The sequence below is a fragment of the Antechinus flavipes genome, chromosome 1 (genome assembly GCF_016432865.1).
Source record: "Antechinus flavipes isolate AdamAnt ecotype Samford, QLD, Australia chromosome 1, AdamAnt_v2, whole genome shotgun sequence".
NCBI lineage: Eukaryota > Metazoa > Chordata > Mammalia > Dasyuromorphia > Dasyuridae > Antechinus > Antechinus flavipes.
Window position 1 is genome coordinate 671,866,949 of NC_067398.1, and position 72,089 is coordinate 671,939,037.

Consider the following 72,089-nt stretch of genomic DNA (forward strand, 5'->3'; position numbering starts at 1 on the left):
CCAGGCCACAGGTGAGAAAGGCCTCCAGATGAGGGGGCGGCTGTGTGAGTGATGAGCAGAGGTACAGTGAGATCGCCGGATAATGGGGGAAGTGGAAGCAAGGATAATGCTTAGATTGCAGATCTGGCTCAGGGGAGGAATGGTGGTATCCTCAACTGGGGAAAAATACAAAAGGAAGATGAAAAGAGCAGAAAGACAATGAGTTCTGTATAAAACAGCACTCTGAAGCTGAAATGCCTGGAGGACATGGATTTGGGGGTGCTCAGATTTAGATGATTCTTTACAGAGATCTGAGAGCGTTTGTAAAATGTGTAAATAACAGCAACTTCTTTGCTCCCTAAAAAAAGGCCACAATCAACTCAAACTGAACCCCTTTCCCTTGGGACTCTAGAGCCCAGTGCCAAAAGGGACAGCCAGGAGGGCCAAAGTTCAATGCATCTGTCCCCAGCCTTGGGAAGGGGAAGATGGAGAGCATCTTCCTGGCCCCAGGAACCAAGGGCTGCGGACCTGCCCCTGCTTTTCCTTCTTCCAGGTCCCTCTGTCCTAGAACATCCTGGACTATTTGTCATCATTGGGAACAGTCTGTCTTTGGCATCTCCTTCTTACTCCAACTCCCAACTTTCAGGTCTGAATATGAAGGACTTTCTTCATTGTCTCCATCTCTAGCCTGGGGTTCTGTCCCCACTCTGGCTACCTAGGTTCTCCAGGATATGGAAATGAGAATCTAGATTTGAACTGTAATTTAGGATTAGAGATTTCTAAAGTTTTGAAATATTAACATAGAACTCAGGGTGTCAGAGCTGGGAAGGTCCTTAGAACCCAGGATGTCAGAGCTGGGAGGGCCCTTAGAACACAGGATGTCAGAGCTAGGAAGGTCCTTAGAACCCAGGAGGTCAGAGCTGGGAGGGTCCTTAGAACCCAGGGTGTCAGAACTGGGAGGGCCCTTAGAAATTCAGCCTTAGGAATCCCCTTAGAACATACAACAGAAAATGTCAGTGCTGAAGGGCAGTTCTCAGAACTCAGATTGTCAAAAGTGGAAGGGGCTTTAAAACACATCATCAGAACTGATAGGTATTGTTGATATCATCCAGAAATATCAAACTTGTAGACCTGTGGATTGCTTAATGCTCCATAAGAGTATAGCCTGAAACAGATAAAAATATAATTGGAAAATGTTTAACAAAATAAATAAAAATACAATATGGCATAGACAATGTGAATTCGTGATTTTCTAAGTCATTATGTGGTCAGCAGGGATCTTTTTCTGCTTGAGTTTAGTCTAATCTACTTGAGTTTAGTCTAATCCTTTTATTTTATAAATGGAAAAACTGAGATTTGAAAAATGGAATTCACTTCCCCAAGGGGACACAGCCAAGTTAGTGTGGAACTAGGAGTAGGACCCAGTTGTTCTGACTTCCAACCCAGGGACTCTTTTCATGGCATCATACTTTGCTGAAGGCTAATCAGCAAACTTTGTAAGACAGCCAGAAACCTGGACATCTGGCCTTCCAGCCAAGAGTTATGGCATTGCCCCAGAACTCAGACACACACACATATATTCTCTCTCTCTCTCTCTCTCTCTCTCTCTCTCTCTCTCTCTCTCTCTCTCTCTCTCTCTTTCTCTCTCTCTCTCTCTCTCTCTCTCTCTTCTCTCTCTCTCTCTTCTCTCTCTCTCTCTCTCTCTCTCTCTCTCTCTCTCTCTCTCTTTCCCTTCTTTTCTTCTTCTTCCTCTTTTTCTTTTTTCTTCTCCTTCTCCTCTGTCTCTGTCTCTCTTTGCCTCTGTCTCTTTCTCCCTCTCTTTGTCTCTCTCCCTCTCTCTTTCCCTCCTTCCCTCCTTTCCTCTCTCTCTTCCCTGCTTCTTCCCCTCCCCTGATAGCTTTCTACTCAAGCAACAAAGAAAGAGTTAAACATTTGGGGCCAGGAGGGCAATGAGGAGAATTTTGAGTTAAAAAAAAATAGGCCACAGCTTATGTGGTTCCCCTGCCAGGCACTTTGGGATCAGCTGCCCCTTGTTCCAAATTAATAATTTTAGAATGTTAGAGCTGGAAGGGACCTTAGAGATCATTAGTCTGCCCCTTCAACTGACAGATGGAGACTCTCAGACCCAGAGAGATTATGGGGCTTGCCTGAGGTCACACAAGAGTTAGTAGCAGAGATATAATAAAAACCTTCCTCCTGGTCTAAGGCCCTTCCCAATTTAGATTGCTGTTTGGGGATGAGAGGCAACACTCAGCAAAATCTAGCTCAGGAGATCTGTGGTATCTCATCCCAGTGCTGCCATTAATTTTTGGGATAACCTAGATCAAAATTTCAATCTCTGACCCTCAGTGTAAAATAAGAAAGTTGGACAATATTTTTTTAAGTTTACTGACATTCTCTGTGTTCTGTGTTTTTCTTGCCAGTTCTAACATCCCGGGTTCTAAGGGCCCCCCCAGCTCTGACATCCTGGGCTCTACTAAGGGCCTTCCCAGCTCTGACCTCCTGGGTTCTAAGCTCCCTCCCAGCTCTGACCTCCTGGGTTCTAAGGAGCCTCTCAATTTTAATATTCCATGTTCTAACATCCATTCTAGATCTAACTTTCTATGGTTTATGAAAAGTTTTGGAATATTCCATTTTGGGGGAACAAGCTCTCATCAGCTTCCAGCAGATGTTATTCTCTCAGAGAAGGGGCCATCACAGTCTGACCCTCCATTCACCCCTTCTACATTTGGCCAGGTAGCCTACCACTTGAATCGTTTAAGGAAGGTTTGGCTGCTTCTGGGATCCTCTTCCTATTCAGGGCAGCCACCGATGAGTGATCCCCCAAATCCTGGTACTAACACCAGGCTTGTTCAAAGGCAAGAAAGGTCTCCTGTTTCTTTCTCTTCCTCTCTGTCTTTCTCCCCCCATCTTCCTTCCTTTCCTCTCTCTCCTCTTGTCTCTCTTTCACTATCTCTGTCTTTCTCTCTCTCTGTCTCTGTTCCTTTCCTTTGAGTGTCCCTGTCTCTGTCTCTTTCTCTGTGTCTCTCTATTTTTCTGTTTCTTTCTGTATTTCTCTTTCTCTGTCTCTCTGTCTCTGTTTCTCTTTCTCTCTGTCTCTGTCTTTCTGTCTGTCTCTCTTCCTCCCCCCAACTGGCCATGACCTTCCCTTCCACTGCCTGAAAATTTCCTTTTTCAAACAGGGTCATGAATAAGACATGGGAAGGTTGCGCAGAGCCAAGCTGCAGGTGCTGAGCCTCCTGGCCAGAGCAAGCATCCTCCCTCAGAGTGAAGTGGACCGGATTTGCTGCCTCTTCTGTCATTTCTCTGGCAGGAATCCTGATCCTGACTTTGAAGTCCTAGAGTCCAGCCCTCTTTGTGACCTTGGGTAAGTGAGCCTCTGTTTCCCTGGGCCCTCCTTTCCTTGTGTGTCAGATGATGATATTAGGAAGCTATCAGAAAAAGAGCATCTCTTCCTGCCTCCCCCAGGGCTGTGGTGGGGCTGGGAGAGGGAGTGGAAAGAACCGGGTGCCTGCATTTGAATCTGAGCTCCTCCCTGGATTCATCTCTGACACTGGGCAAAGTCACCTCCCTTTTCATAGCCTCAGTTTCCCTCTCTGTAAAATGGTGGGATTGGACTTTGTGAGCTCAAAGCCTCATCATCCCCTGCTCGAACTCTGCAATTCTGTGGGCCCTAGTGGAAAAGCAGCCCCGTTTTTTTGCAAATGTGAGGCATTATCAATAAGTTTATTAGTGAGTATCCCCAGTGGACATGGAGCTCCAACCCAAGGAGGTGACATTCTCCCTGTTGGGAAGTTAATTACTAAGTAAGAATATAATTTCTGGAGTCTGCTGCTGGGACTTCAAGGGACTTTACAGAAGACCCAGACATAGTGTGGAAGCAGCAAGACTTTGTGTTTAGCACATTAGTGAGAAGAGTACATAGCTTAATGGGAGATATCCTAGGGACTGATGAAGGGGAAGCAGGGGCAGGGACGAGGGAAAGCAGTTGCTGTGAGTATACAGCACACAGAAGTGCTGGTTCTGGAGTAGGAAGTCCCAGATTCAAATCCCTCCTTGGGCGCTCCCTACTTCTCTGGATGATCTTGAACAAATTCTTTACAGAAAGAGAAAAGACAGTCCTTGATTTCTCTGAGTTCACAATTAAGTGGGGAATATGCACAAACAAGCTATAGACTGAGAAATAGGAGGGATCAATAGAGGGAAGGCACTAGAATTGTAAGGAGTTGAGCAGGGCTTCCTGAACAAGGCAGGATTTTAGCTGGGACTCTTCCCATCAGGGGAGACATCAGATCAGGTCTTGAGAGGCAAATAAGGGTTAAATCAGATTTTCAGATCCATCTGCTTCACCAGGACCCTAGAAAGGAGGGTTGGCATCTGGGTACTTTGTGTACCTCGCCTAGGGGAGGGCAGCGACTTTTGCCTGGAATTTCCCTGCCCCGTGGGGTCTCCAGGCCATCTGTTTCTGAGCAGAGTGCAGTCATTGTAGAGAAGGCTGCAGTTGGGGTGATGCAATGTCTGACCCCTAGGGTCGGGGGAGAGAGAGGATTCCCAACTCCAAAGCTTGGGCCTAGGAACCCTCGCTTTCTCCCTCCTCCCTCCTTCCTGCCAAGGTCCTTGTGAGGGCAGCAGCCGGCCTGGTCTGAGCGTCAGCTAACGGCCATTGTTTCCCAAGCAGATGGCTAGCGGGCCCAGGGATAAGGCTTTGGCAGGGTGACCCCTCCTCATCCTGCCCAGAACTGGGACCAGAGGAAAAGCACAAGGGAGTATGGACGCCAGCTGCATCAGGTAGAGAGCAGTGAATTGATCCTGCTCTGAGCAGAGGCTCGGGCCTCTGGCATGGGGAGGATGAACCCAGGACAGCGTCAGCCCCGTGAGCCTCTGAGTCAGACGGAGGGCCCCGGGGTTCAGATCCTGAAAGGAGGGAGAGCTATTTCCTCAAGCATCCCCCTCGGTGGGCCTTTCTTCTGCCAACTGCCTCACTTCTACCACATGGGTTCTTTGGCTGCAGCAGGAGCCTTCACTCTGGAGTGGACAGGAGGCACTGTTTCCAGCACTCACTGGATGACTCAGGGATTGGAGGGGAGCACAAGGAGGGGGTTCCAGCTGAATCTAGAGGTTTGGGCGGCTGTCTTGGGGCAAAATTGCAGACCTGTTAGGATTCCTGTTTGACCTTTTCCCCAGGCTGGCCAGGCTCAAAGCTCCATTTGCCTCAAAGCCCTAGGGCAGAGGGAGCAAATAAATTCGCCACTACTGCCCTGAAGTTTTTAACCTTTTTTTTAATGTCTTGGATCTCTTTGTCCCATGAAATCTATGGACCCCTTCCGCAGAAAAATGTTTTCAAGTGTAAAAATAAAGAAAACTAATCATATTAAAATAAAGATATTATTTTCCCATACAAATTTAACGGGCTCCCCCCAAAACTGTCCCTGGAACTCCCTAAACTGCAGGGATAGGCTCCCTGTCCTGGAGCCTAGCGAGAGAATGCAGTGTTCCCTTGATGCCCACCTTCCATCACCATCCCACCTCAGGCTCCCTCCCTAACCTGATCCAGGTCTAGCGCCAGGCTGTCTGGCCATCTTCACGTCAGGCTCCGGGCCTCCCACCATTTTTGGAAATACTATGTCAGCCCCTGTTGCTGGTCACCATCCTATCCCTGTGACTTCCCAGACTAACACAGCTTTCTCTGCTTGCATGGCTATCTTCCCCTATGAAGATGAGCACGTGCAGAGCAGGGAGGGGCTCATTAATGGATCTGGATCCCCAGGGCTTTACACAGTGCCTAGGCCAGAGTAAGTACATTTAATTTCTCTCAGGGGAAGGACTGAGCAGGAGGTTTCTAGCTCCATTTATCACTTCACTAACCCCCTTTACCCTCCCCCCCCCAACCCAAGTGGGGCCCTCTGTGGGCCTCTCCAAGGGAGAATTGGCACTTATGTTTTATCGGGGGGACCCCCCAGAGGCTCTCCTTGCCCTTCTCCAGCTGAGCCCAGGCCTAGGGCTCTGAGAGAAGAGAATGGATCAGCCATGCTGAGAGACAGGGATATTCCCAGCCTCTGCCCTCACAAGTATGTGACAGAGGGAACACATGTCAGTCCCCCAGCTTCCCTCGCTTTAGGTCTCCCACTCCTGACTCAGGGCTGAGCCCCCCATCCCTGCTCCCACATCCCCCCCAGCCCTCGGGTTGGGAGCCTAGAGCATGGGGACGGGGAGCTCTGCTTCTCCTCCCTACTCCCTTTCCCCCTCACTGGGCCAGGAGCACAGGCCCTGAGAGTCACGACACAGCAGTGGGGGGAGAGGGGAATTGGGGGAGGTGGCCTTTCCTCTGTCACATTGTTCCTTTAGAAGGCAGGCAGGCAGAGTGAGCTGCTGGTGACAGGTTTCAGGTGGGAAGTCAAGTTCACAGGCAGAATCAGGGATCAGCCAGACTGCTGAGGGAGGGAAAGAAGAAGGGAAGGAGGAAGGAGGAGAAAGAGGAGGGAGAAAGGAAGAGGGAAAGGGAGAGGGGGGAGGGAGGAAAGGAGAGAGAGGGAAGGAAAGGAAGGAAAAAAGGAGGAGAGGAAGAGAGATACCAAGGAGGGAGGGGAAGGCAGCCCTCAGCCTCCAAAGCAAAGCATCTCGGGGTTCTGTCCACCCCATCCCCAAATCTTCTTGTGGAGGGGGGGCCACAGTAAGCCGCTGAACCCAGGAAAAGGACTGGGAGGCGCCAGCCCTGGTTTCCGCCCCCAGCTCAGCCCCTCACTAGTTCTATGGCTTTTGAGCGACAGCACAATTTGCTGCCACGGGTCTCTGCAGGAGATCTCCACCTCAGTGTTCTCATCTGTCAAATGAAGGGCCTGAACCACCACAGCACCATTCATATGCTGAATCTGGCACTCGGAGGACCTGGACAAGGAATTTCACCTCTGCCTCTGTGTCATTTGGGGCAAATCGCATGGTTTGTGCCTCAGTTTCTTTATCTGTAGAATATTTAGCTCATTTGGGACTCACTGGCCTCAGAATCCCTTCCAGCTCCTCCCTGGGCCTCAGTATCCCCTCTGTCAGATAAGAGGATGGGATGATCTGGCCGCTGATATCCCTCCCAGCCCTTCATACTAAGGACTCCTTTGGGGCCATTTTCCCGCTGACATTCTGATTTAAGGTCTCTTGTAGCTCTGAGGTTCTAGAAGTACTTCTCCAACAGCCAGTTCAGTCACACTCTCTCTCTTTCCCTCTCTCTCTGGCTGTATACCTTTCCCAGCCTTTGGGCTTGGGGACTCTTGGAAGGGAATGACCTAGAAAGAAAGTGATTGTTAGCCCCAGAGAGACAGAGAGAGGGATTTTATAGCTGGGGAGTAAGGAGGATTATGTCCCCAACAGGAGAATTAAGATAGGATTAAGAATAAATCTCATTTAGACTTGGTGCTTTCTATGCCCTGCCCCCTCCCCCTTCTGCCTTCACAATTTCTATCACCAGAACAGTGAATGAGAGATGCTGGAGCAAAACATATCTCCCCCTGAAGCCACCTGGTGTGTGACCCTTCTGGAGATGGAATCAAAGAACCACAGAGTTTTTAGTCTAGAATAATCATAATGGCTGACGTTTACATCAGTTTGTACTATTCCTTTCTCTCCCTCTCTCCTCCCCTCCTCTTTCTCCTTCATCCCCTTCTTCCCCCCTTCTCTCTCTCTCTGTCTCTTCCTCTCTCTTAAGCACTTTACAAATCATATCTCATTTGATCCTTAAAATAACCTTGCGAATAGGTACTGTTGTTATCCCCATTTGACGGTTGAAGAAACTGAGGCAGAGCTATGAGGTGACCTGCCCACTTGTCTGATAGTATCTGAGCATTTGATGGGCAGCTAGGCTGATACAATGGACAGAATGCTGGGTCTAGATTCAGGAGGGCTCATCTTCCTGAGTTCAAATGGGGTTTCAGATACACTAACTATGTGACCCTGGGCAAGTAACCTAATCCTGTTTGCCTCCGTTTCCTCATCTATAAAATGAGCCAGAGCAGGAAATGGCAAACCGCTGCAGTCTCTTTGCCAGGAAAACTCCAAATGGAGTGATGAAGAGTCAGACGTGACTGAACAACAAGAACAACATTTGAAAGGCTATTATGTGAAAGAGATTAGATTTGTGCCGCTTGGCCCCACAGGGCAGATCCCTGACGGCAGGCTGGAAGCTACAAAGAGGTGAATTACGATTAAATGAAGGGAAAACTTCTTAACAATTAGAAGTAGGGGGAATTAGAACTAGAATTAGCAGGAGGGGAAGATGGTTCCGGGGGGTGATGGGAGCCCGATGGCCATTTGTCAGTTAAATTGTAGAGGTGATTTTTTGGTTCAGACATGAGTTGAATTCCAAGGTCTCTCACAAGTCTTTAGGCCTGGCATTCAAGACCAGTGTGACTTCTCCAGATGACTGGGGATCCTTTTTAAGTTGGTTTTGTATATTTAAAAGATTCTTCCCTGTAGTGGGAAACAACATGTACTATTCTCATCTGAGCAAAAAAAAAAAAAAAATGCTTGACAGTATCTTGGGTAAGGAAGCAGAAGGGAAGAAAGAATTGTGCCAGGCAGTTTTTAACAATTAGAGTTGGATGAGTCAGGAGTAGAGTTAGGGGTAGACGTGAAATCATAGAATGTCAGATCTACGAAGGCTTTTAGAACATAGAGGGTGAAGCCCCTTAGTACAGAAAATGTCAGAACTGGAAAGGTCTTTAGAGCACAGAATATTATAGCTGAGAAAGTCCTTGAGAACCCAGGATGTCAGGACTGACAGGACTCTTAGAACACACAATGACAGCGCTGGGAGGGCTCTACTAACATAGGATGGCAAAGCTTAATGGGCCACTAAAACCTAGGATGTCAGGGCTGGGAGGGCCCTTAAAACACAGGGTGTCAGAGCTGGAAGGGACTGAGAACACAGAATATGAGAGTTGGAAAGACCTTTGTGCAGGAGAAATTGGGGAGTGGGGAAATTAAATGGAGAGTCAAGAGGACCATCCTGGAGTCTAGTGCTATAGTCCTGTTGAATGAGAATAGCTTGGAACTCAGGGTAGGTGTAGACAGGATGTAGCTTGAGGACATGGCAGCTGGGATTCCTAGGGCCTGGGGTCCATGTAGGCAGACTGACCAGATATATCCAGCTCACCAGATTAGCAATGATTTATTTAGCATCTGCTATTTATAAGACACAGTTCTAGGTGCCAGGATGGGGATGCAAAGACAAAACTGCAAAATCATTCTCATTCTCAAGGAGCTTCCCTTATGTCCCGGTTATGATAGAACTACAAGGAATTTTAGAGGCCATTTTATCCAATGCCTTCCTTTTGGGAGTGGGGAAATAAAAGCATGTTTTAAGAATTCTTTGACCCCCTTCTAAGACATTTGAAAAAACAAAATATATATTATTAATGTCTTTTGTTTATATCACCATCACTTTTGGAAAAATCTTCCCCGGCAGATGGAGTAATGGTCCTGGAACAGCCTTAGATTCTTACTAGCTGCGTGACCCTGTCTGCTTTCATTTTCTCAATTATAAAATGGGGGTCATAACAGCATCTCCGTCTTAGGTTATTGTGAAGACCAACTGAGTTAATATATGGGCAAGGCTTAGCATAGTGCCTGGCACATGGTGGGCATTCTTGTTTCCTTCCTTCCTTTTTTTACTACCACCATCTTAAACCCTCCCTGGAAACAATTAAGCAGAAATACACAATATAGTGTATTTACTACCCTATCCTAGTGATCACTCACTTCTCTGCCAAAAGGAGAGAGGTTGGTCTCTCCATATGTTTTTCAGGGCTATCATTTGACTCTCTTATTCTTACAGATGAGGAAACTGAGGCTCAGAGAATGGTCCAACATGACACAGATATTAAGTGAGAGGGCAGGGCCTCTGGTTCCAAATATAGAATATCACTTTCTCTCCCTCAGCCATCCTGTTTCTATGAACCCTCCATTAATCTTCCATCAATCTTCCTTATGTCCTCTCCAGCCAAGCAGAATAAGCCTTTCATGTGACAGCCCTTTGACTGCTTGAAGACAGTAAGTAATCACTTCTTTACCCCACACGTTGTCCTCTCTTGGCTTACCATGCCTACTTTCTTCAGCAAATCACAAAAGCAGAGATTTTTTAGTTCAAAAGGTATCTTAAAGGACACAGCCCCAACTCTATTGTTTTTTTCTTTTCTTTTTAATTAAATTCTTTTTTTTTCAGTTAAAAAAAATACAATTTTCTCTCTCATCCAACTTGGGGTGGGGGAAAGGAAAAAGAAAAACCTTGGAACTAATATGTGCCATCAAGCAAAATAAATTTCTGCATTGGCCATATCAAAAATAGTGTATCTCATTCTGAGCCCTGAGTCCAGTGTTTCAAACAGTGCTTAGCATATAGTAAGCACTTTAACCAAAGTTTATGGATTGATTGGAGGTGGGCAGCAGCACAAGTCATTACTGGTCCTCTGAAATCGTGGTTAGTCTTAGAATTGCTCAGAATTCTTTTCCTAGTTGATATAGGAATTGACCAGCATTCCCGAGTCTTTCAGAGTGTTATTATTAAACAAATAGTTAAAAAAAAATAAAGTGATCATTTCACTCTATACCAATCCACATAAGACTTCCTAGGTTTTCCTGGGCACAATAACACTCCACCACATGCACATACCCTAACATGTTCAGCCGTTCCCCAATTGATGGACACCTCTTGAGTTTCCAAGTCTTTGCCACCAGAGAAAGTTGTAAATATTTTTGTATGTGTGGGATGCCTTCATTTTACAGAGAGGTTAAAACATCCCCAAGGTCGCATAGGTAGCAGAGCTCAGAACTGGCATTGCAGCCTAAGCCTTCCCTCCAAAACCTAATTTGGGGTTTCTCCTAATCAACTTCCATTTTCTCCTGGCATCCATGGCAGGTTTTCCTCTCATTGCTCTTGGCTGCCTTACTCCCTTAACTGAGCATAAAGCCTGGCTCTCCCCCACTACCCCTAGGCACCTGCAGCTGTCCCAGTACCATTTCAAAGCAACCCCTTATTAAAATGACTCATTGATTCCCCTCCCCCCCCATCCTTCCCGGCGGGGAGCTTAGGCCCCAGTGGCTGCCCATTCCATGCTGGCTAATTATCTTTAGAAGCCGAAGACCATCTGGCCCTGCCAGAGGCCTTGCAATCCTGGGGTGTGGAGAGAGACTGGTAAAACATGGATGAGAGTCAGGATGACATGTCCATTGGTGGGGGGCTGCCTCTTTGTTTGGCTGGGGCAGCAAATGTTTGGTGGTCAGATAACGGATTGTAAATCTAAGCTAGGTGATGGAGGAGAGATTCCTGGAGAAAATGGGTGAACTGGATTTAAAAGAGAGGGACAGAATGGATATGGTGACCTCCTCAGCTCCCATAGGGTCAATGACCAATCTCCTAATTCCCAGGTCTGCATATTCAGCCCCACTCTTTTCTGGAGCTCCAGGCCCGTATCACCCACTATTTAATAAGACATTCCAAATCAAATGTCTCATTGGCAATGTAAATGCAACCTGGCCAAAACAAAACTCATTATCTTCCCATCTCTCAACCTCCCAATTGAATTTGTTTATTTCTGTAAAGGACACATTGATCTTTTAGTCACCTGGATTTAACAATCTTCTCTTGGTTAGGCTCTTTATAGCTGGTCCCAAACTACTTTCCCAAACTTAGTCTGTTATTTCCCTTCCTGAATTCTAACCGAGATAAACTCTTTTTGCTGTTCCTAACCAAAAAAAAAAAAAACCAAACAAACAAACAAACAAAAAAAGCCATACCTATTTAACCTATATCAAATTGCTTACTGTCTTAGAGAAGAAGGAGGGGAGGAAAAAGAGAGAAAATCTGAGACTCTAAATTTTATTTTAAAAAATGAATGTTAAATATTTCTACTATCTTTAACATATATTGGAATACTTGCCATCTAGGGGAGGGTGTGGGGGAAAGGGGAAAAATTGGAACACAGAGTTTTGTAAGGGCTAATGCTGAAAAATTGCTCACACATATGTTTTAGAAAATAAGAAGCTTTAATAAAAATGAAGATTAAAAATTGTCTTTCCAATAATTGGAAAAAATATTATTTAAAAGCATGCCATTTCCTAACTCCATACTTTTGCTTTGGTGAGTTCTCTTTCTCCCTTCAGCCTGGTAGAATGTTATTGGCTGTTTTGTCCTTTGAACCTAACCTATTCCATTGATCAACTAGTCTATTTCTTAGCCAATACTAGATGGTTTTAGTAACTGCTGCTTTATAATATAATTTTAGATCTGGTACAGCTAGGCCACCTTCATTTGATTTTTTTTCATTAATTCCCTTGAAATTCTTGACCTTTTGTTTCTCCATATGAACTTTGTTGTTATTTTTTCTAGGTCATCAAAATAATTTTTTGGGAGTCTGATTGGTATAGCGCTAAATAAATAGATTAGTTTAGGTAGTATTGTCATCTTTATTATATTTGCTCGCCCAATCCAAGAGCATTTAATATTTTTTCAGTTGGTTAGATCAAACTTAATTTGTGTGGAAAGTATTTTGTAGTTTTGCTCATAAAGTTTCTGATTTTCCCTTGGCAGATAGATTCCTAAATATTTTATACAATCAGTAGTTACTTTAAATGGAATTTCTCTTTGTAACTCTAACTGTTGAGATGATCATATGGTTTTTGTTAATTTGATTATTAATATGGTCAATTATACTGATAGTTTTCCTAATATTGAACCAGCCCTGCATTCCTGGTATAAATCCTACTTGATCATGGTGTATTATCCTGGGGATGATTTTCTGTAGTCTTTTTGCTAAATTTGCTAAATTGCTTTATTTAAGATTTTAGCATCAATATTCATTAGGGAGATTGGTCTATAATTTTCTTTCTCTGTTTTCAACCTACCTGGTTTAGATATCAGTACCATGTCTGTGTCATAAAAGGAATCTGGTAGGATTCCTTCATTCCCTATTTTTTCAAATAGTTTATAAAGCAATGGGGCTAATTGTTCTTTGAATGTTTGTTTGTTTTTTTAAAATATCTTTTTATTGATAGAATGCATGCCAGGGTGATTTTTTACAGCATTATCCCTTGCATTCACTTCTGTTCCGATTTTTCCCCTCCCTCCCTCCACCCCTTCCCCCAGATGGCAAGCAGTTCTTTACATGTTGAATGGGTTACAGTATATCCTAGATACAATATATGTGTGCAGAACCGAACAGTTCTCTTGTTGCACAGGGAGAATTGAATTCAGAAGGTATAAATAACCTGGGAAGAAAAACAAAAATGCAAGCAGTTTATATTCATTTCCTAATGTCCTTTCTTTGGGTGTAGCTGCTTCTGTCCATCTTTGATCAATTAAAGCTCTCTTTATCGAAGAAATCCACTTCCATCAGAATATATCCTCAAACAGTATTGTTGTTGAGGTATATAATGTTCTCCTGGTTCTGCTCATTTCACTTAGCATCAGTTCATGTAAGTCTCGCCAGTCCTCTCTGTATTCATCCTGCTGGTCATTCCTTACAGAACAATAATATTCCATAACGTTCATATACCACAATTTACTCAACCATTCTCCAATTGATGGACATCCTTTCATTTTCCAGCTTCTAGCCACTACAAACTCTTTGAATGTTTGGTAGAATTCACATGTAAATCCATCTGGTCCTGGGGATTTTTTTTTAGGGAGTTGATTAATAGCTTGTTCTATTTCTTTTTCTGAAATGGGACTATTTAAACAATTTACTTCCTCCTCTGATAATCTGGGAAGCCTAAATTTTTGGAGGTAGTCATCCATTTCACTTAGGTTATCAAATTTATTCAGCCTGGTAGAATGCCTCACTTCCTTCAAGATTCAGCTTGAGTATTGCTCAAAAAGTAACTGGTACGTAGTATTTGTTGTTCAGTTATTTTCAGTCATTTCTGGCTCTTTGTGATCTCTATGGGGGTTTTCTTGGCAAAGATACTGGAGGGGTTTGTCATTTTCTTTTCCAGTTCATTTGACAGATGAGGAAACTGAGGCAGTTAAGTGACATGCCCAGGGTCACCCAGATAGTAAATGTTTGAGGTTGGATTTGAACTCAGGTCTTATTGACTCCAGGCCTGGTGCCCTATCTACAATACTACCTAGCCTCACTACTATTTAGTAAATGTTTAATATATGCTTGAGGAACTGACTTTCTACATGAAGCTTTCCCTGACCTATTCTGGCTTTGACATGTTTTGCTCTGACATCCTGGGTTCTAAGGGTTCTCCCAGCCTTGACCTTCTGGGATCTAAGGGCCCTCCCAGCCCTGAAATCCTGGGTTCCAAGGGTCCTCCCAGCTCTGATATGGATTCTAAGGGCCCTCCCAGCTCTGATATTCTGTGTTCTAAGGGCCCTCCCAGCTCTGACATCCTGGGTTCTAAGGGCCCTCCCAGCGCTGACATGGGTTCTAAAGGCCCTCCCAGCTCTGACATCCTGGGTTCTAAGGGCCCTCCTAGCTCTGACATCCTGGGTTCTAAGGGCCCTCCCAGCTCTGACATCCTGGGTTCTAAGGGCCCTCCCAGCTCTGACAACCTGAGTTCTAAGGATCCTCCCAAGTCTTGACATCCTGAGTTCTAAGGGCTCTCCCAGCTCTGATATCCTGGGTTCTAAGGGCCCTCCCAACTCTGACATCCTGGGTTCTAAGGGCCCTTCCAGCTCTGACATCCTGGGTTCTAAGGGCTCTCCCAGCTCTGACATCCTGGGTTCTAAGGGTCCTCCCAGCTCTGACATCCTGGGTTCTAAGGGCCCTCCCAGCTCCAATGTCCTGGGTTCTAAGGGCCCTCCCAGCTCCGACATCCTGTGTGTGGGGCAATGAGTTTGCCTGCAGGAGGAGGTCTATGTTTAGAAGGCATGGGGAAGCCCAGAGGAGACTACTGAGGAGAGGTAGGAGGCCCTAGTTTTGGGGTGTTTCAGCTGACAGGACACCCAAAAATATCCATTCAGTGAAGCTGAAAGGAAAGGCAGTTGGGCAAGGAGGTAGCCAAGCAGAAGGGCCCTGCTGCAGTAGTGGCTGTCAGTTCCTGTCTGGCAACCTGGCCAGGGCCGCTCCATTCCCACCCCTCTGTGACTGAACTGAGAGGTTCAGGAGAAAGGACAGCCACAATAGGGAACCATCTCTGGATACACTGATATGCAGAAGCTGGGGTGGGGGCATCTGCCTCAACCTCCTTATGTTCAGTCTCCTGGGTGTCCAGGAAGGTGGTACCTTCCCCCTCTGCAAGATGTTGGCTCTGAATGCATCCCTTCCCCCAACAGGTTTTAATTGACTTCTAGAAAGTCCTTTCCTTTTTTATGGAAGGTTGGATTGGATGGTCTTGAAGGTTTCTTCTAGCTGTCACTGTCTTATCTGTGTTCTAAGGACCCTTTCAGCATGGACAGTAGTTGTTGTATGTTGCAAGGTTCCTTCTAGCCCCACAAAAATGTAGTGAGAGAAACATCCCAAGAGACCTGGGTCCAAGCCATGGTTGTATAGCTGTGTGGTCTTGGTCAGATCCCACCTTAGTAAAATATGGGAGCTGGGATACATAACTAAGGCTAGAAGAGATGTTCAAGGTTATCTAGTTAATGGTTTTTGACCTTTTATTCTGAGTCTCTTTATACTTTAAAAAAATTGACGATCTAGATATTAACCATATTAGAAATAAAAACTTATTTTGAATTTGTTGACCTTTTGAAAGGTTTCAGAGACCCCCTAGAATTCTCTGGACCATAAATCCACTGATCTAGTTGAATCTTTCAGTTTTATGAAGAGAAAAGTGAGACCCAAGGAGGACTTTGTCCAAGATCACAAAAATAAGTTTCAGCTCAGTCTTCTGGTTCGAAAACAGTTTTACTTTCTTTCTGTTTTTATTTTTTATTTTTTTAATTTTTAAAAAAATCACTACTGCTTTGCTTTGCACACAAAGAGCCAAAGTACCTCCCCCCAAACACTTAAAGTTATCTGGTAGTAATTGGTGATGGATAGGATGAGTCCCTCTGCATTCTTTCACTTGATGCTGGCAAGGAAGTCCATGGTCTCTAGCTTTCATAAGTGGTTTCCAAAACTGGCCATTATATTTGATGTTTTTGTGAGTAAAATATTTATTTGCATCATCGTATTCATTGTGTGTATCATTCTTTTGGCTCAGCTTTATTGGCTTTGTATCATTTCATGTAGGTATTCCAGATTTTCTTTGACTTCTTCATAGAATTCATTCATCTCACAGAGTCAGTGCCCTGTTCCACAATACTGTTTCCACCACTGTTTACTGCTAAAAAGTCTTTTCCAGTATCTTATGTTTCTGGAACTCAAAGTCAGTTTCCTAACATATCCATTTGGAATTGAATGATTTTCCCTAGATTTAAATGGTCTAAGAGCCCTCCTGACATTTTATGTTTTAACATTTCTCCTAGCTCTGATGTTCTCTATATTCAGCCCCTTCAATGCTGACCTCCTATGCTCTAAGGGCCCTTCCCACCTCTGACCCCCTGGGTTCTAAGGACCCTCCCAGCTCTGACTCCCTGGGTTCTAAGGACCTCCCAGCTCTGATTCCCTAGGTTCTAAGGACCCTCCCAGCTCTGACATTCCCTGTTCTAAGGGCCCTCCCAGCCCTGACATCCTGGGTTCTAAGGACCTCCCAGCTCTGACTCCCCAGGTTCTAAGGGGCCTCCCAGCTCTGACATTCCCTGTTCTAAGGGCCCTCCCAGCCCTGACCTCCTGGGTTCTAAGGACCTCCCAGCTCTGACTCCCTAGGTTCTAAGGGCCCTCCCAGCTCTGACATTCCCTGTTCTAAGGGCCCTCCCAGCCCTGACCTCCTGGGTTCTAAGAGCCCTCCTATCTAGGAGCAGCAGTGAATCCAGCACCAACCCTTAAGTCAGGAGGTTGATTTAAACAGACACTTACTGGCTGTGTGACCCTGGATTAGTCATTTTGTTTGCCTCAGTTTCTTCATCTGTAAAATGAGCTGGAGAAAGAAATGCCAGATCACTGGCCTATTTTGCCAAGAAGCCCCAAAGCGGTCGCGGAGCCCGAGGACGCCTGGGATTTCTGCCCTCAGACGCTCTCCTGTTTTTCCCCCCCAGGTGCCCGTGAGAATGGTGGCAAGGCCCTAGACCATGTTCCACACCATGACATGTTGGCTCCAGCTCCTGAGCCTTCATCTGGTGCTCCTGAACGGGGCCCCGGGGGCCGGCTGCCCGGCCCGATGCGAGTGCGTGCCGCAGCTCCGGTCTGTGGTGTGCCACCGCCGGCGCCTCACGGCCATCCCCGAGGGCATCCCCACCGAGACCCGAATCTTGGAGCTGAGCCGCAACCGGATCCGCTGCCTCAACCCCGGCGACCTGGCGTCCTACCCGCTCCTGGAGGAGCTGGACCTGAGCGAGAACATCATCGCCCACGTGGAGCCGGGGGCCTTCGGGAACCTGCTGCACCTGCAGACCCTGCGCCTGCGCGGCAACCAGCTGAAGCTGATCCCCCCGGGGGTCTTTACCAAGCTGGGCAACCTCACCCTGCTGGACCTGAGCGAGAACAAGCTGGTCATCCTGCTGGACCACATGTTCCAGGACCTCAGGAACCTGAAGCGGCTGGAGGTGGGCGACAATGACCTGGTCTTCATCTCGCAGCGGGCCTTCTCCGGGCTGCTGGCCCTGGAGGAGCTCACGCTGGAGCGCTGCAACCTCACCACGCTCTCGGGGGAGTCCCTGGCGCACCTCCAGAGCCTGGGAGCGCTGCGGCTGCGCTACCTGGGCATCCCGGCCCTGGAGGAGCACAACTTCCGGCGCCTGCCGGCCTGCTGCACCTGGAGATCGACAACTGGCCCCTGCTGGAGGAGGTGGGCGCGGCTTCCTTGGGGCGGGGTGGGGCCAAAAGTTTCTTTTTTTTTTATCCTTAAAGAAGTGATACTGGTCATTTTCAGTTAAACCCTTTTAGATAGGGGCAGTGCAGTAGCCCAGAAAGAACTTTGAATTTGGAGTCAAAGGACCTAAGTTCAATGTCTGTGTGATTTGGAACAACGACTTGCCTTCCTGTACCTCATTCCCCCCCTCCCACTTAACAATATTGTATTTTTCCAATTACATGTAAGGATTGTCTTCAACATTCATTTTTGGAAGATTTTGAATTCCACATTTTTCTTCTCTCCCCCTTGCTTCCCCCCCCCCCCCCCCAAACAGCAAGCCATCTGATTTAAGTTATACATGTATAATCATTTCAAACACTGAATTTGGAGTCAGGGAACCCAAGTTCAAAGTCTGTGAGATTTGAAACAAGTGACTTCCCTTCCTGCACCTCATTTTCTCCCTCTCCTCACTTTATAGTATTGTATTTTTTCAATTACACGTTTAAGAGTAGTCTTCAACATTCATTTTATAAGATTTTGAATGCCAGATTTTCCTCTTTCCCTTTCCCTTCCCCCTCCCCAAGACAGCAAGCAATCTGATGTAGGTTATACACGTACAATCATTTTATACATATTTATATTTTAGTCGTGTTGTGAAAGAAAAATCAGAACAAAAGGGAAAAACTATTTTTAAAAAGGGAAAACAGTATGGTTCAATCTGCATTCAGTCTCCAAAGTTCTTTCTCAGGATGTGGATGGCATTTTCCCATCCTAATCCATTGCAATTGTCTTGCACTGTATTACTGAGAAGAGCCAAGTCTATATAATAATTGATCACACAATCTTGCTGTTCCTGTGTACGTGTTCCCCTGGGTCTGCGCACTTCACTCAGCATCAGTTCATGTAAGTTTTTCCAGGCTTTTCTGATCACCATTTCTTATACAACAATAATATTCCATTACATTCATATACCTTATTTTCTTACAACAAAGCCCTGACACTTCCATTTACTATTAGCTATTGACTTTCGGGCAAGTAAGTCAACAAGCATTTATTAAGTATATTGCATATCTAAGGAAGCGGCTAAGTGGCTCAGTGGATAGAATGTTCGTCCTGGAATCAAGAAAACTGAATTTAAATCTAGCCTCAGACACTTAATCTCTGTTTGCTTTAACCCACTGAAGAAGGAAATGGTGAACTACTCCAGTATCTTTGCCAAGAAAACTCCATAATGGGGAAGCCTAAATGACATGTACCTAAGCATTGGGAATACAAATTAAAGCAAAAAACAGCCTCTACCATTAATAGCTCATAGTCTACTGGGAGAGACCACAAGGGGAAGACACTAAAATTCAGGGGGATTGAGAAAGACTTCTGTGGAAAGAGAGATCTTAGCTAGGATCAGAAGGAAGATGAGGGCCAGGAGACAGAGAGAAGGAGGGAGAGCATTCCAGGCCTGAGAAAATGCAGTTTCATTTACCTTATCTAGAAAATGAGGGGGTTGGACTTAGGACATCCAAGGAGGAAATACGATATATTGGAAATACCACTGAACTGACAGTCAGGGAGAGTGGGGTTCAAGTATAGACCGTCTTCCCTTCAATCGATTCCTGTGTAATCCTGGGCAAACAACTGATTCCAGTAATAGTAAAGCCCCACCTCCACTGCTTTATGTCTCACTTTCCCTATCTAGAAAGATTATCAAAGAGGAGATTGGATTGCATTTTTCCTAAGGTCTCTTCTAGCTCTAACATTATTATTAGAAATCCACATGCAGAATTTTTGTTATTTAATTATTTTCAGCTTCATTTAAGTTACTAATTAAGCCATGGCTGATAGCATGACATCTGGTGGAAGGCAGTTACACAACTGTTGTGGCAGGCAGATGTTTCGACCCTACTGATTCCTGTGTGCTAGCTAATTACAGAAAGGATTTTTTTTTTTGCTAAAACTCAGGAGGGCCACATGTGGCAGGCAGGCTGCAGGCTGGATGTCTGAGGATCAAATCATTTATAAGTTCCCTCAGAATTCAGACATCCCCTGGTCCCAGAGGAAGGGCGTTGAAGGGTGGTTGGTTATTTATTTTTTAGCTGAGGCAGTTGGGGTTAAGTGACTTACCCAGGGTCACACAGCCAGGAAGTGCTGAGTGTCTGAGGTAAGATTTGAACTCGGGTCCTGCTGACTTCAGGGCTGGTGCTCTGTCCACTGCGCCCCCTAGCGCCCCGCGACTGCTTTTTGACGGCGGAAGAAAAGATTTGTCAAAAGCATTTTCAGGGGTTTTTCCCACGAAGTTGAGGAAGTCCTCCCCACCCTCCCCCGTACCGCTTGTCCCCTTGCTGTAACAGGAGGCGGAAGCCCGGAGCCCTTTCGGGCCGAGCCCTGCTTTCTCGGGTTGGTTCGCCCCTAGCTCTGACGTTCTGTGATCCCTTCCAGGTCACAGCCAGCAGCCTTCAAGGCCTCAACCTGAGCTCGCTGTCCGTCACCTACACCAACATCAGCGCGGTGCCCGCCGCGGCCCTGCGTCACTTGGCCTACCTCACGTCCCTCAACCTCTCCTTCAACCCCATCAGCACGGTGCCGCGCGGCTCCTTCCGGGACCTGGTGCGGCTGCGCGAGCTTCACCTGGCCGGCGCCCTGCTGGCCGTGGTGGAGCCGCAGGCCTTCCTGGGCCTGCGGCAGATCCGCCTGCTGAACCTGTCCAACAACCTGCTGGCCACGCTGGAGGAGAGCACCTTCCACTCCGTCAACACCCTGGAGACGCTGCGCGTGGACGGCAACCCCCTGGCCTGCGACTGCCGCCTCCTCTGGATCGTGCAGCGGAGAAAGACGCTCAACTTTGACGGGCGGCTGCCCTCGTGCGCCACGCCCGCCGAGGTGCGGGGCGACGCGCTCCGGGAGCTGCCCGACTCCGCCCTCTTCGAGTACTTCGTCTGCCGCAAGCCCAAGATCCGCGAGAGGCGGCTGCAGCACGTCACGGCCACGGAGGGCCAGGCCGTGAGCTTCTTCTGCCGCGCCGAAGGGGAGCCGGAGCCCGGCATCACCTGGCTGACGCCCCAGCACCAGGTGGTGACGGCGGCCAGCGGCGGCAGGGCCCGGGTGCTGGTGGGCGGCACGCTGGAGATCCGGGAGGTCCAGGGCCAGGACAGCGGGACCTACGTCTGCGTGGCCAGCAACGCCGGCGGCAACGACACGTACTTTGCCACGCTGATGGTGAATCCGGGGGCCAACCGGACCCTGGGGCCCGCCGAGGGGGGGGACCTGGCGGCTCGCAATGACACGCAGCCCCCCCGCTTCCCCCTGGACCTCACCACCATCCTGGTGTCCACGGCCATGGGGTGCATCACCTTTCTGGGGGTCGTGCTCTTCTGTTTCCTCCTGCTCTTCGTGTGGAGCCGGGGCCGGGGCCAGCACAAGAGCAATTTCTCCGTCGAGTACTCCTTCCGTAAGGTGGACGGGCCGGCGGCTGCGGCTGGCCAAGGGGGTGCCCGCAAGTTCAACATGAAGATGATCTGACTCCTTCCAGCCGCCTGGGATGACCTCTTCCCATCAGCCCCTCGCTGCCTCCCTCCCGGCCGGGAGGTCCTAGTGTTCCCGCCTTTCGCCTGCTCCGCGGGGTGAAGGGGGCGGTGAGCCAGCCCTCCCTTTGGCTACCTGACTTCGGCAAGAGCCTCAGTTTGCTTCTCTGGGAGGGGGGGAGGGGAGAGCAAGTAGGCCCTTGCTCTCTGGGGCCCCTTCGGACTCTCAACTCGCTGATCTTATGATCCTTCTCCCTGTTAGCGAGTAGATCTCCAAGGGGGAAGGGGAAGTTGTCCCCCCAGAGGCCCCTCGGCTAGGGTGATTCGATGTAGGGAAGGGGCTCGTAGTTAACTTACCCCAGTGTCTTGAAGGGGGAGTTTCCATGCCTGAGAAACTCCAGATCATGCAGTGAGGAGAACCAGACCTCAGCACCTAATCTCCCCTCTACCCACCTCCTCCAGGGTCTGGGTGAGTGTCTCCCCACCCTACCTTAACCTGAGTTTTAAAAAAAATAATCAACTATGCATTTCTCAAAGGGTGGGGAACAAGAGGGGAGGCACAGCCGGGGCTTGGTGGAGGGGGGCTTATTTCCTTCTCAAAAACAGAAACAACGCCTTTGGGCAGAAATGCTTTTTTCCCCAAGGATGCATTTCTAAAGGCTTTTCAGCCAAGGTCTTCTGACCGCTGACAGGGCTGCAACTCTGGGTAAAACAGGGGAGGATCCCTTCTCCTTCCCTGTCCTCCTCAGGCCCTGTGCAGACCTTAGGTCTCCCAGAGAAGGGGCTGGAAGGGGTGAGACATCCTATGGCAGCTCTCAGCGACTTGGGGGGCACACAGGTGAGACATCGGTAACACTCACCGCTAACCCTGGGGGCTCCTACCTGAAACCGTACCCGTAGCCCGCGTGAGGGGGACCATGCAGTTTCCTCCTAGATCATACCCAGAGCACATGCACAGCTCAAACTCAGAGGCCCAGTGACCATAGAGCTGACACCCAGAGCCTCCACCCGGGGGCAACTCTCAGTGCCCCCACTACTGCCCAAGGTCAGCGACAGGGATGAGACGACCTTTGCCCCAGCATCTCCCACTCCATTTTCATGGCTCGTATTCTCTCATGTGGCAGAGCTGGATATGGTGAAAACCAAACCGGAAGGAGCATGGGCTCAGTTGCCACACTACCAAAATGCTTGGCGAATACGACTGGGGAAGTGGTGTGTTTGCCTAGTGGTTAGAGCTCCTGAGAGTGAGATCAGAATCACTGTCTCCTTGCTGTGTTGTGTCTCCCCCCCAGCCTCAGGCCTGGACCCTCGACTGGGCCCATCCCAGAAAGCTGGCCTATAAACCCAGGCCACTCGGCACAGAGGAATGGGGAGAGGGTGGCTGTTGGGGAGCACCTCCCCCTTGCTAGGGACGCATTCACGGGATGTTTCAGGAGTAGACTGGGCAGCTTCTCAGAGATTATGTGAGTGGGGCCTGGAACTATAGGGAGCACTAGGCAAAGATGGCCTGAGCTCAAGGGAAACTGCCAGCTTGGCCCTGGAGCCTGGAGGGGAACCCAGCAGGAGAGAAACAACTTGCTTCAGAGTAGACAGGGAGAGAGCAGGAAGAAGCCTCGAAGGCCATCACATAGGCAGGCAAGGTGGTACAATGGAAAGAGCCATGGGCTCTTTTTGGGCCGGGGGCTCGTGGGATTGTCCACCCTGAATGGATGGCAACGAAGCTGCTTTTCAGAGTTTCTTCCAGCTGCATGGGGAAAAGGGGAGAGGGGGGCTTGTTTTTATAAAACATCCAGTCCAGCCCCTCATTTTTCAGAGGAAATTGAGTCAGAAATGTTAATGAGCTGGGGTTGGGGAGGAAGGGGCAAGGGAGGGGGAAAGAGGGGTGGGATTCTGGCCACAGCCTTTGTTCATCCTCAGTAGTCAGGGCTGAGAGAGAGGTGGTTCAAAGGCCTGCTCATCATCTCTCTTTTCTCCTGCTGCTGCCGGCTGTTTCAGGAGAACTGGGCTATGGCCTCAGTTTCCCCTCTGCACAGTGGAGCTGGAGGCAGAAGATTTAGACAAACCTGATTTGTTTCTTGACTTGACTTGCTTTATTTCTCCCTACGCCACCATGGCTTTTCCTATCAGAAAACCGGAGTCCTCTTTTTATTAGGCAACCACAGGAAGTTTGCTCATTGGAAGGGGACACCTTTTTTTTTTTTAACCAATAAAAAGTAGAGATTATAGTTACCTTTCTGTTCTCCAGAATCATAGTAACTACGAAATGTCAGAGCAGGAAGAAGCCTCGAAGGCTGTCACATAGGCAGGCACAGTGGTACGATGAAAAAAGACTCAGAAGTCAGAGGATCTGAGTTCAAATTCTGCTTCTGATGCTGACTGTAAGCTTGAGGAAGTTGTGTAATTCCCCTGGGCCTCAGTTTCCACACCTGTAAAATGAAGAGTTTGGACTGATTTCTGGGGACTCTTTCAACTTTTAATGCTTATGATACAAATCTCTTATTTTATCTCGGGTGATTGAGACCCAGATAAGTGAAGTGAACCTCTGATTCAGAGGTCATAGGAAGGGAAGGATGCTGGTTAGTTCAGAAACCTAATAGGAGGGGCTCACTGCCTGCTAGGATTCCAGCCCCCCAGGGATCCACAGGCAATCCCAAGTGCTGCTACTCACCCCCCACAGTGGCCCAATATTCCAAGCTGGGAGTTCCTGTACAAAAGCTTGTGAGGAATTAAAGAGGTCCAGCAATGGGAGAGAAGAAGGGCAGAGAGAAATCCTGAGCTAGCATCAGGGATTCAGATAAAAAAGTAGAAATCAGAATTTAGCTCTACCATCAACCTGCCTGCACAATCTGGGTCTCACTTTCTGCTCTTTCGGGAGGGGGTTGGACTAAGGCTCAGGCCCTCCTAGAACTGATTTTGGGCTCTGTGCTCTTAAGCCCTGCCTGTGATAACTTTCCCTATTTAAAAGAGTGGTTCATGATTTCCTCCATCCTGATCTCAGAACTGGTTCATATCACACTCAGCTTCCTCCTAACACCATTTTTTGTCTTTGGGTAAAGGAAAACTGAGACATGATTCTTCCTTTTAAAGGTATACCAGTTCTGTCCCAGGGGATCCACAAATGAATGTTGATGGAGCAGGGGCCAGTCAAAGCTGCTAACAAAGACTGGTGTGATCCTCCCAACTCTGGGGAGAGCAAGGGAGCAGAGCAGAGGGTCTGGACACTAGGGCTGCTAGGCTGAAACCCCAGCAGCGATGGGCAGGGAGGGTGAATTAGGACAAGTCATCCGCTCTGGATCTAATTCTTGTTTTCTGGAAAAGAGGAGAGTCCAACCTTCCTTCTTTCTGCCCTTTGCAGACAACATAGATGAAGAGTTCTTTTTTATGAGACAAGAAGTCTTGGATCCCCTGGGGCAGAGAGACTGGCCCCAGAACAGTGGACTTATTTCCTATCGCCATCCGATTTTTCTCTCTTCCAGAAGAGGACATAAGTAAATCCCTTTTTGGCCCCCTCCTCTATAAAATACCTTGTCTCCACACGATTTTCTGTATAAAAGCATGTGTGATCTCTCTAAGCCCTCACTGGCTTCTGCCTCCTTCTTGGGATATGTGGTTATGGGGGGAAGTGACAAGGGAAAAACTCAACTGAGACATTCCTTCATTGTATGACTGTACAAGGGGTTCAGAGACATCTCACACAGCACAAAAAGGGCTATCCCAGTCTCTGTTCCTGCAGACAATAAGGATTTGACCCCTGAAAACCTAGGGAAGGAAGCCCTCAGAGTCTTGCTAATGAGTTTTCTCCCCTTCTCCCCTCACCCAACTCTGTGAACAGGTCATTCTTAATTTTCTTTCACTTAACGGTATTTTATTTTTCCAATTATATGTAAAGATAGTTTTCAACATTTATTTTTGTAAGATTTTGAGTTCCAACTTTTTCTTCCTTCCTTTCTTCCTTCCCTTCCTCCTGCTAAGACAGAAAGCAATCTGATATAGGTTATACATGTACAATCATGTTAAACATATTTCCACTTTAGTCATGTTGTGAAAGAAAGATCAGAACAAAAGGGAAAAAACACAAGAAAGAAAAAACAAAAAACAATAAAAGTGAAACTAGTATGCTTTGATCTGCATTCAGACTCCATAGTTCTTTCTCTGGATGTGGATAGCATTTTCCATCACAAGTTGTTTGGAATTGTCTTGGATCATCGCATTGCTGAGAAGAGCGAAGTATCCTAGTTGATCATCACACAATGTTGCCATTACTGTGTACAAGGTTCTCCTGGTTCTGCTCACTTCACTCAGCATCAGTTCATGTAAGTCATGGTTTTTCTGAATTCTGTCTGCTCATCATTTCCTAAAGTAGAGTTAGATTCATATAACGCAATTTGATCAGCTATTCTCCAGTTGATGGGCATCCTTTCAATTTCCAATTCTTTTATACCGCAAAAAGAGCTGGTATAAATATTTGCATATATATAGGTCCTTTCCCCTTTTTAATGATCTCTTTAGGATACAGATGTAGAAGTGATTGCTGAATCAAAGGGGATACACAGTCTTAAATCCTTTTAACATAGTTCCAAAGTGCTCTACAAAATGGTTGGATCAGTTCACAATTCCACCAACGATGCATTACTATTCCAATCTTCTCATTCATCATTTTCCTTTTTTTGAATGGATCCTTCTTGAGCAGTGAAGCTTATAAGTTCAGTGAGTAGAAAGGTTCATAAGTAGGAAAGGCCAGGGTGGGGAAAGAAACAGGACCATTGTTGCTATAATAAATGGAACGTTCCCCTTTCAACAGGAGGACTGAGCAGTCAAATTTGGGTTTAGGAAGTGGGAGGTGGTGGAATGGATTTAGTCAGACCATACGTGGAATCCTGGGCCCCACATTTTGGGAAGGATGTTGACAAACCAGTGTACATCCAGAGGAAGGCAACCATATATGGAAGAGGGTTGGTTGAGGGAACTGAATATTTAACAAGGAGAAAAAAAAAGACATTGGGAGCACATGAAAGCTCTCTTCATTGTCATATGGAAGAAGCACGAGACTTGTTCTATTTAGCTTCAAAAAACAGAACTAAGCAGGGGGTGGAAACTACAAAAAAGCTGATGCAATCTGACAAAGAAATCCCAACATTAAGAATGGTCCAAAAACTATAAGGTATTGCATTCTTTATCAATGGAGGTGTTCAAACAGAGCCTTGGAGGATCACTTCTCAGGGATATTGTACACAGGAGGTTCACAATTAGTCTATTAGAGTTTATTAAGGGACAGCTATGTGCCATATGTACCATATGCTGTGTTAAACTTTGGGGATAGGAAGAAAGGAAAAATCAGTCTTTATTCTCAAGATGCTCACAGTTTCATTGGAGGGAGGGAGGAAGAGGCTGGAAGAGACAGCAAAATTCAAACAACTATTTGCAAGCAAAAAAATATGATAAATTGGAAGTGGTTTTAGGGGAATGAAAATTACTGGCTTTAGGGAGGATTGGGAAGGGCTTCTTGCAGGAGGTGAGGAAGGAGAACTTTTCGGGTATGGAAATGCCCAATCATGAAATGGAGAATCCTTCGGAGGAAGAGCAAGGACAATGTCTCCCAAAATACCTAAAGAAGATGAGTAAGATAAATGAAGACTGGAAAAATAGAAAGGGCAAGGTTATGCAAGGCTTTAAAATTAAATGAGATTTTGTATTTTATCCTGGAGGCATTCAAGAACTATTGAGGTGGATGAAATGGGAGAGGGGAATTGACATGGTTACACCTGTGCTTTAGGAAGATATTTGGACAGTTGAGTGGAGCAGGAAGAAACAAGTTAGGAGATCCATGAGCAGACTATGATAATAGTCCAGACATGAGATGGCCATGTCAGAGAAGAGAAAGGAGCGTATAGGAGAGATACTTCAAAGGTAGAAAAGTCAGAACCTGACAATCAGTTGGATATTGGGAGGATTGAGGAGTACAGGATGATATATTTAGATTGTGAGCTTGGGTGAATCAGAGAATGGTGGTATCCTCACTCATAGCAAAGTAAAGAGGAGAAGAGAATTTTTTTAGTGGGAAGAGAAAATCATGAGTTCAATTTTGTACATGCTGAGTTTAAGATGACTATGGGACATTTCAGGTTGAAATATCTGGGATAGTTGGAAATTCAAGACTGGAGGTTGGGAAAAAGGTTCAGGATGGATGGATACATCTGAGAATCATCTTTGTGGAAGCTGACAAGCTCTTCAAGTGAAATAGTATAAAGAGCTTTGGAGGAATTCCACTGAGGTACAGATTAGACTAATTGCTTCCAACGTTGAGGTTCTGATCTCATCACCTTATCAAATTCCACCTGCTAACACAAATTCTAACAGTCCTTTGTCTCTTAGCTACATCATAGGGTCCATCTGAGATCCCTGAGGCTACAATTAAGGGATAATGGTCTCCCTTTATTTCCTTTTAGGAGAAAGGCTTTATTCATAAACTTTTAAAACCATGGTTTTTTTTTTTTTTTTGATGAACACAAATAAAGTCTCTTCCCTTCTTACCTCTCTCCCTTTTATCCTAAAAGCTTACTGTTGATTATGAGAAAGTCCAGGCATAAGCACTACTCAATTTCCAACTCCAAATCAGCACTATTATTTCAAAGCCATCTCAGCTGAGATGTTTGCTCTCCTACCCTAACCATTTCACCATTCTGAATGTCTTGAGCCAGTCCACTAAGGATATCTTATTTGGAGCCCAACTCCCCTCTCTACGGTTCTATTCAGTTCTTTCCTTTTGGATTTATCCCTGCAGGTTCCAATTTATTTATTCCTATATGTATTTATAATATATTATTCCTATATATAGCTTGTTTGTACATATTGTATGTTAGCTTGTGAGCTCCTTGACATCAGGGACTATTTTTTCCCTTTCTCTGAACCCCCAGAGCTTAACACATTACCTGGCACACAGCAATCACTTAATAAATTCTAATAGAATTGTCTAATAGAATGGCTGTCTGCTAAGGCTTTCCTCTCTGAGTCAGACTGAGCCTCCCAACAGCTCCCTAGTGCTGTTAGAACTCATCTCCAAAATAACTCATGGGTTAAGAGTGATCCAAAACCTCTATAAGATATTGAGTTCTCCATCAATGAAGGTGTTCAAGCAGAGGCTGGAGATCACTTCTCAGGGCTATTGTAGACAGGAGGTTCACAATTAGTCGATTAGAATTTATCATGGCTGGAGAATTGCCATAGGGTCTTCCTGCCTCAAGTTTCTCCCCGCTCTCATCTTCCACTCAGCTGCCAAAATGATCTCCCTAAAGCACAGCTCTGTCATGTCATTTCCCCTCTCCCACTTATCACCCCTCCCGCCCTGCCCTTGAATGCCTCCGGGATAAATCACAGGATGCTTTCCCTCCTTTTATTTACTCCCGGCTTCCCAATTTCCCTACTTTTGTTTGAGTTACATCAATGGCAGATAGAGGAATTGGGTTCCAACTCCACCCCTGACGGAAGCTACTGTGTGGACTTGGGCTAGTCACTTAAGAGTGTCAGCCTTCTTTGGGTCTCAGGCTCCCCACCTATAAAAGCAAGACTCAGGCTAGGTCAGGGGTTCTCAAAGTGTGGCCGAGGGGTTCTGGGGAGTCCTCGTGGTCAAAACACTTTTCATAATAATGCTATTTTAATCTATAACATAGCAAATATCAACAAAACCTACACAAACAAAAATTCTTAGCGAGCGGGATTCTCCATTTTTAAGAGTGGGAAGGGGTCCTGAGAACTGCTGAGCTGGATGATTTCTCTGGTCTCCTCCATCTCCAAGAATCCACCAGTTTATTACCCACAAGTATAGTTCTCGGTGCTTTATGGCACGGTGACGTGGAGAGGACACAGATCATCCCCCTGATTCTACAGCTAATAAATGATTGTGTTTCCCCAGCATTGTATGGTTTACATGAGCCTTCCTCATGATCTCCATGAGGTAGGGACACAGGACAAATATCATCACCCCTTTACAAATAAGATACTAAAGTTCAAACCAGATGGAAGTTCCCAAAGTGCTCCACAAATAATCGGTTCCTCATAACAGCTGGAATCTTCCTCCCTTGCACTTGGTCCCCCGGGGCCGCAGGCTCTTTCACGAGGCAGCCAGCTGCTCTAAATGACTTGACTCGACTGGACAGCTGCTAAGTGGCTGAGCCAGCCTCCAACCCAGGTCTCTCCAGCACAGAGCTGGCTCTGGAACGGCTGTAGCAGGCCAGCTGTCTCTCAGGTGTGCCCTCACACTAATTTCTCAGCTAATGACATCCTGGGGCTGAAAACCTGAAAGGGCATAAATGTCCTCAAAGAACAGCATTACTCCTGCACCCTGAGTGAGTGATTTGGGAAGCCTCATTCAATCAATCAACGAGCACTTCTTAAACACCCAGTATAGGATTATTAGTCAATGATAAAACAAAGGCAAAAATGAAATAGTCCTTGCCCTCAAGGAGTTTACACTCCTTGGAGAGCTAATGTGCATGGACATATTTTTATATATGCACATGAACGCATTGTGTATATATGTGTGTATGTTTTCTTTTTTATTGTTTATTATTGTTTATTTTTAAAGAGTAGAGAAAAGAAAAATGAAAGGAAAATAAAACAAAAAGGAGCGTCATCGTGTGTCCAGCAGAACACCAAGAAGGATTCAAAATATATAATAATAAATTACCAGTTCAAGAAAGGAAATGTAATAGTAAAAGAAATTATAGATATGAATGTCCATCTTTTCTTTGCTTCCTTGTAGCTTGTTTTGTTCTCTGCTGTGTACTTTTTTTTTACTTTATTTTTTTTTCCCTTTCATACCTTCCCATCTGCCCCAAGCAAGCTATAGTAAAGCATCGATATATTTATATATGCATATAGATATATACATACATACACACATACATTTATATACACATGCATACACATTACACCCACCCACAGACCCACATACATGTACATATATCTCTATACACACATACATAGAGCAACGTGCATACATACCTACATATACTCACATATATACACACATGTACATATGTAAACAAGCCTTTGAAACAATATTAGTATGGCTGAATATAATGTAGATTTCTCTCTTGATTGAATCTTTAAATTTGACTTTGTCTAAGATCAATAATTACTAGCCCTACTTTTTTTCTAATAAATTTGAGAACTGATCCTTGTTGTATTTACGTATATGTCGCTTTTCTATCCCTGTTAACTCTTCTACTTTAATTCTGCTCCTTAACTTGCCTAGCTATTACTTAAACTCCCCCACCCATGGATCCCTCCCTTGTCTTCTGCCCTCACCCTTTGCTTCTCCCTTCATCCATCCCTCTCCCCTTAATTCTTTATAGATTTTGGAGGGTGCTATACTCTATAATATATATATATATAATGTTGCTTATTTAACCGATGTGAGTAGGTTTTCAGAATGACAAGCCCTCCTCCTGCCTCTAATGCTTCTGTGTCTGTTCTTCTGCACCTCATTTGTATAATATAATTACTATTTTTACCTTAACTCTGCCCCAATCTTTCTTTTGAGCTACCCAATTGCTGATGTCAATCTTAAACCTATGGTACACATTTCCATGGAAAAAATATGAACAATTTGTCCATGTTAAGTTCCTTGAAAATTGATCTTTGAGAATGGCTCTTGGATGTTCAATTTTCTATTGAGTTCATATGTACATATATGTATATGTATCTATCTATATCTATGTGCATGTATATATCTATGTACACAATCTGAGAAGAAGTAAAATATCTCCCTTCTCCCCCCACTCTCACTAGCAAGTGACTGACATAAAAAAACCAAATTGTTACAGGCTGGAAGGCCATGGTATCTTGTAATCAGCCAAAGATATATTAAAGATCTTGTCTCTCTGAGCCTCAGGCTGGATCTGCCCTTATTGACACATTCATAAATTGTCCCAGGAGAGATCAGAAAACACAAATGATAGAGGATCAGGGTGTGCCCAGGACCTAGGACTGGCAGTTCCTTTCCCATGTACCTGGAGGACTTTCTGTCTTTCTGTCATTGCTCCCTCTCATAAACACATGTATGCACACATGTTCAGACACTAAATTATAAAACCACAGAATATCAGAACTGGGAGGGTCCTTAGAACCCAGGAGGTCAGGGCTGGGAGGGCCCTTAGAACCCGGGAGGTCAGAGCTGGGAGGGCCCTTAGAACACAGGAGATCAGGGCTGGGAGGGCCCTTAGAACCCAGGAGGTCAGGGCTGGGAGGGCCCTTAGAACCCCAGGATGTCAGACCCAGTCCAACACCTTCATTTTATAAAAGGCCTGAAAGGGGAAGTGTTTTGCCTAAAATCTTACAACATTAATATCAGGTCCATGTCTAGAACACAGATGTCCTGACTCTCAGTCCCGGACCCTTTCCAAAGCACTGCACTATTTCCTATCTGAAATAGGAGTTCTAAGTTCTGTCTCTTGTGGACTAGCAGTGTGATCTGAAGTGTCACTTGCCCATTTTGAGCTCCTGGTATAAAATAAGAGAAAACATCCTATTTCCACCTATCTCCCTCTCCTGGGGGGACACGAAGAGTAGATGAAACTGGAGTGAGGAGAGGATAAATCCTCCCCGTGGCTGATAATCCTCCCCATCCACGGCCCTTTCTAAAATCAGACAAAATCCAAAGCAGGTGTTTGGCTGCTCTGTTGGTGAAAAATATGGCAGATGTTTTGAAATAAGAACAAAGGGCACGATAATCAGATCAGAGCGAGGAGATGCTCTGGGTGCCAGTGTTGTGGAAGGGGTGGGAGAAGAGAGCTGCCCGAGGCCCTCTCCCCCCCTACATCCCCCCATTTTTCTTCCCCCCCCCTTCCCCCGCACTGGGAGCAGAAATGTGGAGGCCAGAAAGGGGAGGAGCTACTCACCTGGCGTCCTCATCCCTGGTGAGACCCTGCACCCCCTCAGACCCTTGGAGAACCCCGTGCGGTTCTAGGAACCACGTCTCAGGAAGGGCGAGATCCGCCAGATGGGAAGGCTGCTTTGAAGGTCCAAATGGGTTTGGGGGCAGCTCAGTGTCTCAGTGGATAGAGCACCAGCCCTGAAGTCAGGAGGACTTGAGTTCAAATGTGCTCTCAAGACACTTAACACTTCTAGTTGTATGACCCTGGGCAAGTCACTTAACCCCAACTGCCTCAGAAAAAAAGGGAAAGAAATGGGTTTGTTTAGCCTGAGAAGAAGTGGGATTAAACTCAATCTGCAGAACCAGGATAAATGAGTAGGTGGAAATTTCAGGGAGCAGATTCTGGCTCAACATAAAGAAATAGTTACAGCTCTGTCTCTTAACTGATTGCCTGACTTAACTATCCAAATGGGCTGTCTCGGGAGGGTAGCACATTCCCCATTGCTGGAAGTCTCCAAGTAGAATTTGGATAAACACCAGAAAATTTGTAGACAGGATTCCTATTGGGGTATAATTTACATCGGGTGACCTTCCAACTCTGTTTTCTTAAAACACTTTCCCCTAAGAACATTCATTCAAAAGACCTCAAAGGACTTGTACACTCTCCCCCAGGTTCCCAAGAAATTTCTATCTCCCTCCCCAAAAGGCGTCTCCAAGTGGTACCCCCTCAGGCTCCAAGACCACACAGCAGAGGTCTTAGGGAAAGACCAAGGACCAATTAGTTCTGGTTAAATTAGGGCAAAAAAAGAAAAGGAAAGAAATAGCAACCAGGTGGTTTTTAAGGCACCTGCAAGTTCAAATTTGCTAATGTTTAATTGTTATGATAAATCTTTCCACTGGGGCCTTCTAGAAAAAAAAAAAAAAGAAGAAGAAGAAGCCTTTTCTCTGCATAGGAACAAAAGATGTTAGACTTTGAAGGGACTTCTGTTATCTGAAGCCCAGAGAGGAGAATTGTCTCCTTCTGCATCTTCTGCTTGGATAGCTGCAAAGAATCATGGTCTCAGAGATTCTGGATGTTGGAAGTCAGTCAGTAAACATTCATAAAGTGCCTTCTATGGGCCAGATACTGTGCTAAGGCTGAAAGAGGCCTCAGAAAGAATTTAATCCAACTTGTACCTTCCCTATGACTTTCCCCCATTGCTTCTGGCAAAAAAGGGCACAAGGTTTGAAGTGGATGACCGGGTTCGAATCTTAGCTTTGTCCACTCACCTGTGGAATCTGGGCAAGATATTTAATTCCTCTGGCCCACAATTTCTTCATTTGCAAAATGAGAGGACTGGTCTAGATATCCTTTAAAAACCCTTTTAGCAGGGGAAAATTTGGAACAGAAGGTTTCGCAAGGGTCAATGTTGAAAATTTACCCATGCATATGTTTTATAAATAAAAAGCTATAATGAAATTTAAAAAAAAACTTTCTAGCTCTATGGTGCAACAGATAGAGTTCCCCGTCTGGAGTTGGGAAGGTCTGAGTTCAAATCCAAATTCAACACTTCCTGTGTGACTTGGGGCAATTTGCCCTCAGTTCCTCATTTATCAAAAGAGCTGGAGAAAGAAATGACAAACCACTCCAGTATCTTTGCCAAGAAAACCCCAATGGAATCACAAAAAATGGGATAGAACTGAACAAAAACATGCATTTCCAATGCTAGTTTTCCCTCTGGGAGCCAAGCAGAAAAATTTTAATCTCATATAACAGTCTTTCAAATGCTTGAAGAGACCATCTGCCTAAATCCAGATTAAACATATTGAAGAGTAACTTCCTCTCCTGCCAGTTCATCAACTCTCCCACCCCCTGCTCTTTCCAACTAGTACCTTCTCTGCCTTATCAAATTAGTAAATTCATATACAGCATTACCCTAAATTCTGTGATTGAGTTTTAATTGTCTCTAGAGAGGAAAGTTCCCCTCCATCTGCTACTTGCCTTGACATTCTCATCCCTAATGAATTTCAGTTTCCCTATTCTCTATCCTCACAGAACCTCAATGTTCTTTCTCTCTCTCTCTCTGTCTCTCTCTCTGTCTGTCTCTCTCTCTCTCTCTCTCTCTCTCTGTCTCTCTTTCTCTGTCTCTCTGTCTCTGTCTCTCTCTCTGTCTCTTGTCTTTCTCTGTCTCTCTCTCTCTATTTCTGTCTCTTTCTGTCTCTCTTTTTTTCTCTTTGTGTCTCTGTTTCTCTCTTTGTCTCTCTGTCTCTCTGTCTCTTGTCTCTCTCTGTCTCTCTATTTCTGTCTCTTTCTCGCTCTCTCTTTTTTTTCTCTGTGTCTCTGTGTCTTTCTTTCTCTCTTTTTCTCTCTTTATCTCTCTGTCTCTCTGTCTCTGTGTCTCTCTCTGTTTCTGTCTCTTTCCGTGACTCTCTATCTCGCGCTCTCACACTGGTAGGTCTGGGGAGGGGGAGAGGTCCCAGAGGAGTGAACCAGCCATAGCTACCCAGGCCCGCAGGGTAATCTACATGGGGGGCGGATGTGTGAAATAAACAAATATGCACCTAAATTCCTAACTATAGCTCCTGAGAGCGCCCACTGTGCTTCCTAATTACCCAAATTAATCAAAATGAAACCATTAATTCTTAAACTTGAAAGCTTTGAAGGCAAAAGCAAGAATAATCAAAACATAACATTTACTAAATAGAAGACAAAAGCAATAATAATAAATGTAATGGCGCACTCACAAACCTGGGCTATACTCTTCCACCAATGCCCACCGTGTCTTGTGGGAAGAATGGGGACAAACTTGTGTAAACCTAGCAGAGAGGTATATAAAAAGGAAAATCCATGGGGCCCAAGGTGGGCTCTGGACGTCAGGCCCAGATGTTTCTGTTCTCTTTACAGGACCTTCTGGACCTCGGGTCCCTAGCTGGTGACCCCATTTCCCCTCAGAGCCCCTCCATATTCCTACTGCAACATTAAGCTCTTTTAGGCTGGTAGTATGCAGTTTGAAGGCTAAGTGCTGAGGCAGCTGGACTCTCTGAGTGAAAAAGCCAACACTTAAATTCAGGATTTGCCAGGCCATTCATGTCTTGTTCTCTACTCTGTGGGGTTCCTTACTGCCCATACCCACTTAAAACCACAGACACCAATAAAAGAAATAGATGAGTCTTTTAAGCCATAAATTTTGCTAGAAGGCAAAGCAGCTTTCCCCTACTTCTCTCAGCTCTAACCACAGTAAAAAGTGGAACCTGGAATGAGAAAGATCTGAGTTCAAATCCTACCTTACTAGCTACATCAGCTTGGGTAAATCACAACCTCTCTCCTCATTTGTAAAATGAGAGCAATAATAATAGCATTTACCTCCCAGGGTTGTTGTGAGGTTCAAATGTAAAGTACTATATACAGACTAGCTATTTCCCTTCAATCAGCTCTTTCAAACAACCCCTCCAGTCAGATCAGCTCTCTACCTCAGCGGAGACTTTTTGTCAGCCTTTGTTGCTCCCGGAGTTCTTGGGCTTTATGCCCTATCTTTTTCTAGGCTCTGTCCTCTCAAGGCTCTGTAAGCAGTTTCTCTCCTTGCCTTTCCTCATCCCTCTTTTGCTTCTATGGTCACAGACTTATGACCATTTTATTTCTGTCTTTTAACGCCTCCAATAGGAGCCTTTTCTCTAACTTTTGTTGAAAAAAGCCAAACTCACTTTTCTGTCAGATAATAGAGTTATTATGCAGTAGTCCAATAGCCCCCAAACACGTCTTTGATTCAAAATTTCCCAGCAATAGCTTTCAAAGTTCTGAAAAAGTTATATTTAAATTAGCCCCTGGAAAACAATGCCCATCAGCCAGTACCTTTGCATCTGAGGAAAGATTCTCTTTAAGAGCATATAAGAATGACAAGCTATTTTTCTCAGCATTTTGCACAAAATGTCCCTTCTCTGGCTCTTTCAGAGATAAAATGTCTAAATTGTCCTTGAGCAATAATCCCCTCTACCACATCCCTTCTACGATGACTTTTGCTTGAGAACTTGTCGTCAGGGGAACTTACTCCTTCCTGTGATAGCACTAATTGTCAGGGACATTTTTTTTAGAATTCTCCTTTCCCTGCTCTTTTAATGGGACAAAATGGCCTTCCTATTGCTTTTAGTTGATCTGTTCTTCAGAGCCAAGCAGAACAGATGTGATTCTTTTACAAGAAGGCCCTACAAATATTGGAAGATACTTATTGTGTCCCCTCTGCAGAATCTACTTTTTTCTAGGCTAAACACCCCCGATTTCATTTTTTAAAGCAATCCTCATATATTGTCATCTCAAAGCTCCTTACTAGCTCCAAATGTTTTTCCTAAAATGTGGTGCTAAAAAAAAAAAAAAGACTAAATAATTACTAGGGAGAGTGAGGTTAATGGATCGCTTAAACTCAAGTGTTCTGAGCTATTGTAGGGTTAAAACCAATGGGGTCCAAAATAAATCTGTTACCAAAATGGTGAATGTATTGAAGTAGTGAGTGGGAGGGTACAGACAGGATCATAAAAAAAAAAAAAAAAGAGTGGGTCAAAGTTTTCAGTCATCATTGGGATTGTACCCATAAGGGATGGCTGCATTTCTGGGCTGGGTGAGACAGGAACGATCTGTCTCCAAAAAAAAATTTTTTTTTGTCCAATACCAAATATAGTTTTTCATACTTGAACTGACCAAGGTTAATTCTGTCCTTTCCTTCCTCCAGGCATTCAGATACATGCATTTTAGCAAAATCTTCCTTATAATGGATCTCTTCCTCTCATGTTCTTCCTACTTTGATGCTTACAGAAAATTGACTCTCTGGAAGTTATTGTACCCGATCCAAGACTGGTGACTCACCTTGCCTTTTTAGACCAGAAGGTGTTATCTTCTTTGTTCCCCATGGCCACTTCCAAATTCTCCCTCTACCTCAACATCTCTCCAATTTCTTTTTCTTTAAGAGCTATTTGTCTCATCTGTCTCCACCCCATAGTCCAGAGCCTTACTATCACTTGGCTTCTTTTCCCCAGAAGTTTACAGAATCATGGAATCTCAGATCTATAAGGCATTTCAGAGATTGTCTGCTCCACCCTTGCTTAAATTAGAGCCAACTATCCATCCAGCCTTTGCTTGGAAACTGCAAGGGAAGGGGATCCTCTGAGAGGGGACCTCTCAAAACAGTAATTCTATGTTTGTATAATTCCATTGTGAAAAAATTGTTGGGCTTTTTCTTATAGTTTTTGTTTGTTTTTAATTACATTAAGCTTAAAGTTGCCTCTTTGCAATTTCCATCCATTTCTCCTACCTTTGTCCTCTGAGACCTAGCACAATGTCTAATCCTTTTTCCACATGATGGCTTTTCAAGTACTTAAAGAAAAGAATCATGTTCCCTCAGAGTCTTTTCTAGACTAAGCCTCCTCTCAGTTCCTTTATAAGGCATGGATTCAAGACTCTTCATTATCCTGGTTACCTTGCCTCGACAATCTTCAATCTTTTAACATCTTTTTTAAAATATAGCATGCAGAATTTCCATGAAAGAAAAAGGAAGGAAGGAAGGAAGAAGGAAGGAAGGAAGGAAGGAAGGAAGGAAGGAAGGAAGGAAGGAAGGAAGGAAGGAAGGAAGGAAAGAAGAAAAAGGAAGGAAGGAAGGAAGGAAAAGAAAGGAAGGAAAGAAGAAAAAGGAAGGAAGGAAGGAAGGAAAAGGAAGGAAGGATTTCTTTGGCTGCTACATCACCTCATACTAAAACTCCTGGATCTCTTTCAGAATGGTGTCTGGCCATGTCTTCCTCATTTTGGGCCTGTGAAGCTCAGTTTTTTAGATCAGGGGAAGGCTTGACACTTGTACTTATTAGATTCCATCTTATTAACTGCACTACGAAGCTCCAGCCTGTCAAGGCCTCTTGTAAAATCCTCTCTCCGCCAGAGAGCTCCTCCATGTCACCTGCGGCCTTTTCAAGCCTTTATCCGAAGTCCTGGATGACAACATTCAGTAGCAAAGGTCAAGCCCAGATCCCTGAGACACACGGCAAGCTCCATCTTCCTCCCTGCCTTAGTAATTAATTACCCTTTGGGGATCAGTCTAGTCAACTGGTTCCAAATCTATTGAATTGCATTATCATCTATCTAGTTCATGTCTCTCCTTTCTGGGTAAGGAGTCAACTGGCGTTTATTATCCACTTACTATATACCAGGCATCAGGCTAAGTGCGAGGAATACAGCTACAAGAGAGGCGATCCCTGCCCTCGGGGGGTGTACGTTCCAATAGGCGAAGACCTGGGGTTAGTCCTGCGTTCTGGAAGAGAACTAGAAGTCAATGAGGTGACGGCCACCAATTGTAAATAAATTGGTTTTAAGTGAGACAAAGCTGTTCCTCACTTTCTCCCCAGAGTCTGGTGTAAAATACAGATCAGGGTGACTGTCGATAGCCCCGGGTGCAGTGGGAAAACTTGGCCTTTTTAAGCTTAAAGATGAGTAGGGATGGGGTGTGGGGGCTGGGCAAGGTGAAACGTGAGAAAGAAGCCTTGCTTGCCCCCCTTAAAGTGGACGTCCTAGGAGAAGGCCCGCCCAGTCAAAGGGAGAGGCTTGAAGGGGTGCAGGGGAATTCTAGGGCTCAGAGTGAATTTCAGGATGAAGAATTGGGTCATGATAGAAGTCTTCCACAAGAATAGCATGAGACATTTTAGCAACTGTTTGACTAAAATCTAGGTAAGCTACAGCTACAGTTCTCCCAAACCTACCAGTTAGGGGATTTTCTTAAGTAAGGAAATAAAGTTAGCCTAGTATGAGGAAGCCAAACTGTGTGGTCTAGATGCCCCCTAACTTTTAATAATAATAATTCCTTTCATAATGCATCCTTGAATTTTGCCAGAAACCAAAGTGAGGTTTACCATCCTATAGTTCGCCAACTTCCCTTTTTTGAAAATTGGGACATTTATTCATTCCACTCCATCAGGATTTCCCCCGTCTTGATCATCTTTCAAACATCACTGATAGTGGTTCAACAATTGCATGTGTGACTTTCCTCATAGTTAACCTTTCTGAGCCTCAACTTCCTTAGCTGTAAAATCAGGAGATTGGAAGAGAATTAGAAGTTCAGCTCGAAATCTCTGATTGTGTCTTCTCGGCGCCCTTCAGTCTCTCCCTCTTAACTGTCTCTTTACTTGCTGTGTACAGACAAGCTCAGATGTCCTAATGCCCATCCCATTCTTTAACCACAACAACAATAAAACCCTCCCCCGAGACCCTATCATCCCCTCTAGTTCTTGTTCTAACTCTCTTCCCTTTCATAGCTACAACACTAGAAAGCTGTTGACTATTGTTTTCTCATTTTCTATCCTTTTCAATAAAGATCTAATCCCACGGCTCACCTGGAATCAAGATGCACTAACATCTTAATGCTTTCTCAGTCTTTATCCTCTCTCTGCCTTAAAAAAGAGATCTAGCCTATAAACCCCAAGATACATCGTGAATTTTCAGAGATCAAAATTTATATTCCTGTGGGCAGAGTATTAACAGGTAAATCACTCTGACTCATCCATTGATCAACAATTGGTCCCAGCTCCAGACTTTTAGGGGTTACTGTAGGGCCCAGATGGCTCAGAAAGAGTATAAATAGCAATTGTTTCTGTCTGGGCCAGAATCCCTGAGAGTATCCCCTCCCAGACTGATTTTTGACTAGGTAAATGAGGGCATTTTCTGTCCCTGAATGGACATCGCTCCAATCACACTGAGATCTGGGCAAGATCTTACCTTAAAAGGGCCAAGGTCTCCCCTGTATCCAGAGCCATCTGCATCCTCCTGATCTATATCTGGTCACTGGGCCCAGATGGCTCCAGAGGAGAAAGTGAGGCTGGTGACCTTGCCCAGCCCTCCCTCACTTAAATCCAATTCATTTGCCAGTCATGGGTCACCTCTCTGATGTCATGGTCCTCTTGGAGAAGGAAGGACAAACAACAGCCTTTCTACAGATTTGACATTACAGAGCCCCTTTTTGGATGCTGTTCTCTCTTCCCTTGGCTTCTGGGATACTCATTTCTTCTGGGTTCGTTTTTTTATTTGTTTATTTTTAATCTTTCTACCTTCTCCATCTTAGCATTTCTTGTCCATCCTTCATCTCTCACCTTGAACCTGAGTTTCCCTCAGAATTCTTCCCTGAGCCTTCATTTTTTTTCTTTTCCTTCACTCTTCTTTGCTGATTGCATTAGCCCCCAAGTGTTCAAGTCTTCATTTTCATGTTGATGATTTCCTGTTTTATACCAAGCCCTAAACTCTTACCAGAACTCAGCCATCTATGGGGCGTCTTCACCCGGATGCTCCATATGTCTAAGATAGAATTCATCATTCTTCTTCCTAAATCCTGTTCCCTTCCTCCCTATCATAGGTGCTTAATAAATGCTTTTTCCCTTCCCTTCCCTTCTAAATGGGTGACTTTGCTTCTAATCTCACTCCTCCTCAATTTATCCTTCATCCAGCTGCCTGAGTAATGAAACATTCATATGACACTTTGATCCAGGTCTGATGAGTGCTTCAATCTATTAAGAGCATTAGAGGACAAAACCAAAGGCTCTACCCAAAGTGCTGTATTGGGCAAACCACTAATTAGCACTTTGAGTGATCTCAACTCATTCCTTAGAACCTTTCTATATTCTAGATGGGGGGACTTGAATGGTCTCAATGCATTCCTTGGAACCTTTCTATATATTTTATCTATATCTATATGAGGGGAAATAAAACATCAAATTTTATTTACAATACTATAACATACTATTTAAAATATATTATTAATAACATTACTTTTGTTTACAATATGATTGTGATATAATAATTATATATTATGGTTATAATAATATGATGATATAATTATTAAAATTTTTAAAAGAACATATTCATAAACAGACTTGCCTGAGGTCCTGGTGGCCCAGCTTTCTTTAAATGCCAAAGTCCAGATTTGGTCTTGCCCAGTCTTGGTTATGGATTATGAAAACTTTGAAATAGGGAAAGGGACCCACATGTGCAAAAATGTTTGTGGCGGTACTTTTTGTAGTGGCCAGAAACTGGAAACTGAGTGGAAGTCCATCAATTGGGGAATGGCTGAACAAGTTATGGTATAGAATGTAATGGAATATTATTGTTCTGTAAGGAATGACCAGCAGGATGATTTTAGAGAGGTCTGGAGAGACTTACATGAACTGAGTCTGAGTGAAATGAGCAGAATCAGGAGATTATTGTACACAGCAACAATAAGACTATACAATGATCAATTCTGATGATCATGGCTCTCTTCAACAACGAGATGATTCAGATCAGTTCTAACGATCTTGTGATGAAGAGAGCCATCTGCACCCAGAGAGTGGAAACTGAGTATGAATCACAACATAGAATTGTCACTTCTTTTAATTTTATTTTCTTTCTCATTTTTTCCCCTTTTTAATCTGATTTTTCTTGTACAGCAAGATAATTATACAAATATGTATGTCTATATTGGATTTACATATATAAATATATATATTTGCCATCTAGAGGCAGGGATGGAGGGAAGGGGTAATTGGAACACAAGGTTTTGCAAGGGTCAATGTTGAAAAGTTATCCTTGCATATGTTTTGAAAATAAAACACTTCAATAACCAAAAAACTTCCAATAATCACTATGATGTATGATTCCCTTGGTTCTTGCCTTTGTGACCCAGAAGGACTGCTTGTTTCCGTGGAAACTAAATGTACCAAAGTCAGGGAATGACATCCCATCCACTCCACTCCAAGGAAGGTCTAACATCACACGTCTTCCACCTCCTCTTAGACGCCTAGCACTTCCAAAGGCTCACCCACAGACTGCATTCCCAACTATAAGATCTTTGGTATAGAGCTAGAAAAGACTTTAGTATCAAAGAGGAACAATGGAATTGTTGGCTTGCACCAGTCACCTCATACCACCTCACTGCATGGTGGATAATCCCACTAGAGAGGATGTTTCAACCTATTCCACCGTCTTTCCATTCAACATCCCTATAGTTTTCCAAATCAAAATTCTAATATCTGGAGATCCCCAATCCCTATAGTAGTTCCTCCTATTAGATTGCAAGTTCCTTGGGGGAAAAGATTTATTTTTTATTTTTGTATCCCCAGTGCTTTACACAGGATAAGCACTAAATACATTTCTCTTTATTCATCCCCAGATGTAAAAAAACAAAAATGTTTAAAGCTTTTTATTTTCTATGTATATATATATGGATAATTTTTGACATTCACCCCTACAAAATCCTATATTCTATTTTTTTTCCTCCCTTCTCCCCACCCCTCCCCCAGTCAGCAAGCGATCCTGGTGCATTTCCTCTATATACATTTCCACAAATCTCATGCTGCGCAAGAAAAATCAGATCAAAAAGGAAAAAAATGAGAAAGAAAACAAAATGCAAGCGAACAGCAACAAAAAGTGAGAATGCCATGTTGTGGTCCACACTCAGTCCCCACAGGCCTCTCTCTGGGTGCAAATGGCTCTCTCCATCACATGATCCTTGGAACGGGCCTGAATCATCTCATTGTTGAAGAGTCACGGCCATCAGAACTGATCATTGCATAATCTTGTTGTTGCCGTGTATACTGTTCTCTGGTTCTAAAAAAGCAAACGCTCATGGGATCACATGTTCATGCAAATGTACAACTATGAATTCATTTCATTCGTTGGAATTGGAATTCATTCATGGAAATATTTCAACTATTTCATGATTTTACCCTAAAACTCCTTTCTTGGCCAATGAGAATTAGGGAAGAAAACACACATTTATTAAGCCCTTGCTCTGTGCCGGGCCCTGTGCTAAATACTTATTACAAATATCATCTCATTTAATTTTCATGACAACTACCGGAAACGAGCCATTATAAATCCTCATTTTACAAATTAGGAAACTGAGGCAGAGATCGGGACTGGCCAGGCTCACACAGCCGGTGAGTGTCTGACTCCAGGCCTGCTGCCCCCCAGCCCCCACGGCTTTCTCGGAGGAGGAGCAGGGAAGGAGGCGTGGTGGGGCTCCTTCAGGGCTGCAGCCCCAGCTCGGGCCCACGGCTGGAGGAGGGCCCCCAGGTTTGCGCAAGGGCCCCGGCCTGTGGTGTAACTGCTTCTGCTGCTTCCTCTTCTCCAGGGGTGGAGGCTGACCCGACATCTCCCGCTGCCTCCGCCGGGCGACCCTCAGGGTCCGGCTCATCTGGGCAAGGCCCGGGCTGGGCAGGTACGTCTGGGGGAGGGGGGCAGAGGAAGGGATGGAGGGCGGTGGGCTGCGGCCCCCCAGAGAGGGGGGCGGAGGAGGGGCAGGCACCCCGCTCTTCCTCTAGAAATAGAACCGGACGAGGCTTCGAAATGTTCTGGACCCTCCAGCTCGCTTTATGAGGGAGTAAATGGGCCTCAGACGGGGCAAAAGTGCGGCTGAAGTCCTGGTCAGTAAGGAGCGGGCATGGGCCCGGGGGCTTCCTCCGTCCTTCAGCCCCTTCAGGCCCCGTCCCTCCTGCTGTCCAGAGAAGGGAGTGGCTCTGACTGGTGACTGGCAGGGCTCAAGCTGCTGGTGCTGCTGGAACTGGGCCAGAACTGGGCAGCACAGGGTCTGGCGATTCTAAAGCGTGAGCTCCGTTCCTGCAAGGATGCAAGCAAAGGCAGGAGGCCGCAGACGGGACTAAGTCTCCTACGGGGACCCGCCCTTTTCTGTGCAAAAAGTGTCCGATCCTGGGCTTTTCTGCATCTGTGCCTGCGGACTAGGAGCGTCCCTGCACTGCCCGTGTGTAAGCGGGCTCCCCACACACAGAGGGATGCACGTAGGAGCCGCGGCGGTTCCGAAACCCGGGTCAGAGCCGGAGACCTCGGGCTGGGCCCAGCTCTGTGAAGGAGGAAGCTGGAGGCCTGGGAGGGTCACAGATGCCCTTTGGCTCTTCTTTTGGGCATTTACAGCCTGTGCACACAAACTCGTATTTCCTCTCTGACAGGAAGCCCTTTGCCACCAGAAGCATGAGTGATTCCGGCCCGCTGTACGCCACGCCCAGCAGAGAGCTCCCCTCCTCCTCACTGCATTATCTTTATAGCAACCTGGGTGAGTGAGGCCGGCCTGGAGAGTCACGCCGTCAGCCACCACCGGGGCTCGGGGCTCGGGGCGGGAAGGGGGCACAGCAAAAGTGAGGGGGGTAGCTGCCCAGACAGACTAGGAGGCTTTCTCTTGGGGCTTAGCTGTCTCAATTGTAAAACGAAATGTTTGTACTGGGCAATGGTAAGGTTTTTCCCAGCCCTGACCTCCTGGGTTCTAAGGACCCTCCCAGCCCTGACCTCCCGGGTTCTAAGGGCCCTCCCAGCTCTGACCTCCTGGGTTCTAAGGGCCCTCCCACCTCCTGGGTTCTAAGGGCCCTCCCAGCCCTGACCTCCTGGGTTCTAAGGGCCCTCCCAGCCCTGATCTCCTGGGTTCTAAGGGCCCTCCCAGCCCTGATCTCCTGGGTTCTAAGGGCCCTCCCACCTCCTGGGTTCTAAGGGCCCTCCCAGCCCTGACCTCCTGGGTTCTAAGGGCCCTCCCAGCCCTGATCTCCTGGGTTCTAAGGGCCCTCCCAGCCCTGACCTCCTGGGTTCTAAGGGCCCTCCCAGCCCTGACCTCCCGGGTTCTAAGGGCCCTCCCAGCCCTGACCTCCTGGGTTCTAAGGGCCCTCCCAGCCCTGACCTCCTGGGTTCTAAGGACCCTCCCAGCCCTGACCTCCTGGGTTCTAAGGACCCTCCCAGCCCTGACCTCCTGGGTTCTAAGGGCCCTCCCAGCCCTGATCTCCTGGGTTCTAAGGGCCCTCCCAGCCCTGATCTCCTGGGTTCTAAGGACCCTCCCAGCCCTGACCTCCTGGGTTCTAAGGACCCTCCCAGCCCTGACCTCCTGGGTTCTAAGGGCCCTCCCAGCTCTGACCTCCTGGGTTCTAAGGGCCCTCCCAGCTCTGACCTCCTGGGTTCTAAGTCTCTTCTGAACTTATCTGTTCTAAGGATCTCCCTGGCTCTGACATTCAGAGCTTCTATATGCAAGAAGACTTACCCAGTCACAAATTTTAAAATGCCAGAGCTGGAAGGGACCCAGGATCACAGGATCATCGGTCTAGAAGCTAGCTAGTTTAACCCTCCTTTATGTTACAGATGAGGAGTTTAAGTTCCTTGCCCAATGTCATCCAGACAAAGCTCAGATTCAAGTTCTGATCTTTTGTCACCACATCCATATTCCATTGCACCCCAACCCATCTTTTTGCCTTCTTGACGAAGCCCCTGAAAGCCAGAGAAGTCATTTAAATTTAAATTTTTTGTCCCAGAGAAGTCAGGGGACGTCCATGCCCCAGGTGACACTAGAGCCAGCTCTCCTGACTCCCATCCCTCCCGGCTGATCCTGGCGGGAAAGGCCCCCGTAGTCCCTTTCTGTCCCCAAACCTGACGGTGATCCTTATGTCCTTTTGCAGGAGAGGGGCGAGCCCACTTGCTGCCCTCTAAACCCTGCCGCCCACGGACATCCCGGCTGTCCTCTACCAGCCTCGCCCCCCCTCCCTTGCCCCAGAAGACCCTCTGCCGGACCCGCTCTCTTCCCACGAGCAAGACTCTTCACTCGTCCTATGGCTACAGTTCCCTTCCTCGGAGGGAGCACCAGGCCGGCCCCGGCCAGGCCTCCTGGGACAGACTGAGGAAACCCTTGCTGGAGTCGCGGAGCCTGGAGGAGATCCCCCGGGCGGGGGGGGGCCCTCTCTGGGCCGGACCCTCGCCGGCTGACCTTCGCCACCCCTGACTGGGAGCTGGGCCATTTCTTCCAGGACCTGGGCAGCCCCCAGGAGGTGTACAAGGTGCTGAGGGGCTGCCAGCTGGACGCCCTGCGCTGCATCGAGAAGCAGCTTGGAGCCCGGCTGGCGGGGCCGTGGCCCGGTCGGGGGGGCCCGGGCCAGAGCTTCCGCCTGCTGGACAGCGAGCCCTGTGCGGAGAGTGGGGACGCCTGGTACTATAAGGTGGTTCGGATCACCGAAGACACCTGGCACCTCCTGGCTGCCAAGGTGAGTGCCCGGCGGACCGGGCGTGGGTCGCAGCTGGGAGTACCTGCTGCCGAGAGAAGGGGCACAAGGCTTGGGGAAGTCATCCTTCCCGGGCAGATGGGGGCGGAGGGAAAGGGCTCTGTCGGGCTGGTTGGGGGGGCGGTAGGCCATTGTGGGGGAGAGTCCAAACCAGGCCAGAGAGGGCGGGCCCTAGGCCAGATCCGGGTTTGTGGGAGTCTATGACAAAGGGAGCACGGGCTGTGGGGGAAGAATCCTTGGGAGGGAATTGTGAGCGGGGAGGGGAGAGAGTGATGAGGTGAGACTTGGACTAAGTGGGCCAGACAGGGAGAGGGAAAGAGACATCAGGGAGGACCGCGCCCCGTTTCCTCTGCACTGGGGGGAGCCCGAGAGCATACGCAACCTGGGGCAGCGGCCAGGAGAAGAAGGGATGAGTCTTGACTTCTGACCTGTGTCCCTCCGGCCTCCAGGTGCCCAAGCTGTGGTCCAGGACCCCAGAAGCCCTCCACGCCGAGCCCCCCGGGCTGGCCCTGCAGGCCACGCTCAAGCCGCATTTTAATGTGCAGAGTCTCTGTGGGCAGCTGCCCGCGGGGAGCCTGCCAGAGGCACCGTGGCAAGGGCCGGCGGCTCTGGTGGCCGAGGTGCCCACCCAGACTGTGGCCAATTGGGTCAGCGCCAACGAGGAGCTGCATGGGAGCCACCCAGGGTGGTACGAGCGCCGGGTCTGCCTCCTGCTGCTCCAGCTGTGTGGGGCCCTGAAGCAGCTGCACTCGGACAGTCTGGGTCACGGGGACCTGAGGCCCGAGAACCTGCTGCTGGCCGTGCCCCGGGGCCAGCCTCTAGGAGCCTTGCCCCAACTGCTCCTCACAAACTTTGCCAGGGCACGGTCGTTGGCGCCCCAGCTGCCAGCGCGGGAGGATGAACTTCAGCTGGGCCTCCTCATCTACGAGATGCTGGGCCAAGGCCCTGCACTGGCCCAGGCCCGAGGGTCCTCCGCTCCCCCGCTGCCAGTCCGCTCGGCCTACTCCCTGGCCCTGGCGCGCCTGACCCCACGTTTGCTGCAGGCCGCGCCAGACCGCCGGCCCCCCGTGGCCCAGGTCCGAGTGGCCCTGCAGACCATTCTGTGGGGGCCCGGGCCCAAGCTGCAGGCCCAAGGCCTCCCCCCGGGGCCCTGGCTGGACATCCACCGGGCCCTGCTGCCCCTGGAGCTGGCCGAGCGGCTGGCGGGCAGCGGGGAGGCGGCCGGACTCGAGGACTGGCTCTGCTGCCAGTACATGACGGAAGCCTCCCAAAGCACGGTGGGCCGGGCTCTGGAGCTCCTGTGGGGAGAGCGGCCTGCTGGGGATTGAGTGCCCTTGGAGGCCTCAGGGAGGCCCCAGCTCTCGGCACCTCAGAAAACTTGCCTGCATTACCGTCCTGCCAAGAACTCCATTTTCTCATCCCCTACTTTTCTGCCCTGTCCCTCCCTTCCTTCTCCCCCTCCCCAGTCATGGCCTTTATTATTGGGAACATGGACCACAGGCATCCCTACACAAATCCCCTGCCTCCAGAACTCACAGAGGGAGGGCCCCTTGTTTTTCCTCTAAATGTAAATATTGAATCAGAATGTCGGGAGGGACCTGAAGTTCAGGGTTTTCATTTCCCAGCTGAGTCGGAGAGAGGGGCAATTACCTTCTAGGGAGTCACCTCGGAGAGCAATACCAGCGTCAGGATTAGAACCTGGTCTCCAGGCGGGAGTTTTTTCCCCTTGACATCCCATTTCCAGGACCTCAAGCATCAAGTGAGATTATATTTGTGAAGATTTTTATTGGAGATGATCAGGACCATTTGTGCCCAACATGACATAATAATGTCATATGGATCTTCTTCAGGAATGAAGGACAACAACTAGCAAACCTTTTGGGAAGCACTTAGCGCAGAACCTGGCACACAGTAGGTGCTTTATAAATGCTTGCCCTGTACCTCCCTCCATCCAGGCTGACTCCCAGAGTAAGATACTGATCATCCATTTGGAATCTAACCTAGCTTTGGTTGAGACTAAATTACTTTTGTAATTTTTAAATTACTTTCTGTAACTGCATGTAGGACTGCATGTCCCTTTGTACACTTTGTGTATCCCATAAACTCAGATCATGGGAGAGGGGGTGGCTAGGTAGTACAATGGTTGGAGTCCTAGCCTTAGAATCAGGAGGATCTGAATTCAAATTCAGCCTCAAATCCACTTACTAGGTATGTGACCTCAGATAAATCAGTTAACCTTGTTTGCCTCAATTCCTCATATGTAAATTGAACTAGAGAAGGAAAGGGCAATTCAAATCCAGCCTCAAACACTTAATACGTCTTAGCTGTGTGACCCTGGGCAAGTCACTTAACCCCAATTGCCTCAGCAAAAAAAAAAAAAAAAAAGGAAATGACAGACCACTCCAGTTTTTTTTATCAAGAAAACCTCAAATGGGATCACAAAGAGTTGGATGTGTACAAAAAATGACTCGACAACAAAGAGACTACAATGACAGAGTCAGACATAACTGAAGCAACAAAACCAACTCCAGGGGTCCTCAAACTACGGCCTGCGGGCCAGATGCAGCAGCTGAGGACGTTTATCCCCCTCACCCAGGTCTGTGAAGTTTCTTTATTTAAAGGCCCACAAAACAAAGTTTTGGTTTTTACTATAGTCCGGACCTCCAATGGTCTGAGGGACAGTGAACTGGCCCCCTATTTAAAAAGTTTGAGGACCCCTGAACTAAACCAACAAAACAGGAGCTGGCTGTCGTTTATGTTCTGATGGCATCAATTTCAGAATCCAGGGTTGCCTCCATACCACAAGGAGGCATTAGAGGAGAAATATAAGGGATGTCAAGGGCATAACGCTCCAGAAAAATAGATGGGCTGGTCATGTAGTAAGGCTGAGGAGTGACAGAGGGACAACCAAATGTTGCATTAGTACATCTAAGGTAGTAGGCCTGATGTAATGTAGAGGAGTTTACTTCAAATAAAAATGGAAGCTACCCAACTGCATGCAGGGATCCTAGTGGCCTGATTTTGACTTAGAAAATCATATACATTTACATATTTCCTCTTTTTTAAAAAAAATTAATACATTGACATCATTAAAATCAGATAGGAAATACATTTTAATCTGGTGTGAGCTTCACTTGAGAGTGTTATGAGCCACATGAAGTCCACCAGCTATGCATTTGGCAGACACTTTTTAGCTGTGTGATTCCAGACAAATCTGGATATCAGTTTCCTCATCTGTAAAATGGAGGTGTGGTGGTTAGCTTAGATAGCCTCTAAGGTCCATTGTTGTGCTGAAACACTATAAAATAATTAAAATGGAGAAGTACCAGAAATGAAAAGAACTGGAACTTTTTTAAATGATGAAAATAGAAAAAAAAAAAAAAAAAAAGCAGAATAGAACATATGCTAACTTAAGACACACGAGGAAAACTGGAAAAGAATGAAGGGAATAAGAATCCTAATGGGAAATTCAGAGTGAGGAACTGAAAAAGCATTAAAATCAATTAATTATGCACTGAATCAACTAATTTAAATGTAAATTGTATTAAGCAAAACAGTTATTTATATCCAACTAATCAAGAAGTGTGTATTAAGTGTCTGCCATGGGCCACCCTCTGAGCAAAATATATGGAACACATGGACCAGAATGAGAATGCCCCTACCCTCAAGGAGCTTACTTTCTACTGGAGGGAAATATTCAGTGTTTTATTTATTTATTTTTAAATAACTTTTTATTGACAGAACCCATGCCAGGGTCATTTTTTACAACATTATCCCTTGCACTCACTTCTGTTCTGATTTTTCCCCTCCCTCCCTCCACCCCCTCCCTCAGATGGCAAGCAGTCCTTTACATGTTAAATAGGTTACAGTATATCCTAGATACAATATACGTGTGCAGTACCAAAAAGTTCTCTTGTTGCACAGGAAGAGTTGGATTCAGAAGGTATAAATAACCCAGGAAGAAAAACAAAATGCAAGCAGTTTATATTCATTTCCCAGTGTTCTTTCTTTGGCTGTAGCTGCTTCTCTCCATCCTTGATCAATTGAAACTGATATTCAGTGTTTTAAAAAGAGCCCCAAGGAGATCTCTAGCATATGCACGGGATCATCCCAGATGTACAACTGAAAGGAAATCCTATTTTTCTTTTCTTTATTTTCAGTAGTATCTTATTTTTCCAAATCCATACAAACATAGTTTTCAACATTCACCTTTGCAAAACCTTGTGTCTCAAAATTTTTTCCCTCTCTTTTTTTCTAAACATATTTCTATATTCATACTGTACACGACAAATCAGATCAAAAGGGGAAAAAGCAAGAGAAAGAAAAATAAATAAAACAAGCAAACAACATCAAAAGGTGAAAATACTTAGCTTTGGAGCAATTAGGTGGCACAGTGGAATTCAGCCCTGAAGTCAGGAGAACTTGAATTCAAATGTGGTCTCAGACACTTAACACTTCCTGCCTGTGTGAACCTGGGCAAGTCACTTATCCCCAATTGCCTCAAAAAGAAAAAGAAAATTCTAAGCTTTGATCCACATTCAGTCTCCATAGTACTCTCTCTTTTTGCAGATGGTTCTCTCCATCCCAAGTTTATTGGAATTGCCTTGAATCACTTCATTGTTGAAAAGAGCCAAATTCATCACAATTGATCACCACATAATCTTGTGACTGTGTACCATGGCTCTCTTGGTTCTGCTCACTTCACTCAGCATCAGTTCATAGAAGTCTTCCCAGGCTTCAGAAAGAAATTTTGGTATCATTGAGTCTAGCTGTGACTTACCTAGTCTTCTCCTGCATCCAATATCTGAGGATTGGACTTCTAAGTTCCCAACCAGTAGCCCAAACTGTTTCTCAGGTTGACTGAGATTATATGGAAAAACATGGACCCAAACTGCAGAAGATGAATGAGAATCAATCAATCAATCAGGATTTATTAAGCACCTACTTAATATATGCTAAACAATGTTAAGCACAGTGGAGAGACGTACAAAAAATGAAACAGTTCTTTCTCAAAATGAATTTACATTGTAATAAGGACATATAAAAATACATTCGGCATAAATATTAAATAGTAAACACATGGATATATAGTTAATTAGCATACTTTTAAGTCTTAATAGTTTCCTTTGGTATTCCCTCTATGTATGTATGTATATGTGTATGGCCAATAGATATGCACATATACATATACATATAGCTACGAGGGTATGTATTATAATACACATGTACATGTTATATATATACACAAATACACATACACGTATATTATAATACACACATGTGTTATATAATGCATACAAATACACGTGCACATATATTATAATATGCATGTGTATGTTATATATAATGTATACAAATACATACATATTAGAACATATATGTATAGTACGTGTTATATATAATGTATAAAAATATATTATAATACATAGTACATGCTATATATATATATATATAATGTATACAAATACATACACATATAATACACACATACATTATATAATGCATACAAATACACATACACATATAATAGACACATACATGTTATATATCATGTATACAAATACATATATAATGTACATAGTACATGTTATATATAATGTATAAAAATATATTATAATACATAGTACATGCTATATATAATGCATACAAATACACACACATATATATAATAGACACATACATTTATATATAACATATACAAATACATATATATTAAAATACATAGTACATGTTATATAATGTATAAAAATATATTATAATACATAGTACATGCTATATATAATGTATACAAATACATACACATATATTATAATACACACATACATTATATAATGCATACAAATACACACACATATAATAGACACATACATGTTATATATCATGTATACAAACATACATATATTATAATACACAGTACATGTTATATACAATGCATATAAATACACATATGTTAAAATACAGAATACATGTTATATATAATGTATAAAATATATTATAATACATAGTACATGCTATCTCTCTCTCTCTCTCTCTCTCTCTCTCTATATATATATATATATATATATATATATATATATATATATATATAATGTATACAAATACATACACATATATTATAACACACATACATTATATAATGCATACAAACACACATACACATATAATAGACAAATGCACGTTATATATAATGTATACAAATATACATATATTATAATACACTGTACATGTTATATATAATGCATACAAATACACATATATTAAAATACATAGTACATGTTATATATAATGTATAAAAATATATTATAATACATAGTACATGCTATCTCTCTCTCTCTCTCTCTCTCTCTCTCTCTCTCTCTCTCTCTCTCTATATATATATATATATATATATATATATATGTATATATAATGTATACAAATACATACACATATATTATAACACACATACATTATATAATGCATACAAACACACATACACATATAATAGACAAATGCACATTATATATAATGATACAAATATACATATATTATAATACACAGTACATGTTATATATAATGCATACAAATACACATATATTAAAATACATAGTACATGTTATATATAATGTATAAAATATATTATAATATATAGTACATGCCATATATATAAATGTATACAAATACATACACATATTTTATAATATACACATATATTATATAATGCATACAAATACACATATACATATAATAGACACATGCATGTTATGTGTAATGTATACAAATACATATATATTAAACTACATAGTACATGTTATATATAATGTATACAATATATTATAATACATAGTACATGCTATATATAATGCATACAAATACACACACATATATATAATAGACACATACATGTTATATATAATGTATACAAATACATATATATTAAAATACATAGTACATGTTATATAATGTATAAAATATATTATAATACATAGTACATGCTATATATAATGTATACAAATACATACACATATATTATAATACACACATACATTATATAATGCATACAAATACACATACACATATAATAGACACATACATGTTATATATCATGTATACAAACATACATATATTATAATACACAGTACATGTTATATACAATGCATATAAATACACATATGTTAAAATACAGAATACATGTTATATATAATGTATAAAATATATTATAATACATAGTACATGCTATCTCTCTCTCTCTCTCTCTCTCTCTCTCTCTATATATATATATATATATATATATATATATATGTATATATATAAAATGTATACAAATACACACATATATATTATAACACACATACATTATATAATGCATACAAATACACATACACATAATAGACACATGCATGTTATATATAATGTATACAAATATACATATATGATAATACACAGTACATGTTATATATAATGCATACAAATACACATATATTAAAATACATAGTACATGTTATATATAATGTATATAAATATACATATATATAATACATAGTACATGCTATCTCTCTCTCTCTCTCTCTCTCTCTCTCTCTCTCTCTCTCTCTCTCTATATATATATATATATATATATATATATATGTATATATAATGTATACAAATACATACACATATATTATAACACACATACATTATATAATGCATACAAACACACATACACATATAATAGACAAATGCACATTATATATAATGTATACAAATATACATATATTATAATACACTGTACATGTTATATATAATGCATACAAATACACATATATTAAAATACATAGTACATGTTATATATAATGTATAAAATATATTATAATACATAGTACATGTTATATATATAATGTATACAAATACATACACATATAATACACGCATACATTATATAATGCATACAAATACACATACACATATAATAGACACATACATGTTATATATAATGTATATAAATATACATATATTATAATACACAGTACATGTTATATATAATGCACACAAATACACATATATTAAAATACATAGTACATGTTGTATAATGTATAAAATATATTATAATACATAGTACATGCTATATATATAATGTATACAAATACACATATTATAATACACAGTACATATTATATATATATAAAATACATAGTACATGTTATATATAATGTATACAATATATTATAATACATAGTACATGCTATATATATGTATATATATATAAAATGTATACAAATACACACATATATATTATAACACATATACATTATATAATGCATACAAATACACATACACATATAATAGATATGCATGTTATATATAATGTATACAAATATACATATAATATACAGTACATGTTATATATAAGGCATACAAATACACATATATTAAAATACATAGTATATGTTATATATAATGTATAAAAATATAATACATAGTACATGTTATATATAATGTATACAAATACATACACATATATTATAATACACACATACATTATATAATGTATACAAATACAAATACACATATACATATAATAGACACATACATGTTATGTATAATGTATACAAATACAAATACATATATATTAAAATACATAGTACATGTTATATAATGTATAAAATATATTATAATACATAGTACATGCTATATATATGTATATATATATATATAATGTATACAAATACACACATATATATTATAATATACACATATATTATAATATATAGTACATGCCATATATATAATGTATACAAATACACATATAATAGATATGCATGTTATATATAATGTATACAAATACATATATATAATACACAGTACATGTTATATATATAATGCATACAAATACACATATATTAAAATACATAGTACATGTTATATATAATGTATAATATATATTATAATACATAGTACATGTTATATATAATGTATACAAATACATACACATATATTATAATACACACATACATTATATAATGCATACAAATACACATACACATATAATAGACACATACATGTTATATATAATGTATACAAATATACATACATTATAATACACAGTACATGTTATATATAACATATACAAATACACATATATTAAAATACATAGTACATGTTATGTAATGTATAAAATATATTATAATACATAGTACATGGTATATATATATATATATAATGTATACAAATACATACACATATATTATAATACACCGTACATGTTATATATAATGTATACAAATATACATATATATAATAGACACATACATGCTATATATATAATGTATACAAATACAAATACACATATATTATAATACACAGTACATGTTATATATAATGTATACAAATACACACACATATGTATATATTGTGTGCTTATGTTTGTGCATGTGAAGTGAAGGCTCTCCACCAGATGTAACACGTAGCAATGATGTGGTCAAGGGGAGGCCAATTAAACACCTTTGAACCCCTCTCCTCCAACCCTTCTCTAAGGGAGACTTTTTTCTGCAGAAGGAGAAGCGGGAAGTTGGAGACAAAAGCATGGCCATTCCTCTCCTCAGAAAAAGGGAGAGCCAAGTTGGCTTTATAACTATCTGATCTCTTAAATGTTATTATTCTAGGGGATATAGTTTTCAGATTTAAGCTAAGCTTCTGACAGCTGTTCATTAATGGGGAAAGGAGGACCCAATCCTTCCCACACTAAATACTAGTTCCAGTATGAACACATAAAGGAAGTAGCAATCCATTTATTAATCCAATAGCAAAATAGACATCAAAGAAAGTACATGTGGAAGAATAAATAGTAGACAATAAGGTAAAGGAGCTCTCCTACCGGGAAGAAGGCAACTCAGCTTGACCAAGAGACAGAATCCCAGAAAACTCCCCTAAAAGGGAAATTCCCTGAAGTTTCCAGTGTAGCAAATTGGGGATAGGATCACAATGGAGACTGTTAACTCCCATCATGCTAGCTTCTTCCTGGAGTCCTTTTTTCCCTTCAGCATCCTGAATTAGAGTTAGAATTATCTATCTTCTCTCTTAGAATCTTGGAATTAGAAACACCTGAAGTAACCACAGCACCGAGAGACTGAAGGGATTTTTAAGGAAGTGAAGAGACTAAAGAGACTGGAATGGTCTCTGACCCACCCAGTGGTCTTTATAGCTGGAGTCTGTTCTCTCTGTGTGTATGTCTCTTCCTCTCTCTGTCTCTCTATCTTTCTGTCTCTTCTCTTTTTCCTGTTTCCCTTCTCCTTCTCTTCCTCCTCCCTGTCTGTTTCCCCTCTCCTTCCTTCCTCATTTCCTCACCCCCTCTGCCTCCTCATCCCCCATCCCCCTGTTCCCCCACAGAAGAACGATCCCCCAAGCAGGCAGATACATGGATCTCCTGGCAACATGCTTCTGGCCTTCCTTACTTTCACCTTATGCCTAACTGTAGTTCCAACCCTTTTTGTCCCTGGTGACTAAGCCCTGGCTTGTTCCTGAGCCCAGAGCGTCCCTTCCCTATTTTGTCTCCCAGAGCCAAAGCCTTTGAGCTTAGCCTTGGAACCCCGGATGGGACCTGATTCATCCTGTCCTGAGGTCCCCTCTGTCCTGCCCACACTGCACCGCCCCCAGTCCTCCCAGGACCAGAGGCCTGCCTACTTTTTATTCCCACTCCATCCTCCCAGGTCCCTTTCCCTGCAGCCTGGTAACAGAATGAGTTCTCTCCTAAGAATCAGAAGACGACTGTGTTTCTCACTAATGTGTGATATTAGGCAAGTTACATAACTTCTCTGAGCATCTACAAAATAAAAGGATTGAGTAGATGGCTTTTAAGGCACTTTCCCACTCTAAATCCATTATCCTATAATACAAATCAAGTAGCAACCTACAGATGTAGGAATCAGAAGCTATCAGATCCATCCCATTGATTCTACAAATTGGGAAACTGAGACACCGGGGAGGAGTGAAGTAATTTATCTCAGGGAGGTCGAGAATGGACTATAGGGGAAAGACTAGTGTGAGAATCAGAAGTTCTTGGTTCCTGGAGAATTCTGATTCTCCATCCTTCCGCCACCATCATCCCCCTTAAACCCTGTTCTTTGATCACAGTGTGACCCCCAATTCCCCCTCCCCACATCCCTCAGTTCTTTATCAGGCCATCACCCTTGCACTGGCTATGTTCTCCTCCCATCCCCATCTTGACTCTTGGATGAACCAATTCAACTCAATGCTATTCTTTGTTCTTGATTCCTTGTTCCCTTATCCTATCACTGATCACTCCTTACCAAATTCCAGTCCTGGATTTTTTTTATTGCAGTCATGTCCAGCTCTTTGGGTTTTGTTTCTATTTTGTTTTGTTCGGCAAAAATACTGGAGCGGTTTGTCATTTCCTTTTTCAGCTTATTTTACAAATGAGGAAACTGAGGCAGAGTTAAGTGACTTGCCTGGGGTCATACAGCTAGTGAATTTAACTCAAGTTTTCCTGATTCCAGGCCCAATGCTCTATATACTATGGCCCTAGCTTTCTGCTTCTTCAGTCCTGGATTATTCCCATTAAATGCCTCCTTTGTGCTACTGAATAGAGCTGGGGGAAATCTCAAAATTGTGTTGTCGATATTTATGTCATGTAGTTTCAATTGAATCTTCACTGAACATATGCTCATTGTGAGAGGGGATTTTTTCATTCCTTGTGCTTTGGGTTGTAAATAAGTCACTTAAGTGTGCCTCTGTTGCCTCAACTATTAAATAAAGGTTGTTTTTTTTTTATTTGAAAGTTTTTTATTTTTAAAACATATGCACGTATAATATGAACAACACTGACCCTTGCATAGCCTTGTGTTTTCTATTTTCGCTTCCTTCCCCCTACTTCCTCCCCGAAATGGCAATCAATCCAATACATGTCAAATATTAAATATATTTAATGTTAAATATATTTAAGTATTAAATATATGTAATTATTTAAATTATATATTAAATCCAATATGTATAAACATATTAAATAGGGATTGTGGTACATCCTTCATTTTTGAAAAGGGTCAATGACATCACAAAGTGAGGTCTTGCCTCTTGGACTTAAGCAAGGCAGAGCTACAGCCTCATTGTCTCTTTCAGAACCATCAAAATCCAGCGACAGGATAGAAGTCGGGATGACATGTGATGGCCCAGGATGTAGTGGATGACCTTAGTGTTTGACCAAGTTCTAAGCATTTCAGCAGTCTTCATGACCGTTGGAACAAATTTTCCTCATCTGCCCATTCTGGAAGTCTTCTCACTCTTGGGTAGATGGCCCCCTAATTCCCTGATGGTCTGAAATCTGTTGGTTACCCCCAATGTGGTCTAGCCATCTGCCAAAACAGTTTTGCTGGGATGTGGCCACGTGTATACACGTGCTTCTTGGTCCTACAGGTGAGATTTGTAGGACAGATAGATACCAAAGATGGATGAATAGACTTTTTTTTTTGGAAGACTCTTATTTATTTTAATACACATAGCTTTATGAATCATGTTGGGAGAGAAAAATCAGAACAAAAGGGAAAAACTATGGGAGAGGAAAAAAACAGAAAAAAGAAGTGAACAGAGCATGTTATGATTTACATCCAATTTCCATAGTTCTTTTTCTGGATGCAGATGGCATTTCCTGTCCAAAGTTTATTGGGCTTGCTTTGGACCACTGAATCACTGCTGAGAAGAACCAAGTCTTTCATAGTTGAGGAGGATGAATAGTCTTGAAAAGGGCTTGGCAAGCCCTCATACCCGAGGGGCCAGTCCTACCTGAACATCCCCTCTACCTCAAAATGGAGATAATAATAGCACCAAGATTGTTTGGAGGCTCAAATGAGATTTTATTTGTAAAGCATTTAGCCCAGTGACTGGCACAAAGTGCTATATAAATACCAGCTATTTTTTAAAAATTCTGCTGGCTGCCCCCATGATTTAAATGGCTGCCCTTTCATCTCCTCCTCTCAATTTCTCTGGCTTCCTTCCCAAATCAGCTCAAATATTACCTCTTGGAAGGCTCTCCCTCCTCCACTCTAACTTCTGATTTCACTGGCTTCCTTTAAGTCCCAACTAAAATGCCACCTTTGCAGGAAACCTTCCCTTAATCCCTCTAAATCCCAGTGCCTTCCCTCTCTTAATTATTTCTCATTTAGCCTGTATACAACTTGCTTTGTGTATATCTGTTTGCATGTTTCCCTCATTAAACTGCAAACTCCTTGAGGGGCAGGGACTGTTTTTTGCCTCTTTTTGTATCCCCAATGCTTAGCACAGTGTCTGACATAAAGTTGGTGTCTAATAAATGTTTATTAAATTGAATTGAATACAAAAGGTTTTTCCCTTTCCTCTCCACTCCCAGTTCTTTCCCCTCTGATATTACTTCCCCTCTGCTCTGTGTATATCTAGTTATTTACTTTTTCTCTCCTCCATTAGAATGAGTTCCTTGAGAACAGAAACTAATTTTTTGCCTTTCTATCACATAGCATCTGGCTTTACAGGCTGGGTGTCCTCTGGCGGCCACTGGGGGTACTGCAGGACTTTAGGAAAGTGCTCTTTTTTTTTTTCCTTTTTTTATAATAGCTTTTTATTTTTTCCAAATACATACGAGGATAGTTTTCTACACTGACTTTTGCAAAATCCTGCATTTCATTTTTTTCTCCCTCCCTCCTCCTCTTCTATCTCCTAGACAGCAAGCAATCCACTTTAGATTAACCATGTGCAAGTCCTTCTAAACATATTAGGAAGCTATTTTTTCCAGGACCTGGAGAGAAATTGATAAGGTGGTTCAAAAGAGAGCACCACAGCTCAGCGGAATAAATTAGGTATACAATACACAGTAATAAATCACCATAATTATTTAGTATTTGATAAATACAAAGATTCAAGTTTGGGGGGTCAGAACTCACCATTTGACAAAAATTGCTAAGAAAACTGGAAATCAATTTGGGAGAAACTAATCACAGACCAACATTCATTCTGTATACCAAGATAAGTTCAAAATAGGTAGATGGTATAGACATAAAAGGATGATATCATAAGTAAATTAAGGGATCATGGAAAATTTTACCTGGATAAGGAAGAGTTTATGACCAAATAAGAGATAGAGAAGATCACAGGAAGGAAAACAGATAATATTAATTACATGAAATTAAAAAGTGTTTCCACAATTAAAAAAAAACCAATGCAGCCAAAATTAGAAGGAAAGCAGTAATGGAGTTGGGGGAATTTGCAGCAAGTTTTTTTCTGAGAAAGGTCTCATTTCTTAAATAGGGAAATGAAACAAAAATTGTAAAAATAAGGACATTACTCTATTGACAAATGGTCAAAGGATATTAATAGTTTTCAAAAGAAGAACTTCAACCTATCAATAATCATATGAAAAATGCTCTAACTTACTATTGATTAGAGAAATGGAAATTAAAATAACTGATGAATACTAGAAGGGATGTAATTAGGAACAATAGTACACTGTTGGTGAAATTGTGAACTGGTCCAACCCTTCTGGAGCACAATTTAGAACTATGCTGAAAGGGCTGTAAAACTGCCTATTTTTTGACTGAGCAGTACCACTACTAGATCTATATCCCAAAGACATCAAAGAAAAAGGAAAAGGGAGCAGCTAGGTGGTGCAGTAGATAGAAGCACCACCCCTGAAGTCAGAAGGACCTGAGTTCAAATCTGATCTCAGACACTTAACACTTCTTAGTTGTGTGACCCTGGGCAAGTCACTTAATCCCAGTTGTCTCAGCAAAAAAAAAAGTACAAAAGTATTAGAGCATTTCTTTTTATGGTAACAAAGAATTGGAAATTAAGGGAATGGCTGAGCAGATTATGTGAAGGAATACTAGTGTTACAATAAATGATGAGCTAGATGGTTTCAGAAAAGCCTAGGGAGACTTATATGAACAGATATAAAGGTAAGTGAGTAGGATTAGAAGAACACTGTACACAGTAATAGCAATAATATAATGTTGATCAACTGTGAAAGACCCAGTTGCTCTGTTCAAGACAATAATCCAAGACAGTTCCAAAAGACCCAGGATGAAAAATACTATCGACCTCCAGAGAAAGAAATGATGAACTCTGAAAGCAGAGTAAAACTTTCTTTTTTCACTTTATTTTTCTTGCTCTAGGGGATGGGGTCAGGGAGAGTAACATGTCTAAAATGGAAATTGTTTTTGCGTGATTTCACACGGTTAATTGATTGCATGTTGCCTGCCTTCTCAATGGATGAGAGAAAGGCTAGAGGGAGGGAGAGAATTTGAAACTCAAAATGAAAAAAAAAGTCAAAAATAAATTTTAACAGAAAATAAAATTGATAGATCCCCACCTGGTGTTCAATTTAGATATTACACTCAGTTAATTAACGGTTCAAGCCTGATTTACTTTAAGGAAGGCAAGATGGCCAACAAGAACCAAGAGACCCCAGTCTCACTCTACAACAGTCAAAGATCATTCATTTCAAGTCAGTTGGAGGCAGGACCACCCAGTTGAAGTTCCCTAGACTCTGTCCTGTGGAATAGTCCTCTGTTGGATGTTTCTGTGAGCATTTGTGACATGAGAGACATAAATACAGACACATACACGTTGTATGTATGTGCATGGGTGGGATAGTTTTTACTTCTATTTGAGCATCAGTGGGCAAAGACAATGGCTAATTAAAGTTATCCCGTGACTGTGTTCTTGTGTTCCCACCAAACCCGTACCACAGATGAACTCAGTGAGTTCCACCTTCAGTCTATCTATAATGTTGATCAGCTGTGAAAGACCTGTTGCTCTGTGAAAGACAATAATCCAAGACCGTTCCAAAAGACCCTGGTAATTACTATCACCTTCCAACCTTTCATCTCTTGTCCCCCTCAGACCTACTCACCGTGACCTGTATTCTCTCTGTCCTCTCTGCTTTCCTATGTCATCACCCTACACCAGTGGTTCTCAAAGTATGATCTAGAGAATCCTGGGGGTCTCTGAAGCCCTTTTAGAGGGTCTACAAATTTTAAAATAGTTTTTATTTCCAATATGGTAAATGTCTATAAATATAATCCAGATGAACAAAAACGCTTTGGAGAGATCCTCAATAATTTTTTAATAGGATGAAGATACTGAAAACAAAAGTTTGAGAACCACTGCCCTACACACTAACTTCACTTTTCTCCCTTCAGAATCTTGACCCTTCAGTTAACCAGTTCACACTCATTTAGACTACTCTCTACCTTCAAGTCCCATTGCTTCCTTGTCCTGTATATGTCCCTTTCTAAACTCCAGCTCTGGTTTATTCCCATTATACGTCTTCTTTATCCTTATGTTTATGTTGCTGAACAATGATGGAGGAAGTCACACAACTGGACAGGCTGGATCTGCTACAAATTCCATCTAGGTGGTGCAATGGTTAGAAAACTAGGTCTGGAGTTATTTTCCTGTGTGACCCTGGGCAAGTCACTTAGCCCTGTTTGCCTCAGTTTCCACATCTGTGAGATGATCTACAAAAAAGGAAAATAGCAAACTACTCCTGTTTCTCTGTCATGGAAACCCTAAATGAGGTAATGGAGAGTCACATGGGACTGAAAAGACACAACAACCTTAAATGGGCCCTCCCCACCGGATACCAATTTTTTTTACTTGTTTGTGATTATCTCTCTATCCTTCTCCCCTAATGTCTGTTCTAAACCTTTTTTTCTCAAGCTATTTATATTACCCCTTATTTCTCTCTCTCAGCAGAGGGTATTGCTAAATACTTTATTCAAATAAAAAAGGCCATAAGCTCTTGCTTTTCCCCAACTCTATACTTTCAATGACCTCAGCCTCAGTTAAAACTTTCTCCTTTGCTCTTATCTCAAAGTAAAACCTTTCTCCTTCCTCTACTTGTGTCCTTGCTCCCATTCCCTCCAACCTCCTCCACCAACTTGTCACTTAAACCACCTCCTCTCTCCCTTTCATCTTTAATCTTTCCTTATCTATTGGCTCCTTCTCAGTTGCTTCTATTGATTCTCCTATCCCTGCAAGCTACTATACTATATCTCTTCTCTTTTTCACAGATAAAAGTCCTAGAAAGAACATCTTACGCACTTTGCTTCACTTTCAGACATCATCCTTACTCCTGAACTCCTTGTAATCCGATTTCTAACCTCATCACTAATTTGCTTTCTTCAAGGTTACTGATGATCAAGTAATTGCCGAATAAGATAGCCTTTTCTCAGACCTGATCCTTCTTGATCTCTTGACAACATTTGATGTGGTTGAATTTCTCATCTTCCTCCTCCTAGACATTCTCTCTACCCGGATTTTGTGAGAGCGATTTCTCTTTCTTTCCCTCCTGACAGTTCCGTCTCAATCTCTTTGGCTGGATGATTCACCTTGTTCTCCCTCCTTTGCACGGGGGCACCCTGAGGCTCCCATCTGTGTCATCCCTTCTCTACATCTTCTCCCTGTGAGTTTATCAGCTTGCAAGAGTTCAACTATTATCTCTATGCTGATGAATCCCAGGTCTCTTTTGAACCCCAGTTCATCACCAACTGCCAGTTGTTATATCCAACTCGAGTTCCCATTTCTAAAAGAGCTCGTTATCTCTCTCCTCAAACCCTCCCCACTTCCTAACTTCCCTGTTCTTATTGAGTGCATCAGCATCCTTCTAGCCACCCAGTGTGGAGGCATCCTTAACTGCTCCCTTTCCCTCACCCCTCACATCTAATCAGTCTGCTCAGTCTTGTCAATTGTACCTCCACAATTTATCTCACATCTGTTCCCTCCTCTCCATTCATTCTGTTCCATCCCTCAATCAGGCCCTTATCAGCTCTTGTGTTGAATTTTGCAATTGCCTCCTTCTGCCATAAGCCTTTCTTCTCTCAGATCCATCCTCCACACAGCTGCTGAACTGATATTCTTAAAGTCAGGTCTGACTCTATCTCTCTAGTGGTTCCCTTTTTGCCTCTAGGAAAAATAAAATAAAATAGGAAAATCTCTCTTTAGCTTTTAACGTCCTTCACAATCTGGCTGCAAACTACCTTTCTGGATCCATTAATTTCCTTCATGCATTTTGCTTTCTAGCTGAATTGACCTACTTGCCATTACGTAACATTCTGTGCCTGACATCCTATCTCCTCTCTTAGAGCTTTTGTGCCAGCAGTCCTCCGTGTCTGAAATCCACTTCCTCCTCCCCATCACTATCAAGAGTCCTTCAAATCTCAAATCAGGTGGGCTTCCTACAAAAAGCCTTTCATTATCAGGCAGCTCTATCATTAATTCTTGCCTCACAAATTACTTTTATGTGTATTTTATATTGAATTTTCCATGATTGGGGGGAGGGTCAGCTGGGTGGCTCAGTGGACAGAGCACCAGCCCTGAAGTCAGGAGGACCTGAGTCCAAATCTGGTCTCAGACACTTCACTCTTCCTAGCTGTGCGACCCTGGACAAGTGACTTAACCCCAAATGCTTCAGCAAAAAACAAAAAACAAATTTTCCATGATGAGGAGTTGGTTTTTGATTGATTGATTTTCCCCGCTTCCAAAACAGTTGATGTGATTGTGAAAAGGGGCAAAAACCAGAGATTTGAGGTGCTGAGTGTAGAAGAGTTCCCTGCCCTAGGATCAAAGAATCCCTCCAATCAACATTTGCTCAAAGGGTATGAATTAAAGCTGGAAAAGACTTCAGAATATCCTCATTTCATAGGAGAGAAAATTAAGGTGCAGAGAGGTTAAGTGACTTGTTTAAAATCACGCAGGTAAAATCAAACTCAGGTCCTTGAACTCGAGTTAATTTTCCTCCTCCCTCCCCATTTCTGTGACTTTATCCTTCTATAAAGTATGAAAAAGTGTCCTTATTAAACTAACTACTGACTGAATGGCAGTTAGTCACCCACTCTCAATGTCATATACTCTATGACATTTTAAAAATGCTAAGCTTGATAGCTCTAGAAATAGTTGGCAGAATCCAGATTTCCACCTTTTTTGAAAGGGAATCTTAGGTAAGGTGTGGGGAAATGGGAATTTTTTTCTTTCTATTTCTATTCCACCTTTGTGGAACTGATGGGAAAAACTCCAGCCATGAGGGAGCAAGCAGAGAGTATTACCTCTGGCAGTAGAGAAGAGAGCCAGCCTTGAATAAAAAATAATTCACTTTCCTTGGCAATTGAAAGTCAAGCTACAGAGAAAAGCAGACAGGGAGCTTAACTAAGTGATTTACCAAATAGAGACACTGAGTGGGGAGTGGGAGGGAGCAGCCTTAGTATACCACCAGAAGGGAAGGGATATTAGGGCTCCCGGGGTCAGAGCTATGAGCTTCCTTTGTCAAATGGGTTCCCTACGTGTGCACCTCAGCTCCAACATGCTCTAGGTCTGTGCCATCTTCCTGGAGGCTGTGTGTACCCAGGGCAGTTTGTGAGTCAGATTTCTAGAGGAGAAAGCTTTGTAGCTATTGTTCTCACTATGCTGTCTTTGTAAATACCTTTGTTTTGGAGGGATGATTATTAAATGTGGGGGAATCAGTAGGGGCTAATGAGCTATAGTTTTAGGAGTGAGGACCTATAGGATATATTTAAACTTGGAAATAATTATTCCTCCGGGGACTCAAACCAAAAGTCTGAGAGTGTTGAATTGGGGAAGGAATCCAGAGGAGGTTTTTCTTTGTGGGGGAAGGGAGAGGTGGGGACAACCTTCAGCTGGTATATATTTGGGTGACATATGTCAGGTCTGAGAGGGCCCTTAGAACCCAGGATGTCAGGGCTGGGAGGGCCCTTAGAACCCAGGATGTCAGGGCTGGGAGGGCCCTTAGAACCCAGGATGTCAGGGCTGGGAGGGCCCTTAGAACCCAGGATGTCAGGGCTGGGAGGGCCCTTAGAACCCAGGAGGTCAGAGCTGGGAGGGCCCTTAGAACCCAGTAAGTCAGAGCTGGGAGGGCCCTTAGAACCCAGGATGTCAGAGCTGGGAGGGCCTTTAGAACCCAGGATGTCAGGGCTGGGAGGGCCCTTAGAACCCAGGATGTCAGGGCTGGGAAGGTCCTTAGAACCCAAGAGGTCAGAGCTGGGAGGGCCCTTAGAACCCAGTAAGTCAGAGCTGGGAGGGCCCTTAGAACCCAGGAGGTCAGGGCTGGGAGGGCCCTTAGAGCCCAGGAGTCAGGGCTGGGAGGGCCCTTAGAACAGGGAATGTCAGAGCTCTGAGAGACCTCAGAAGTCCCCTGGGAGCCAGATGAACTTGATCCCTATCTTACCCTATCCACTAACTACCTTTGCGTAAATTCGATAGCAGCCCCATGGGATTATAGGAGAAAAAGGAACCTTAAAAGTTGCCAAATACAAATGCTCATTTTATAGATGAGGAAACAGAGACCCAAAGGACATTAGTTTGTCTTGTCCAAGTTCATAAAGAAAGTTGCAGTCAAAATTCAGACGCAGGTCCTTTACCCGTGGATCATAGAATAATGGCGGTGGAAAGATTGCCTGAGGCCTTGAGGGTAAATGCTCACAGGGTCCGAGACCTAGAGGGAGTCGGGACTTCATGGGCCATTTTTTAGCTCACCCCCCACCTTCTAGAGCCTGAGTTAGCCCCGAGCCACACAGAGAGCAGACACCAAAGGGTGGGCTTTGTGGGCAGGTCCGCTGCTGCTAGGCTCACTCCACGGCCCTCCCACTACCACTGTCTAATGTGGGTAAGGACTCTTGCTCAGCTTATGAGGATCCAGTGAGAGTTCATGGACTGAGAGGTAAAGACAGTCCCTGCTTTCAAGGAGCTCACAATTTAGTGTGGGAGAAAACAAGAAAACAAATACACACCAACAAACTAGATAAGAGGAAAAATAGGAAATAATTGACCAAGAGAAGCCACTGGAATTAAGAGGCTTCCTAGACAGCCAGATGGCACAGTGGATAGAGCGCCAGCCCTGGAATCATGAAGGCCTGAGTTCAAGTCCAGCCTCAGACACTGGCTAGCTGTGTGATTCTGAGTAAGTCAATTCACCCTCTGTGCCTCAGTTTCCTCATCTGTAAAATGGAGAAGGAAAGAGATTTTCTCCTGTATGTCTGCCAAGAAAACTCCAAATGGGATCACAAAGAGTAGAACACAACTGAAAACAACTGAACAACAAAAGGAAGACCTTCCAGTAAAAGACAGGATTTTCGTTGGCTCTTAAAGAAGCCAGGGAAGTTAGTAATTTAAAGAAGCTACATGGGCCATAATGCACAGACTGCTGGGCCTGAGTTCAGATGTGAGCCCTGACACAAGCTGTGCCATTTAACCTGTTTGCCTCAGTTTCCTCAACTGTAAAATGAGGGTAACAATAGCACCAAACTGCCCGAGTTGGGAGGATCAAATGAGATAATAATTGTAAAATACTTAGCACAGCAATCCCTACAGCAGAGGCTGTGTAAATATTAGCTGTTGGTCTTATTGTTATCTTATCTTTTTTTTTTTTTATTTCTTCTTCCTCCTCCACCTCTTCTTCTTCTTCCTTCTTTCTCCTCCTCCTCCTCCTTTCTTCTTCCTCCTCTTCTTCTTCTTTTCCTCCTCCTCCTCCTCCAGACTGGAAGCAGAGTAACCCCTCGGGGGGGAATCTTGACCTTCTCTATTTCTGTTCTGGATCAGTTCAGTGACCCCCCTGCTTGCAAACCTTCTCCTAACCCCCACCCATCTGGGGCAGAGTGCCAGGACCTGAACAGCGTTAGGCCCCCCCTGCAGCTCAGCATCCCCAAACCCGCCACCCACCGGCCTGGTCTCCCTGGAGCCATCATGGAGCAAGGAGCCTCCTCCAGGACAGCTTTTCTGCAGCTTTTCAAAGCCCAGAGCTTTGCAATGTCTCCCTGTGTGCCAACAGATGGCAGCACAGGCCTAAAACTGAGTGGTAGAACTATTTAAAAACTTCACAAAGAAAAAAAAAAGATTCAAGTGGAATATCAAACCCATAGAAAGGGTGGAGGAAACACACAGAAAATGAACAAAGCTGAAAGAATGCTTAGAACCGAGAACCTGGGATGTCAGAGCTGGGAGGGCCCTTAGAACCCAGGAGGTCAGGGCTGGGAGGGTCCTTAGAACCCAGGAGATCAGAGCTGGGAGAACCCTTAGAACCCAGGAGGTCAGAGCTGGGAGAGCTCTTAGAACCCAGGAGGTCAGAGCTGGGAGAGCCCTTAGAACCCAGGAGGTCAGCTATAGAAGAGAACTTAGAAAACAGAATATAGGATGTAATTCTAGAAGAAACCTTAGAAAAGCAGTGTATAGAATGTCAGGAAGAGCTGGGTTCAAATTCAGCCTCTTATATTTATTAGCTATAGAACCTAGTGGACAAATCATTTAATCTCTCCCAGCCTCAGTTTCCTCATCTGTGGAAAATGACAAACTACAAATAAGGTCATGAAGAATAAGATGCGACTGAAAAACAACAAAAATAATTGAAGGAAATGTTCAATTTCCATTACAGGTTAGTAAAAACAGATAATGTTTCTTTCCCATACAGTTTTTTTTCTTTTCGCCCCAGAAATCTAGGGTTTAAATTCCAGCCCTGAGCAATTCTTCATCAATATCATGTTATAGAAAGTCAATTCTTACTCAACAAACATTTCCCCATCAACCTTCTGAGTAACCCTTAACCTTGATTTTTCCAGGGTTATAGCAGTCCAAAAAGCTATGTGCCATTAATGCTTTAAAAAAGATGGCTCTTTTTTTCTGGAAGAAGCTTGGGGGTCACAAAAGAACTGGATGATTTCCTCAAAAGTAACCCTACCCACTCTCTTGCTTTTTTTCAGGTCTGGAACCAATTCATGCTCTCTTCAAAGAATCTGCCTGAAGGAAATGTTCTGGTGCACCAACTCTTATCAGCTGCCCATTCAGCTGTATATTATAGTTTTCATAATGAAGTCTTCCTCTGTTAGGTTTTTCCTTTGTGATAATTTTGTCTAATCCTTTTGACTGATTAAGGATCTCCCTTAGCAGACTCTAATGTCCTTAATGATGTCAATGCAATGTCATCTGCAAACAAGAACATCTAGAGGAATTCGCCAACTATAGGGAATCCATCTTCCATTTGGACTGTCTTGGATGTCATCCCTGACTATAATAGTATTTTATTTTTCCAAATACACATAAATATAATTTTCAGCATTCATGTTTGTAAGACTTTGTGTACTAAATTTTTCTTCCTCCTGCCTTTATTACCCCTTCCCCAAGTCAGCAAGCAATCTGACATAATTTATACATGTACAATTATTTTAAACATATTTCCATATTTGTCAAGAATATGTGCAAGACGCAACAAGATAACTGTATAAATATGTATACATATATTGGACCTAACATATATTTCAACATATTTAACTTGTTAAATATGCCAGCTTGGGAGGGGGGGAGAAGGAGGGGAAAATTTGCAACAAAAAGTTATGCAAGAATCAATGTTGGAAAAATTACCCATGCATATGCTTTGTAAAGAAAAAGCTTCAATAAAATAACTAATTAATTAATTAATTAAAATTACAATTTTAAGAAAAATAAAATATGTGCAAGAAAAATCAGACCAAAAGGGAAAATAACTACAAGAAAGAAAAAAATATAATAAACAAAAAAAGGTGAAAATACTATGCTTCGATTCACATTTTCCATCCCAAGTCTATTGGATTTGAAACATCGCAACAAAAGTACTTCTGATAGGCATATATCTCCCTGTTTTAGGCCTTACTTGATAGCAATAACCATGGAATTGTTGAGCCAAGGAGTTTGCTGTTCCATCTTTTATTAGATAATCGCCAGGTAATGTGGAGAGACCCAGAAAGTGGTGAATGGAAGGGACCAGATAGGCTAACTGCTTGGGGGAGAGGATTTGTTGCAACAGGTGGAGAAGGAATCAGATGGGTGCCTAGCCGCATTTGCCTTGTCCATCGCAGAAAGATGAGCAGACCCTTGAAACAAAGGAGAAGACCCAAGAAATATCGGGTGGTTCTGTTGCTGATTGTGCTCATAAGATTATTAGATTCCTGGCACATGAACTAATGGACAATGGAATCCTATTGGATGTTTAGGACTTATGGACATGTGTAAATTTTCAGATTCTTGTTAATTACATTACTACTAATATTAATGTAATAAATTATGTATAATGCCTCCCATATTGATGGATTTATGTATACCATGTATATCTGTTACAAAGTTCTGGCCCATATTGATGGATTTATGTGTACCCTTCAGAACCCCTATGTTTTAAAACAAAGAAAGGGAGTTGGAATCCTTACTAACTGCTAAGTAATTAGAGTTGATCTAATCTTACAAGAAGATGTTTTGGCCAGAACCTGAAACAAGGTACTAAGTAGAACTAATTAAGACAAGGCTTGTGTTCACACCTTTACTCATTGGAGTCCACAAGTATGCTAGCTTCACAAAGTACACTTTCTAACTTCAAGGGAGTTCACACCTCCCTTAAAGTCATTGGCCAGAGAGCACTATCCATAATCCCATTCTCTCAGAAGAGGCAGATAAAAAGCCAGCGATGAGGGATCTATGGCAGAATACATTTTTTCTGCTTGGCTGGCTGATCGCGCTGGACTCGAGAGGAACGACTCTGGTGCAGAGAACACTTTTGACGGATTTCAGTGGAGCTACGCCAGAATCTCCGCGGCAAGTTGGTGGCTGGGCTCCCCAGAAGGAGATAAGAGAGACCTTCCATCTCTGTCTTGGTTGGAGGCAGAAGAAAGCAGAGTCAGAGGCTGCAGGACAGAACCTTTGGATTTGGAGACATCCGAAGGGCTCCAAGCCTCTAAACCGGCTGTTCTCTGAGAAGAACAAACTCCAACATTTGAACTCTTAACAGGCTTAGAGTGAAAAAAGACCGGAATTCAAAGCCCATCTCAGTCACTCACTAACTATGTGATCTTGAGCAGATCTGTGACTCAGTTTCCCCCTCTATAAAATGAGAGTTGGATTTGATAGTCTCTGTGGTTGCATCTAGCACAAAAATCTATGTTTCTATAGTAATCATAGCTAGTATTTACATAACACTTTAAGATTTACAAAGCACTTTACAAATATTACTCTTTTTTTAATCTTCACAATCACCCTGTTGTTATTATTCCCATTTGACAGATGAGGAACCTGAGAAGAGTAGAAATAACCTGCCTAGAATATATTGTTAATAAGTTGATAATACTCTGTGGTGGGATTTGAAACACCCTTTCATTTTTGATTCCAGGTCCAGCACTCTATCCACTGACACCCAGTTGCCTGTAACTTATGCATGGCAGACACATTCTCGAACAAGAGCCTATATAAGGTGTTGCTTTGATCCAAAGTTTTTTTAATATTATGAATAGCTGTTGTTGCCTTCAGTTTCTGTTTCTTTTAATTTAGCAAGAGGAAGTTTCTAGGCTTCTTTGTTCTCCCCTCTCTTTTTGTCCTCTCTTCTCTTTTGTTAAATCCCCTTAGGGAGTGGTAATATATTATATCAATATCTGTTCTTTTATCATTTTCCATTGGGGCCATCAACAGTTTGTTCAAATAAGTCAGGTTGGAGTTGGCTTAATTTGTCACCATACTTTCTCATTTTTGTTTTTTTTAATTTTTAGTGGGATGGTAGAAAATAGAGATTATACTTGTGAGTTCATTGATTTAGGGATTCCCCAGATAAGGAAACTTCCTCTATTGATGCAAGTCAGTATCTTCTCTGCAACTTCTTATCTGAGAGAGTTGCTGGGGGCACTGAGAAGTCTCAACATTATTGGCTTCAAGACCAACTCTGTATTATCCACCTATTTTTTTTAGTATGGTTTGATTTTAACATTATTCTAAGTAATTGATGGTCTGACCACACATAGTTGGTTCATTTGGAAATTACTTTCACATCACTAATCAGTGGCAGAATAGCATAATTTGAGAGTTGCCATCTTGTTATACACAAAAAGAATACCGACTAAAAGTTTACTGATAAGCAGTTATTCAGA

At 43.4% G+C, this 72,089-nt stretch overlaps 2 protein-coding genes across 2 annotated transcripts; both read left to right on the forward strand.

Moving 5' to 3' along the window:
* Nucleotides 1-3,087: 3,087 nt before the first annotated feature.
* Nucleotides 3,088-31,202, forward strand: LINGO3 (leucine rich repeat and Ig domain containing 3). Its single transcript, XM_051972236.1, is given in 4 exon segments — nt 3,088-3,346; nt 17,048-17,747; nt 17,750-17,796; nt 20,236-31,202. Coding segments are annotated over 3 exon segments (1,794 nt in total). The 5' UTR covers nt 3,088-3,346; nt 17,048-17,080; the 3' UTR covers nt 21,316-31,202.
* A 10,352-nt stretch (nt 31,203-41,554) lies between these two features.
* On the forward strand, nt 41,555-49,206 carry PEAK3 (PEAK family member 3). The gene is given in 5 exon segments (XM_051972238.1): nt 41,555-43,385; nt 44,131-44,234; nt 45,613-45,878; nt 45,880-46,191; nt 46,659-49,206. Coding segments are annotated over 4 exon segments (1,539 nt in total). The 5' UTR covers nt 41,555-43,385; nt 44,131-44,152; the 3' UTR covers nt 47,538-49,206.
* The last annotated feature ends 22,883 nt before the right edge of the window (nt 49,207-72,089 follow it).